The 72,089-nt window shown below is 44.9% G+C and overlaps 1 protein-coding gene across 1 annotated transcript; it reads right to left on the bottom strand.

The window, feature by feature from the left end:
* Nucleotides 1-25,137: 25,137 nt before the first annotated feature.
* LOC146015972 (uncharacterized) lies at nt 25,138-59,518 on the bottom strand. Its single transcript, XM_083151696.1, has 4 exons — nt 58,085-59,518; nt 56,972-57,232; nt 25,762-25,948; nt 25,138-25,214 (listed from the first exon to the last, which is right to left on the bottom strand). The coding sequence occupies exons 1-4, from the start codon at nt 58,499-58,501 to the stop codon at nt 25,138-25,140; spliced, it is 942 nt and encodes a 313-aa protein (XP_083007822.1). The 5' UTR covers nt 58,502-59,518.
* Nucleotides 59,519-72,089: the final 12,571 nt, after the last annotated feature.

Raw genomic sequence — 72,089 nt, forward strand, 5'->3', positions numbered from 1 at the left:
CACAATGGCTTTCTTTTTCTTGTGTTTTTCCTAACTCTTTTGACACAAAGTTCTGTTGCTTTTAGAATTGCACTTTTAAATTTTTCCCACTTATGCTGCACTCCTTCCAAGTTCTTCCACTCTGCCAAAGAATCCCTTACAGAGTTTCCCATCTCTACAAAATCAGCCTTCCTAAAATCTAACACCTTTGTTTTTGTGTGTGATGAGTCAGTCTCTGTCTTTATTTTGAACCATACTGCTTAATGGTCACTGGATCCCAGATTTTCACCCACATTCATGTCAGATATTCTGTCACCATTTGTAAGTATTAAGTCTAATATTGCGTCCTTACGAGTGGGCTCCCTCACCAATTGCTGGAGGGATGCTCCTTGCAAGGAATTAAGCATGTCCCTACTTCTGGTGGAACTTGCAACAGGCAGCTCCCAGTTTACATCAGGTAGATTAAAGTCTCCCATGATTATCACCTCTCCTTTTAATGCCATTTTATTGATGTCCTGCAATAGGCTCTTGTCTAGTTCCTCTTCCTGACCTGGTGGTCTGTAGATCACCCCTATACGAAGAATCGCCTTCTCCCCTGTTTCTATGGTCACCCAAAGGGCCTCCGTTTTTTCTTCAATACTTTGTATTAAGGTAGTCTTTATATATTTTTTCACATATATTGCAACCCCTCCTCCAATTTTTCACATTCTGTCCTTCCTAAATAAAGTATATCCTGGTATAGCTATGTCCCAGTCATGATTTTCATTGCACCATGTCTCTGTAATAGCCACAATATCCAGTTCATCCCTTGTCATTATTGCAATTAGTTCTGGGATTTTATTTCCTAAGCTCCTAGCATTTGCACACATAGCTCTTAAAGTTGTGTTTGTGCTTCTCCTGCTTCTAGCTATGTTCATCTTTCTGCCTATATCTATTCGGTTTTGATCGTTATTATCTTCTGTTGCAGTGGATAGGCTTTCTATTCCATTTGCCTGCAGAGACAATACCTCTAGGTTGGGGGAGCAGATTTCTTCATTCTTATTTGGTTCACTGCCCCCCTCTGCTAGTTTAAATAGTTGCTTATGAAGCTTCCAAACTTCTCACTTAATATTCTCGTTCCCCTTGAAGATGGGTGCAGGCCATCACTTTTATATAAGGCTCTGTCTTGCCAGGTAGCTTGACTTTGACCTAAATATCCATATACAGTATATATATACAGGGCTATTTTTCAGCAGGCTCCAGCAGGAACTGAGGCCCTTATTCTAGTTCACTCTTTCTGACAAAATATTAGATGGACAAAACCATGTGCACTGCAGGTAAGGCAGGTGTAAAACCCCACCCAAATCTAATTATCTCTGCACAAGTAACACCCTGCCACACCTGCAGTGCACATGGTTTTGTCCATCTAAGAAATATTTTGTCAGAAAGAGTGAACTAGAATAAGGGCCTCAGTTCCTGCTGGAATATATATGGATAGCAGAAAACAAAGTGCGCCCCTAGAATGACTTCCACCACCAACATCCAATGTCAGGAACCGAATTTACAATTTTTCAAATCACTGATCAATACAATATTTCATAAAATACAATGTAAAAATGCATTTTCATCTGTGAGTATTCAATAAATTCAGTCCTACATATGCAAGGAAACGGACCCAACGCATTTCGTCGTAAAACGACTTCTTCAGGGGTAAAATTCCAAATGCATAAAGAATACAGGTATAGATGAAGATAAATGCCTCATAAAATGGATCCTTTGTAGATCCTGGTAAAGGGATGCAAGCCTGCATCAATTTCCATAGAAGTCCTTATAAAAAAGTATGGGTAAAAATCACCAAATTCTGAGGGAAATCGGATGTACACCTCAGGAATACGTCTGAAAAATAGCCCTGTGTATATATATATATATATATATATATATATATAGGTACTTGTTTCCTAGCACGGCCACACCGATTAGCATCGGGATGGTCGTGTCGGAAAAATCGCGTCGGTCGCATCGCATGCGATTTGGTCGCATGCGATGCGACCGATGCGACCGATGCGATCCGATTTTTACATTGGATCCAATGTAAAATGGTCCCTGGGACCCGATTTTACATAGGATTCAATGTAAAATAGCCCCCAGACCCCAATTTCAGCACCCCTGATGGTTGAAATGGCCCCCATTGGTAACGCCACCCCACGATTGACGCTAACCCGAAGCGTGGCGAGCGCAGCGAGCCCGTGAGGGGCGGCGGTGCGCGTCCTCCGACCTTTTCATACCCCTACTATCCACGTCGGCGTGGAGTTGAGAATAGAATAGTGTGGCGAGCGCAGCGAGCCACCGAGCCCGAAGCGTGGCGAGCGCAGCGAGCCCCGCGAGGGGACGCGGATACCTGTGAAGCCCGCGAGGGGACGCGGATACCTGTGAAGGTATCCACGTCCCCTCGCGGGGCTCGCTGCGCTCGCCACGCTTCGGGCTCGGTGGCTCGCTGCGCTCGCCACACTATTCTATTCTCAACTCCACGCCGACGTGGATAGTAGGGGTATGAAAAGGTCGGAGGACGCGCACCGCCGCCCCTCGCGGGCTCGCTGCGCTCGCCACGCTTTGGGTTGGCGTCAATAGTGGGGTGGCGTTTACAATGTGGGGGCATGACGGGGCCATATACAATGAGAAATGGCCCATATTGGCCCCTTTCCCATTGATTACTATGTGAAGATGGACTTAATCAAGTCCATCTTATCTTGTGCCATTATAATGGCACAAGACCGACACGACCGACGCGATTTCAATGTTAAAAATATTTTAACATTGAAGCCTATGGAGAAATCGGGTCCATCGCGTCGGTCGCGTCGTGTGCCATATTAAGGCACACGACGCGACCGACGCGATGGACCCGATGGACGCGATTTCTCCATAGGCTTCAATGTTAAAATATTTTTAACATTGAAGCCTATGGAGAATCGGGTCCATCGCGTCGGTCGCGTCGTGTGCCTTATTAAAGGCACACGACCGACGCGATGGACCCGATTTTCCATTTGCCGGTAAAATGGACCTGATTTGAAAGAAAATCGGGTCCATCGTGGGCATCGTGTGCCTTAAAGTTAAGGCACACGACCAAGAAGATTGTGGCCGTTCTAGGAAACAAGTACCTATATATATATATATATATATATATAGTGTAGTTACATTTCTGCTGGATTCCAGATCTTTAATTTGGTATTATAAGCAGTTTTTGCAGTGTTTTGTCTCTGTGCCTTATAACTTGCATGTGAACCGTGTCGTAGCAGGTAATGAGGCATTGCGAACCATGAATTGTTCAAAATGTCACAGTGTGATTACGTCATTAACGCCACAACAGAGAGTAATGCTGTAAGCAGCCTGACAAATCCTGAAGAAGGATGTTTAAGTATAGCATCGCATTAAAGGTCTCTGCTATTCACACATATGAATATAAATATATTATTATTGTTTTCAGTTCTATGAGGAGTTTCTTGCTTGAAATAAGTTTTCTCTATACAGCAAGCCAAGCATGAGTCACTTCCCCTCAAAAAATATACTTTTATGCTGTTAGACCAGGTACTGTCTCGACAACATTAAGGACAAAAAAAACCTACCGACGTATTCACCATTTTTCAATCTGTCAAATGTTCTGAGTTATAAATAAGAGTTCGGAAGGTTTATAAAAATCTTATTTTTACTTAAATGACATTAGAAAAACAGAATAGAGGTACTGAGGATAAACGCAGGTGGAAAGTGACTGCATGCGCCATTGTATAAGGTTATCCTGTCATGGCGGCAGTCATGCCCTGCAACATCCTACTGTTAGACACTCTGATTAACTTCATATCAGGTATTTATATAGCGCACACATATTCCGCTGCGCTTTACAGGGAGTATTTGGCCATTCACATCAGTCCCTGCCCCAGTGGAGCTTACAATCTATATTCCCTATCACATGTACACACATTTATGCAAATTTTGTTGGGAGCAAATTAACCACCCAGTATATTTTTGATTTGTAGGAGGAAACCAGAATATTAGAAGGAAACCCACGCAAGCACGGGGAGAATATACAAACTCCGCACAGGGAACGGGATTGGCGGGATAACCGGGATTTGTCCCCTAAAACACCTGGATTTCAATCCCGGGATTGGTTTCCAATTTTGGGATTAGACTGCGCATGCGTCTGAACGAGTGCTCAGACGCTGCTCGGCTTCTCCCGTCCTGTCAGTGCGGCACTGCGCAGTGTAATGAGGTCAGAGGTCACACTGCACAGGCTGCATAGCAGCACAGCCCCGTCCTGGGGGCGCTGCCCGCCCTCGTGTACCCACCCTGACTGCATTGCCATGCTTCACTGCGCATGCGCCCACCGGCTCCTGGCTTCAAAACGCCCGCCTGGCTCTCGGCTTCACCGCCCACCCTCCCGGCCACACCGCACATGTAAGTAAATATGCGGGGCAGCCGGGGTGGGTTTTTTGTATTAGGGAAGCCACTCCTGGGAATCCTGGGATTGGGCATTTTTCAATCCCGAATTCCGGGATTGAAAAAATGTCCCGGAATTGGCATTCCTAGTTAGGACCATGGTGGTAATTGAACCCATGACCTCAGTTCTGTGAGGATGTTCTGTTGGGTCTAGCTACTAGATTGATCTATGTATATGGTTAGCCTAAGTACTACCTTATCCTGAGGTATACCTCACATTACTATACTACTAATTTATCTGCTGGGAGTACATTGTAAGCATCTACAGTAATACTACATCTTTCTAACATTTCTCCTGACATTTATTTTTAGTCTGCCTGCACTTGTACTAAGTGCAGACGTGCTGGGTAGACACCTTAGTGACCTACTGGCAAACCGACTGTCACGCAGACCGAGCGACCATTTTGGTAAGCTATATACACTTACCAATCAGCCACTCGATATGCCTGGCTAGACATCCACAATTGGGTGGGCATTTCTCCACCCAATTGTGATGTCATTGTCGGTGGTTTCTATTGCTGCATAATGGGGCTGACAGCATTGGCATCTGCCATGGTGCATGGCCGTACTGATATTTCTGTGATTGACAGACCTATCGGCTATATACAGCCACTGGTTTTATGTATGATATATTTTATAGGGTGTACCCAGCCTTTCTATGGGCCTTATTCTGGTTCACTCTCAGAGGCAAATTCCTTCTCAAATGGACAAAACCATGTGCACTGCAGGGGGGGCAGATGTAACATGTGCAGAGAGAATTAGATTTGGGTGAGTTATTTTGTTTCTTTGCGGGGAAAATACTGGCTGCTTTTTTTCTACACTGCCATATAGATCTCACTTTAAAGAAAAACCCCACCAAAATCTAATTTTATCTGCACACGTTACATCTGCCCCACTGCAGTGCACATGGTTTTGTCCATTTGAGAAGGAATTTGCCTCTAAGAGTGAATCAGAATAAGGCCCTATATGCCAGAAAAGACTTTACCAAACTTAAGTGAAACTCCCGCAGGTACCTAAATGTTCCATGTATCATACCCTCCAACATCTGGAGGGAAGAAATCGGTGCACATTCGGAAAGGGGGCGTGGCCAAATGGGCGTGTTCAGTGGAAAAAGGAGGTGTGGACAAATCCCCTTTCCGAAGGTGTATTGGCGTCATTTAAGATCATATACCCGGGGCCACAGGTATCATGTTAGTAGCACTCACCCTGCTTTCTGTGCCCCCCGGGGCCTCCTCGTCCTCAGCTGCCCGCCCATAAGCTCAAATACTGTATCGGTGGCGCCCCTGTGCTCTGTGGGCCCGGGGTGCACTGGCTTTGCCCTCCCCTGGGAACGGAGAGGAGGTGCAGGGGTTCCAGGGAGAAATCCCTAAGCAAGGTGAGGACTGGCGTCCCGCTGAGTCCCCCTGCAGTGCAACCTGGGAAATATAGTCTAGGCCACTCATACTACACAAAGAGCAGTTGGCAGATGACGACTACAATTCCCAGAGTTCCAGAAGCCACCTCAGAAATCGGTACATTCAGTACAGTTAGATTTAGCCGGTACAGACCATTAAAAAACGGTACTGTACCGGCTAAATCGGTACAGTTGGAGGGTATGATGTATCATTATCTCATTTTTATTAATATCTGTAGTTGACTTCTCATGTCTAATCTGTGCATTATATGCATTGTGGGGAAAAAAGGATTTCTGGGATTTCTGTTAATCTTGGGTTATTCAGCTATGAAAGTGGTGTGTGCAGGCTATCACTTCCAATTACCAGATGTGAAAATATCTCATCTACCAAGCTAAACACAGTGACGGCCTCTCTGTAAATAATATTTCATTCAGCGAGGGAGCAAAAAAATTGGAACTCAGGCTGTCTGCGTCGGAACAATACAGATCCGCCAGTGTTCCAACAAATGTCATTAGTATTCCAAGCAGCACCTGGCAGGGTTCTGATGTGTTCCTGCTAGTGTTTTGTATATGCTGATATTCAGGCAGTCAGTGGGCATTATAAATGAGGGTAAAACAAGTTGCGTAGTGTTTTTATTACACTAACAATATAATGTTAGTATTATTTACAATGTTATTTAAGAAGTTTAAAATAATGGAGCTTAAAAGCAATTTAGCCAATGGCCACATTAGATTATTGCTCACTTGCCAACAGTCAAATATGGCAGAACGATGGATACAAAAAAAGTTAAATCATTGTCATTTCTGTATTTGATAACATGTACACTTACTGGTATCCGGTCCAATGTTTAAAATTAACCGCGTCGACATTCATAACGTCGACTTTAGAATGTTGACATGGTTCAATATGTTGACGCCGATTAGCATAATGTCAAAATCCCCAGAAAATGTAAATGTTGACAATATCGTGTGCATGCACTATATCGTTCGTCATGCAGGGACGGATTTGCTTCTAGGCCGTGAGGCATGGGCCTATGGGCGGCACCTGTTGGGGGCAGCAAGGCATCTCTCAATGGTGGAGATAAGCTGAAACGGATCACCTTTTTGGGATCGGCGGTTCACTCGTTCTTGAATGGGATCCGTTCAAAAGATCCGGTTCGTTCGCGAACGACCCATCTCTAGAGCACAGTGTAGCCGCCAGGCACAGCTTCCCATCCATGATGCACGGAAGGAGGGTAGTGGCGCCGGCTCACGAACGGCCAGTGACCTGCAGAAGGGGTGCTGCCGTCTCCATCTCTCTCTCTCTCTCTGCGTGGAGAAGAGGCAAAATAAGTGGTTCCAAGGGGCGGACAGCCACTTAACTGCAGGGAAAGCATACCCGCCAAAGGCGTTCACACAGCAGGTCTGCACATACGTATATTCACCCACACGCATGTGCTGACAATGGTCCCCAAACTGAATTCGCTGCATAGAGTTCAATCCTGAATCACCCCTGCATTGCCTGTGCCCCACCTCCACGTAATAATGGCTGACCTGCTCCATTGATGTCATTTCACCTCAGCTGCTCAAGGGTAATTCTATAATATTTTAGTTAGCCCAATTGTGCTTTTAATACTTTCTAACTGATTTCATTCAGGGATTTGATGTATTTATACATCATGTTTAGTCATGACCAGGTTGGAACATTAAAGGTGGCCATACACACGCAGATTTATCTTCAGATCTGGCTGGTTGGAACAAAAACATGGTTATGTATGAGAGCAAATGACAGTTGACCATTTGCTTGGAAATGCTGGAAAACTGACAAACTGTCATTCAGATATTACCAGGTGTTTGTTTCAACCAGCTAAATCTGAAGATAAATCTTACTAGTGTATGTGCACCTTAAGGATCAGTTTGTTCCTGATAAGGGGCTTTTTGTTCGGCAGATCACATACTCTGGTGCTTGTAATGTCTGCTTGCTGGGTATATCCTTTGCCTGAGGTGCAATAGGTTTCTCAGTTGTTGTAGTAATTGGGTAAATGAAAGAAAACAGGTGTTAACTGAACTTCCCATTCATACGCCTCTAACCTACAGTATGGATCTCATTGATGTCAGACACAGAAGCTTTTATAGTCCTTTCATTTGACAAGTCAAAGCTATAAAAAACGATATTTACATTGGTTTCCCAGGGAAATCTTGGGAGTGAATATAGTTTAACATATAAGGGGCCAGATTCTCTAAGCTTCAAAAGTGACAAAATGGAGAGTGATAAACAGCCAGCCAATCAGCTCCTACCTGCCATGTCACAGACTGTGTTTGAAAAATGTCTGACAGGAGCTGATTGGCTGGCTGTTTATGGCTCTCCATTTTATCACTTTTGAAGCTCAGGGCGCCGCCCTTCGCCTGACAGCCGCCTAACGTATGCGGCTAGCATCGTGTTGCGGTGACGGAGACCCCCGCGATACCTTTGATGTGGTCTGCGGGGGTCTCCATCACATCCCGGTGGCTGCCAGTGTCCCCCTGCGTCTCCTCCTCCCCCCTGCAGCTGGATGTCCTCCCGGCTGTGACACCTGCTGGGGGAGGAGGAGATCGGGAGGGGGGGGCGCGCAGACGTCGGACGGCGATAGAAGCCCATAGGGTGGCGATACCCTGCCAAGCGAAAATGGGTCGGACGGGTAATGGTAAATAGGAAAATGCGGTAAAACCCCCGTTTTACCGCATTTACCCTTTAGTACATCCAGCCCTTAGAGAATCTGGCCCAAGTTATGGAACAACTATTAACAGCCTCATTAGTAAATTAATATATAGTTATTTCCAACACTGCTGAACTAATTGGAAACCATCACGTTCCATAAACTAAAACTATTTAGCGGTATGAATTTGGCCTCAAGAAACTTGAACAATGGGGTTATTCAGAATTGATCACTGTTGCGTATCCTTCCCCAGGTACCCCAAATGGATTTTCTTCTGGAAAAGGGAACCCATCTTCGGGTCAAGATACTGTAGGTGAGTATAGTATGTATGAGCTATGGACCTTAATCTGGTCCACACGCAATGCAGTGAATTTCACAGCATTGCGTGTGGAGAAATGCCGCCCGCCGCTCGCACAGGCGACTGCCCCCCTCCTCGCTCACCGAGTTCCCCGCACGGCTGCGAATGGATGTTTTGCATATCCATCATTCGAAGCCTTGAGTGTGGTGGTCAAATCATTCGCCCATCAAATGATTTGGAAGGTGCACTCTGGAAGATACTCTCTGGTGTCTTAGCTTTGCATTCTCCCTGTACGGGAATAGGGCGGGCAGCTGACATCCGATAAGGTCAGCTGCCCGCCCCCAGCACCCGCGTCACTGACTAATTTCCATGGTAACACCTAGCATATTCATGGGACCACCCATGAAATGCTGGGCGTTCCCATGGGTGCAGCCTGTCACCGCTGCCCCCCCTCCCCGCCCGCACTGCTAGGTGTGAATGGGAAGGCAAATTTGCAGTTCGCCATGCCCGCTCGCATCCAGTTTTTTAAATAATGAGTCCCGCTTCTCCAGCATAATGTGGAGAAGCGGGCAAACCTTATAGACAGATGTATTAACCCCCCCAAGCCGATAAGGAGAGCCGTTATGCCCGGTGTGAGCGGCTCTCCTTATCGGCTCCCTTGGCGCCCCGCGCATGCGCACTCACGGCTCCCCCCCCCCCCCGGTGGGCTTTCTGGGCATGCGTGAGCTCTCGCTCACAGTGGGGGATAGGACAATACTAGCCCTGAGCTGGCGAAGCTGTTAATACATCGCCCCGGCCGCTAATCACTGGGGGGGATTGCAGGGGACAGCCCCGCTGAGTGTAACTCAGCGGGGCTGTTACTACCGCACGTTAGATGCGCTAGAAATACATTGGGGTAATGCACTTAACGCTGGTTAGTACAAGGTTAACTTTACTGGTGTATGTGTGTATTTATTTGGCGATTGGTTCTGCTGTGGAACTAATGACAAACTCTGTAGAGCAGAGCTACAGCCGCTGTGTGCTGTTTCAGACCTGCACAGTAACATTACATCAGCTGAGTATACACAGTGTCGTCATCTCAGTCACAAGCAGAGTGTTCTGCATTGTAATCACAAGAAAACCATCCAATGACTTCATTACATGTGACCGGCAAAGGTGCAACTGGATCATTTCCCCTAATAATCGCTACTGTGCATATCTGCAATTCTGCCAATTATCGAAGGAGCACGCATGCGTATGGATCATTGCGTGCATGCACCAGTCCAAAATAGCCACAGAAGTAGCAAAAATATCTAAATGCAAATCCTTCTCAATTTGACAGGCAGGAAGCCGGCGTCTGGTGGTGGGAGTGTCAGAAAAAACGAAGGCGTGTCCAGGTGTTTTAAGGAAGGGTCTGTGCCATCAGTGCAGGCCCCGATCAGCCTGCATCTGTCGCAGAGTTGTGGAAGGGTCAGGGTTACTCACATTTGCAGATAATAGCGGTGAGCGATCCATTGGCAATGCTCTCGCAGATTTGCACAGGGCGGGTTTTCTTTCTGTATGTGCGGCGGCTATCTGCTCTGACTCATCTTCTACTCTGGTCTGAATTAGGCCCAATAATTAATTTGGGGGAAGAGCCTGATTGGGAATAGGGAAGAGAGATTATTCATTTGTAGAGCCGGCCCTAGCAAGAATTTCGCTGGTGCCCCCTACTAAACTTGCCTGCCGTGCTGACACACCAAAAATGTGTGCATCCCTGGGTCCCACCACATAATAATCTTTTGAGCTACCCCCCCCCCAGTAGGTGATGGGGCAACAGAGAGGGTTGTGAGGGGGCAGGAGAAGGGTGAGGTGATGGGCAAGAGAGGTGATTGGGGCAAGAAGTGGAAGGGGATAAGGTAACAGGGTTGTGTGAGGGGACGGGGTGAGAAGAGAGAGTGGGGAGAGGAGGCAGGTCTGCTCACCAGCGTTGGCGGGTCACCTGCTCCCCAGTGGCATGCTCTCCTGCTCCCTGGCCACCAATCCCCTACTGCTCTCCAGCCACCTGCTGCTCCCCGGCTGATGACTGCCTCCTACTCCCCGTCGGGCAGCTCCTGCTCCCTGGCTGGCAAGCGTCTGCTGATTCCCGAGCTGCTCCTGCTCCCCAGGTCTCTAGGGTTCTGCTGCTCCGTGTGCTGCTCTTGCGCTGCGGTAATGCCGTCGGGCATCTACTGCTCCCTGGGAGCCTTCTGCTGGGTCCAGGAGTGAACACAAAGAATAGAAAGATATGTCACTGTGTGGTGCACCAAGAAGAATTAGTATTTAAAATGTAACCTTTATTATGATTGGTTTAAAACATAGCGAAATAAAAGACACAAAACATAAGAATACACAAAGACATGGGGTTTTTTTAAAAAAAGGGTATGGAATTACCCTTACGACGTGGGACCCCTGACTCCTATTATGATTGTTCCTATATAGGGTTTTATGATCTGTCAAGCATTAAACAATTACAACAGGTAATCTGTGGCGGTAGTGAGTGAGTTTATTCGAGTTATATACCAGTATTTATACCTCTTTAATATTGCGGGTGCTGGTATAACTCGTTGGTAATTATTAGTATAAACCCACTAATAGTGCGTTAGGGTAACTTATGGTATGTACAACAGGTTGGTGAAGCAATAAATTGTACCAACATAAACTAGGATTGCATCAGAGATCACTGCGATGAATCAACAGTATTTTCCTTGCATATCTACTGAGTATAGAACCTGTGTTTCCTAAGTGGCCGCTTACTGCCAATTGTCCCAGAGCACGGTTAGCCTTGCTGGCGTACCGTCTCACGGCACTGGACACTGGTGTAGCGGTATCGCACTGACGGCAGGCGAGGTGCACAGGCACAACCAACGGGCTGTGAGCTACACCGGCGTGCCGAATAACCGCTCACCTCCGAGTGTCCTGGAGCACGGTGCGCCTGAGAATGACGCGCCGTCTCGCAGTAAGGACACGGGTGTAGCGGTCTCGCCCAAATGATATAACGGGGTGCACAACACAGCCAACGGGCTGCGAGCTACACACGCCGCTATTAAATTTTAAGCTAGACAGATCAAAATGCATTATCAATGGGGGTAGGGGAGTAGGGGTAGCCCACGAAGTGTACGGTCGGCGTACGCTTCGCTAATGAGCTTCGTCAGGACCAACCTGGGTGGTGCCTGGAAGCTCCTTAAGTATCTGTAACATCATGATTATGGTAATCACTGTAACCATTCATTGGTCGCCTCAGCTGTCACTCAGGCTATCATTCTCATTGTAATTGATCTCTAACACCTGAAGTGTGTTTGCGTATTCTAGTGAGTCAGAAAGCAGACAGAGGTTTGTGAAAGTTTTTATAATTAGGCATAATTAAGCCCGAAAATCAATGGCATATGCTCCATATTCTTTGAGCATGATTATATGGAGTCACATGAATTAGTTCAATTAATTACTCGGAGTTTATACTGGTAGATCATAAAAAGAGTCCAGGGAGGAAGAATTTTTATATAAAAGAAATACAAATAAAAAGATATAATAATAACACCAAATAAAGAATTGTACTGTGATGATATATTATTTAAAAGGTTTATATGTCACTTATCTTTAAAGTGATTTCACACCGATTAAGTATACAGATATATTATGTTTATTCATTGTTTGTCATTCTCTGATTTTATCATTTTTCATTTTAGATGCGTCTTAATGAAATAATAATATGTGTGGGATAAGGGATATGGAAGTGAAAAACGTGCAAAATTCAAACAAAATTGAAAATAATGTGTAATAAGTTGAGTGAAGAGGAAAACAAGGGAAAGTAAATATCTTTACTTGACTGGTTTTATTTAGGGATAGTATACATCCTATCATTATAGTTACATGGGGCGTGCATGTGCATACATGTGTTGTGCATAAGTGTTGCGAATGCAATAAGGTATAGACTGAAAGTGTCTCAGTGAGTAATTTTAGTGAGATTGTGATCCGGGATGTTGCCCATCCTTCAGTGTACATTGCCACCATTTGTCCCCCAGCTTGCGGATGCGTGTGATATATTTAGACACACGCAACCTACAAATGGGGGTCGTAAGTGGCGTGCAACTTCGAGAGGGCATATTCTCGGATCAATTTGGTACATATAAGAGTGAATAGGGATGCAGAAATTGGTAAGCGAATAATTAGGTGGGTCATGAAGACTAGGTAATGAAAAAAGGGGGGAAAAAATTAGGTTGGGGGTATGATTTCGTGAGTACACTAATATCTGTATGTACGAATAGACTTAGTATACATTAAATATGATTTTATATGGGATATGGTCTCCTGTAGTTTGAAGTGTGATTTATATTCCAAAAGAACGGACAAGAATCTATAATCGGTTCCTTCATATGTTTCTACTTGCGGTATGTTATCACCAGAAAAGTACGATAATTATCACATTTGAGAAAGTATATACCTGGATGTCTGTAACAATTGGCCAAACAATGGTTACCCAAATGGGTTTATTGAAATTCTCATTTTATCAGTGGGATCTTCCGTGGATAATTAATGGTTTTATGTGTCACCAATTAGTTCATGATCTACTCTTGTCATGCTATAATGGCATGTCTGGATAGATTGATTGGTAGATATTAACACGTGTTAGGTATTTATTAAAATAATATAATGGATAACCATCTGAATGGTGTCAAATTAATCAGATGGATGGCGAATTATCTTCATCTAACATGATGGTTTTGGAGAAGAATAGTGAGGTAGGGTAATTTTTCACAGGAAAATGGTGTAATTATTTTCTTCATTTAGTCCCAACGGGACCATAGAGCCCATCAGAAAGATCAGCCGGGTTTCCTGTTGGAGGAGTTCCCTGTCCCAATCCCCTCTTCTGATATTCATAGTGATTTTGGTCATTCCGAATGCCTTTAGGCCATTGGGGACACCGTGATGAAACTTTAGGAAATGCCTTGCTACTGGGGTTAAGGTCTTGAAGTTAGCTTTATCCCTTGTGGCATTTCGGATGCTCAAAAGATGTTCAGAGAGTCTCTTTTTAAATGGTCTGCGGGTTTTACCGATATAATGTTTTCCGCAGGGACATTCAAGATTGTATATAATCCTTGCGGTGTCGCAGGTGATGTATTCGTTAATTCGCCACGTTTTACCATATTTGTCAGTATACGTGTCACGAGGTGTTATGTACGTGCATACTTTGCATGTACCACATTTGAAGGTGCCCTTTCTTTTGATTCTCACTAAGGGTCCTTTATCCATGTGGCTATGAACCAGTATGTCTTTTAAGTTTTTGCTGCGTCTCCAGCTGATATCAATTCTGTCACTGAGGATTTTCTCCATGTCTTCATCGGTTTTTAGAATGTTTATGTGTCTGTTAAGTATCTGCTGTACTTCACGCCATTCTTTACAGAATGTACCGACAAAGCGTATTTTTTCTTCTTTAACGGGAACTTTCTTCTTGGGGACCAATAATTGCTCTCTTTTGTACTCTTTCACATCCTTCCTGGCTCTCTGGGTGGATTTCTTGCTATACCCTCTGTTGTGTAGTCTGACATCCAGTTCATCAGCTCTCTTGTTATACGTGTCATCACTGGAACAGTTTCGTTTTGTTCTAAGATATTCTCCTTTGGGTAGGCCCTTTATCACAGGTGGAAAGTGTGCACTTTGGTGGTGCAGTAAGGAATTGGTGGAGGTCTTTTTGCGGAATATGTCCGTACTGATGGTACCATCTGGTTCAACAAAGATTTTGAGATCAAGGTATTCCACTTCCCTTTGGCTGGCATTGTATGTGAGTTTGAGATTGAGATTGTTCTTGTTGAGTACTGTCATGAACCTCTCAAATAGACTTAATTCTCCTTCCCAGATGAGGAGGAGATCGTCTATATACCTGAGCCATAATAACACATGTCGGGTATAGATCTCATTGATGTCAGTGAATACCACCTCCCGTTCCCACCACCCCAGGTACAGGTTAGCATACGTGGGGGCACAAGTGCTCCCCATCGCAGTCCCCTGTACCTGGAGGTAGAACCGTTCATTGCATACAAAATAATTTTTGGATAAAACAAATTGTAGCAATTTCAGAATAAATTCGTGGAGGGGTGTCTCTTTTTCCATACTCAGGAAGTATTTGGAGGCCTGTATACAGTACTGATGGATGATACTGGTATACAGGCTCTCCACATCACAAGTGATGAGCCAGGCGTTGGGATTTAGAGTAATGCCCTGGATTTTGTTAAGCACATCCATGGTGTCACGTACATGTGACGGTAATGTGCTAACAAACCTCCTCAAATGGTGGTCCACAAATTGACTGGCTTTTTCAGTCAGGCCTCCCATGCCAGACACAATGGGTCTCCCAGGTGGGTTGACCTCATCCTTGTGTACTTTAGGGAGCAGATATAGAGTAGGAATTTTAACATGTTTGACCAGTAAGAAATCGTATTGCCTCTTTGAGATTATTCCATTTTCCTTAGCTCTTTCCAACATCCGTTGGTACAGGTTTAAGAAGTCATCCGTCGGATTAAATAATAGTTTTTTATAACAAGTCTGGTCCCCCAACTGCCGATCCAATTCTTTTTGATATTTGTCAAGGGACCATAGCACCACGTTACCCCCTTTGTCGGAGGATTTTATGACAGTGTCCTCCCATTCTCCTATTTCTTTTAGGGCTTCTCGTTCTGCTTGGCTCAGGTTGTCCTCAAATTTATAGAGGTGTTTTTTGAGTTCAAGGTCATCTAGATCCCTAGTGACCATTTCAAGAAATACTTTCGCTTGAGGACAGACAGAGAAGTCAGGTAGGAAGATGGATTTCTTCTTGAGTGCTGGTATACTCTGATCTGTGTCTGTTGGGGTGACAGCCACCGTTTGTGTGGGACTCTCATCAGTCAGACTTTCCAAAATCTCCAAGATCCCCATGTCACAATTATCGAATATTTCATCTATGCATAGATGAAATATTCGATAATTGTGACATGGGGATCTTGGAGATTTTGGAAAGTCTGACTGATGAGAGTCCCACACAAACGGCGGCTGTCACCCCAACAGACACAGATCAGAGTATACCAGCACTCAAGAAGAAATCCATCTTCCTACCTGACTTCTCTGTCTGTCCTCAAGCGAAAGTATTTCTTGAAATGGTCACTAGGGATCTAGATGACCTTGAACTCAAAAAACACCTCTATAAATTTGAGGACAACCTGAGCCAAGCAGAACGAGAAGCCCTAAAAGAAATAGGAGAATGGGAGGACACTGTCATAAAATCCTCCGACAAAGGGGGTAACGTGGTGCTATGGTCCCTTGACAAATATCAAAAAGAATTGGATCGGCAGTTGGGGGACCAGACTTGTTATAAAAAACTATTATTTAATCCGACGGATGACTTCTTAAACCTGTACCAACGGATGTTGGAAAGAGCTAAGGAAAATGGAATAATCTCAAAGAGGCAATACGATTTCTTACTGGTCAAACATGTTAAAATTCCTACTCTATATCTGCTCCCTAAAGTACACAAGGATGAGGTCAACCCACCTGGGAGACCCATTGTGTCTGGCATGGGAGGCCTGACTGAAAAAGCCAGTCAATTTGTGGACCACCATTTGAGGAGGTTTGTTAGCACATTACCGTCACATGTACGTGACACCATGGATGTGCTTAACAAAATCCAGGGCATTACTCTAAATCCCAACGCCTGGCTCATCACTTGTGATGTGGAGAGCCTGTATACCAGTATCATCCATCAGTACGGTATACAGGCCTCCAAATACTTCCTGAGTATGGAAAAAGAGACACCCCTCCACGAATTTATTCTGAAATTGCTACAATTTGTTTTATCCAAAAATTATTTTGTATGCAATGAACGGTTCTACCTCCAGGTACAGGGGACTGCGATGGGGAGCACTTGTGCCCCCACGTATGCTAACCTGTACCTGGGGTGGTGGGAACGGGAGGTGGTATTCACTGACATCAATGAGATCTATACCCGACATGTGTTATTATGGCTCAGGTATATAGACGATCTCCTCCTCATCTGGGAAGGAGAATTAAGTCTATTTGAGAGGTTCATGACAGTACTCAACAAGAACAATCTCAATCTCAAACTCACATACAATGCCAGCCAAAGGGAAGTGGAATACCTTGATCTCAAAATCTTTGTTGAACCAGATGGTACCATCAGTACGGACATATTCCGCAAAAAGACCTCCACCAATTCCTTACTGCACCACCAAAGTGCACACTTTCCACCTGTGATAAAGGGCCTACCCAAAGGAGAATATCTTAGAACAAAACGAAACTGTTCCAGTGATGACACGTATAACAAGAGAGCTGATGAACTGGATGTCAGACTACACAACAGAGGGTATAGCAAGAAATCCACCCAGAGAGCCAGGAAGGATGTGAAAGAGTACAAAAGAGAGCAATTATTGGTCCCCAAGAAGAAAGTTCCCGTTAAAGAAGAAAAAATACGCTTTGTCGGTACATTCTGTAAAGAATGGCGTGAAGTACAGCAGATACTTAACAGACACATAAACATTCTAAAAACCGATGAAGACATGGAGAAAATCCTCAGTGACAGAATTGATATCAGCTGGAGACGCAGCAAAAACTTAAAAGACATACTGGTTCATAGCCACATGGATAAAGGACCCTTAGTGAGAATCAAAAGAAAGGGCACCTTCAAATGTGGTACATGCAAAGTATGCACGTACATAACACCTCGTGACACGTATACTGACAAATATGGTAAAACGTGGCGAATTAACGAATACATCACCTGCGACACCGCAGGGATTATATACAATCTTGAATGTCCCTGCGGAAAACATTATATCGGTAAAACCCGCAGACCATTTAAAAAGAGACTCTCTGAACATCTTTTGAGCATCCGAAATGCCACAAGGGATAAAGCTAACTTCAAGACCTTAACCCCAGTAGCAAGGCATTTCCTAAAGTTTCATCACGGTGTCCCCAATGGCCTAAAGGCATTCGGAATGACCAAAATCACTATGAATATCAGAAGAGGGGATTGGGACAGGGAACTCCTCCAACAGGAAACCCGGCTGATCTTTCTGATGGGCTCTATGGTCCCGTTGGGACTAAATGAAGAAAATAATTACACCATTTTCCTGTGAAAAATTACCCTACCTCACTATTCTTCTCCAAAACCATCATGTTAGATGAAGATAATTCGCCATCCATCTGATTAATTTGACACCATTCAGATGGTTATCCATTATATTATTTTAATAAATACCTAACACGTGTTAATATCTACCAATCAATCTATCCAGACATGCCATTATAGCATGACAAGAGTAGATCATGAACTAATTGGTGACACATAAAACCATTAATTATCCACGGAAGATCCCACTGATAAAATGAGAATTTCAATAAACCCATTTGGGTAACCATTGTTTGGCCAATTGTTACAGACATCCAGGTATATACTTTCTCAAATGTGATAATTATCGTACTTTTCTGGTGATAACATACCGCAAGTAGAAACATATGAAGGAACCGATTATAGATTCTTGTCCGTTTTTTTGGAATATAAATCACACTTCAAACTACAGGAGACCATATCCCATATAAAATCATATTTAATGTATACTAAGTCTATTCGTACATACAGATATTAGTGTACTCACGAAATCATACCCCCAACCTCATTTTTCCCCCCTTTTTTCATTACCTAGTCTTCATGACCCACCTAATTATTCGCTTACCAATTTCTGCATCCCTATTCACTCTTATATGTACCAAATTGATCCGAGAATATGCCCTCTCGAGGTTGCACGCCACTTACGACCCCCATTTGTAGGTTGCGTGTGTCTAAATATATCACACGCATCCGCAATCTGGGGGACAAATGGTGGCAATGTACACTGAAGGATGGGCAACATCCCGGATCACAATCTCACTAAAATTACTCACTGAGACACTTTCAGTCTATACCTTATTGCATTCGCAACACTTATGCACAACACATGTATGCACATGCACGCCCCATGTAACTATAATGATAGGATGTATACTATCCCTAAATAAAACCAGTCAAGTAAAGATATTTACTTTCCCTTGTTTTCCTCTTCACTCAACTTATTACACATTATTTTCAATTTTGTTTGAATTTTGCACGTTTTTCACTTCCATATCCCTTATCCCACACTATTATAATTTCATTAAGACGCATCTAAAATGAAAAATGATAAAATCAGAGAATGACAAACAATGAATAAACATAATATATCTGTATACTTAATCGGTGTGAAATCACTTTAAAGATAAGTGACATATAAACCTTTTAAATAATATATCACCACAGTACAATTCTTTATTTGGTGTTATTATTATATCTTTTTATTTGTATTTCTTTTATATAAAAATTCTTCCTCCCTGGACTCTTTTTATGATCTACCAGTATAAACTCCGAGTAATTAATTGAACTAATTCATGTGACTCCATATAATCATGCTCAAAGAATATGGAGCATATGCCATTGATTTTCGGGCTTAATTATGCCTAATTATAAAAACTTTCACAAACCTCTGTCTGCTTTCTGACTCACTAGAATACGCAAACACACTTCAGGTGTTAGAGATCAATTACAATGAGAATGATAGCCTGAGTGACAGCTGAGGCGACCAATGAATGGTTACAGTGATTACCATATTCATGATGTTACAGGTACTTAAGGAGCTTCCAGGCACCACCCAGGTTGGTCCTGACGAAGCTCATTAGCGAAGCGTACGCCGACCGTACACTTCGTGGGCTACCCCTACTCCCCTACCCCCATTGATATTGCATTTTGATCTGTCTAGCTTAAAATTTAATAGCGGCGTGTGTAGCTCGCAGCCCGTTGGCTGTGTTGTGCACCCCGTTATATCATTTGGGCGAGACCGCTACACCCGTGTCCTTACTGCGAGACGGCGCGTCATTCTCAGGCGCACCGTGCTCCAGGACACTCGGAGGTGAGCGGTTATTCGGCACGCCGGTGTAGCTCACAGCCCGTTGGTTGTGCCTGTGCACCTCGCCTGCCGTCAGTGCGATACCGCTACACCAGTGTCCAGTGCCGTGAGACGGTACGCCAGCAAGGCTAACCGTGCTCTGGGACAATTGGCAGTAAGCGGCCACTTAGGAAACACAGGTTCTATACTCAGTAGATATGCAAGGAAAATACTGTTGATTCATCGTAGTGATCTCTGATGCAATCCTAGTTTATGTTGGTACAATTTATTGCTTCACCAACCTGTTGTACATACCATAAGTTACCCTAACGCACTATTAGTGGGTTTATACTAATAATTACCAACGAGTTATACCAGCACCTGCAATATTAAAGAGGTATAAATACTGGTATATAACTCGAATAAACTCACTCACTACCGCCACAGATTACCTGTTGTAATTGTTTAATGCTTGACAGATCATAAAACCCTATATAGGAACAATCATAATAGGAGTCAGGGGTCCCACGTCGTAAGGGTAATTCCATACCCTTTTTTTAAAAAAAACCCATGTCTTTGTGTATTCTTATGTTTTGTGTCTTTTATTTCGCTATGTTTTAAACCAATCATAATAAAGGTTACATTTTAAAAACTAATTCTTCTTGGTGCACCACACAGTGACATATCTTTCTATTCTTTGTGTTCAGTAAAAACTGATGTCCTGTGGTAGCACACCCTCATCCTGATACGTGAATCACACACACTATATACTCTTGAGGGGTCACCCATTGATTAAACTTGATTTCCTGTGCGATTGCCTTTCCCTTTCCTCCAAACTCCCCCTTTTTTTGGGTCCAGGAGTGTATTTGCTGCACTACCGGTGGCCGCCCCGCTCAGAGCGACATGTTTATTACTGCAGCAAGTGGAGCCTTGGCACTAGCTTTAGGAGATGTTAGTGCAGAGGCTCCATTCACTTCCAGTAATAATCATGTTGCACAGAGCAGGGTGGTTGCTAGAAGTGCGGCAGAGCTGACCGCTCAGGGATCGCGGGAGGAAAGGTGCACAACTGTGTAAGCTGTGTGCGCTGCTGGCTGCCCGCTGATCTCAACTCAGGCAGGCAGCACCAGAGCGTGGCCCACAAACCACCAATGTAAACATGAGCCGTCCCTAGACATTGCAGACGTCCTAGGCAATTGCCTAGTTTGCCTATGCCTAGGGCCGGCTCTGTTCATTTGTGCTCATTACAAGACCATGGTGCAGAGGGGATTACAAGTGAAACAGGCTATTATATTTATATATGTCATTATTATTAGTGAAGATCAGGAGATTGAGGCAGATAACCAGCATAACACAGAAGCGGTAGTGCCACGAATCATAGACATAATAAAAGTAATGTTGGGAGATCTGAGACCTCCAGGTGAATGCCGGAGATCTAAAAGCATGTCAGCAGATGGGTTCTGCTCTGTAAAACACACAGTGGTGATGACTTCTGTTGTAAACCGAAGCCGGGCAGAAGAACTTTTCCACTTATGTGAGTTTATGAGTTCCAGGTGCCTGGAAAATGACAGTATAATAACTCAAGCTGGGCCGAGAGAGTGTGACGCACCGTATGTGCACCCTACAAAGGTTCGCCCCTCACCCCCAGCATATAGCTGGCGGCGTCCCTGCAGTGCTGGAGTGGGCAGGGGTGTCCATGCCGCGGGGGTACCTGCGGCGCTGTCACTGTAAGTGTATAAAGCTGCTGGCGGCAGCGGGGTCCCTGCAGTGAATAGAGAATAGCTAGCGCTATGCGCGCGACGGCGTGGGAAGTGCTTCTGGGTTTGAAAACAGAAAAAAGTGTTTTCAAAATCAAGAGCGCTTCCCGCGCCATCGCACGCATAGCGCTAGCTATTCTCTATTCACTGCAGGGACCCCGCTGCCGCCAGCAGCTTTATACACTTACAGTGACAGCGCCACAGGTACCCCCGCGGCACGGACACCCCTGGACACTCCAGCATTGCAGGGACGTCGACAGCTTCATAATACAGGTACCCCCCCGGACACCGGGGCGCCCCCGCCCCGACTCGCCTGGGGCACTCCGGTGACTTGCACCGGCCCTGGTGCTTTGGTATTCCCCCAATGCACCTGGATGGATTCTTCTTGGAAAGATCTCAGATTCAATATTTTGCTATGCTTAGAACTAGCTTAATACGCACAGAAAGGGCCCGTGATTTCTATCATGGGTGGGAACTCTTAACCGCTTACATTGGAGGCTAATGAACACTTACAGTACACCACCACCGTGATGGTTTAGATGGCGCAACTGAGAGTTTAAGCATCTAAAGATGCTGATAGTGGGCATCTCAGTCCTCACCCATTCAGAACCCCAGATGTAGGGCACCTGAAGGGTAGGGCTTGTAGTATATACTTGCAGATAGGACTACAGTAACAGATGCTATAGCAACTCAGAAGCAGCCTCTGTATAAGTGACGGGTGATGAAAATGTCTTTGATCTGTCATGAGACATATGCATGTGCAATACTGTTGTATAACCTTTCATACAGATCACTCTGCTCTAACATCTGCAAAATGATAATTACTGTGTCCCAAAATCCCGGCATTCAAAATTTCCCAGAGGTGAAATCTGGCAAGACATCCAACACTTTGTAATTGCTGTTTATCTATTGGATTTTACCTGCAACGTATGGATTGTCAGTGGCAAATGCAGGATTTTTAGAGGGGGGTTTCCAAATGTAATCCAAAATCTCCACTCTGCAAGGCATTGGAGTAAGTATGCTTTTTATACACTGGATACTGTATGGAATACAGTAATGATATTTAACAGTACATATGGTCTATAAAATTTCAAACATTTAAATAAGATAAGGTCAGGAAAAGGTTAAACATAATAGAACCAGTACTGCACTTTCTAAGCTCACAATCTCCCACTTCATGGTAAGGTTCCTGTCTCTTCCTCCTCACAGCTGCTCTCTGGTCCATTGCGATGTTTGAGGGCTCAGATCCACACATACAGTAAATATGGTAGAAGAAGCTGGTACACTAGGCATGTGCATTACCTTCACTCTGTCCCTTACACTGCGGGTGCCGGACATTGGAATCCCGACTGCCGGTGCTCTGACAGGGGTATCCCAACTCACAGGGGCTATTCTCCCTTGTGGGGGTCAAGATCCCCATAGAGAGGGAGTAAAACCTGTGGCGAGCCACCGGGCCCACAGCGTGACAAACACAGCGAGCATGCAAGAGGCTTCTTTGCGCTCGCCCCCCCCCCTCTCAGAGTACCGGCAGTCAGTATTCCAACATTGGGATACTGACCATTGGGATCACCCCTGTCGGAGCGCCATACCACACCCTACACTGCAGGATGTGGTGGCAGCTCTATTGATCATATTATATACCAGTGCTATTGTTGTAAGGCTCTTGCCAAAAGGAGGGGAGTTTTCGGGCAACCAAAACCCCCCTGCATTTGCCTATGATTGTTGAGGTGTCTGAACAAAGTTATTTTATATCTTTCCCAGATGTTAATTTTGCATATATGAATTAATAGCAGAGCCCTGATTGCTGGCAGCGGGGGCACAGTAAACCTTTTTTTTGTGTGTGTGTATATATATATATATATATATATATATATATATATATATATATAGTACTTGTGTATTATCACGGCGCCCATCGCATCGCATACCAAAAGGCATGCGATGGTATGCGATGCGATATCGCGCGATGTTCTACAATGTCATACAATTTTAAAATTGTATGGCATTGTATATGGCATACAATGCCATACATTGCGATGGGATGCGATTAAAAATTGTATAAGCACCCTAATGGGTGCTTACAATGTTAAATGCACCCCCACGCCACCCCCCACTATAAACGTGAACCCGTAGCGTGGCGAGCGCAGCGAGCCCACGGTACGCGTCCTACAACCTTTTCATACCCCCACTATCCACGTCGGCGTGGAGTTGATTTTCTAAAGTGTGGCGAACGCAGCAAGCCACCGAGCCCGAAGCGTGGCGATCGCAGCGAGCCCCGCGAGGGGCCGCGCATAACTTCACAGGTATACTCGTCCCCTCGCGGGGCTTGCTGCGCTCGCCACTCTTTATAAAATCAACTCCACGCCGACGTGGATAGTGGGGTTATGAAAAGGTCGTAGGACGCGTACCGCCGCCGCTCGCCACGCTTCGGGTTCACGTTTATAGTGGGGGGTGGAGTGGGGGTGCATTTAACATTGTAAGCACCCATTAGGGTGCTTATACAATTTTTCATCGAATAGGGGGCTAAAATCGCATCACATCGCAGTGCATCGGGTGTATGACATGCGATGCGATAAAAACATTGCACGATCAATATCGGGGGCGCCGTGATAATACACAAGTACCATATATATATATATATATTTTTTTTTTTTTATATATATATATAGTGTATGACTATGCTGGGAGACACCACTTGAATTAATTGGGTAACGATGATGATGCAAGGCCCACCCCCTAGTGATGCAAGACCCGCCCCCTGATGACAAAAGGCAACCCTGGCCAAGTCCCTGACAGGTTGCAGCACAGGCAGACGTTGCTGATGCTTATTGGTCAGTAGCCGATCACCAGCATTGTTAGGGTGCGTGCATTACAGGTACAGGGGAGGAAGACAGCGCTGGACCTCACTAGGCAGGTAACTCACTAGCTGCATATTCATAAGCATCACAGTGATGCTATTACCATGCAACTCTAATTCAGCCTCTAGGTGCCTTGTTATCAGGTGGCAAAAAAATGAAATAACTACTAGTGAAAGCAATTACACAAAATGATCAAGATCGGTTGTATGAATTGAAGCTTCTTTTTCTTTGCTTTTCTTTGCAGCACACTGAATGGTTACCATCATGTATGCTTAATCACAAACACCCATTCCCAACTGCTAACTTTAACAGAATAGAACAATTCCTACAGTGACCAATAGGCGTGTTATGCCTGTACACACGATGCTATTCAGTGTCACTTTCAATTTGATTGTCCAAATGGAATAAAAAATTACCCTGAAACACACAGTGTTAGCTGCATTGATGCCCCCCCTCCTCCCTCCTGGTCGATGCCTACATCCTGGTCCCGCCGGTCGTCAATATTGAATCAATGTCAACGGCCACCAGGTCGGTCCTTGTGTGTACACCCGATTAGTCAAACATGAGTAACCGGTAGTATTTCTCCTGGTACACCAAATCGAGATCAATTGTATGAAATTGAACGGCTGTGTTCATTCTGGAATTCTTACGCCCACCAAAACTCTCAGCCCAACTACAGCACACCCTAGAATGACATGACTGTAAAATCACATTTATAAATACAGTATATACTGGTCATTTTGTAGATAAGTGAAGCAAAAGTGGAACTTGCGTTGTCAGAACTGTTCCATAGTTGTCACAGTCTGCCCAGTAGTACAATTAACGTGATTTTCTGTCTCATCTTCACACATCCCTGCATTAAGAGACATGCATGCAAGAGTAATGGAATACAATGATGCTTGTGTACATAAGCCCTCACTGACATATAGATGAAATGAACTGTTAGCAGGAAATAAATGTCGGACAACCGAATTGTAATCGCTACAATCGATCTGATCCTGTTCACTCTGTGTCAAGATTCATCAAGAGCTGATTTACATTCTACTGAAAGCTACTGTATTTTTCCAATTTAATTTTCTTATTTACGAACCATTGATGTCAGTTTGGTATCTAAGCCTCTGTAGTAATGACATCACAAGGAAAACCAGCTGCATTGAGAGATCCGGGGTATAAGAATTTGCTTTAAAAATAAGAAAGAAAATAATAGTTTCAGAAGTCTAATTTTGAGACTGAACACAGAACCCTAAACCTCCATCAAGCAGACACCAAGCAGACAACTCAATGGAGCAACATGATCGGGCACCATCGTGACCAAAGCCCAAAGTACTTGAAGCAGCTTCTGATTCTATACTGCCCATCTTGAGTACTGAGATCTGCAGATGATGGACTATAAACTGTACCTAGAATCTGCTTGAACTCGTCTCGGGGTTGAGCTTTCAGATTTGTGGCTCCTTCTCTTCTCTTCCCAGCACAGTGCGAGAGGCATCCACTTTGGATTCCTTCAAAAAGAGACTCAAGCATTTCACTAATATCCACTGTTTTTTTGTTTTTTTGTGCTGTAAAGGCAAATGTATAGCACTTTGAATCCTATTGGGAGAAAAGTGCTACATTATATAAATAACATTATTATAATTATTATTATCTAGTGGCCGCCAACGTGCAAAACACTTGAATATTCACCGATTTTGAGTCTTACATCAGCAATAAAAAAAAAAAAATATTTCACCAATATTATCCCATACATTGCGGATATGTTTCAGTGATTTGGAGATTTTTTCATCCAACCATTAGAATTCAATTTATTTCAGTCCAACACGTTGGACAACCGTGTTTACAAATTCTGATCAATTTTGGTCAGATTTGGCAATATAACCCCATAAAAGCATGTTGCTGATTTTTGCACAATCATCTGTGTAAAGTAGAATTACCCCAAATGTATTAATGATGTATGGGCCCATAAGTACAAACTATAGGTTCCTTAATGTGTTCACCATGTACTAAGCCTTTTAAGCCAATTAGCTCCTGACTGCCATATTATGCCCCCCATACTTTACTGACTGCGATGTCCCGATTCCTCAACCTGCCGGCACTGCCGATCTGATCACCAGATCTGAGAGATAGATTTGCCATAAGATCAGTCTTGATAATCAGTGATCTGTTGGGGATATCGGGGAAACTAAATATATAAAAAAATGACCGATTCCCCAATTGTGACAGAAGGTACGTGATTTTTAAACATTTTTAATGTTCCCTATCCTCATACCCAGCCAGCATATTTCTTACATGCATCATAACATGTTAGTACTATATATATGTACTAAGTGGTCCCCCCTGCACTATGTGGTTGGCACTGCCGCTGCAGCCACACCCCATCCCTGGGATAAATGAGGCGAAGCAGTTGTGTGACTCAATATAAATAAAGTATGAAACATCTGAAACTGTCCTATACAATGGGAAACATCTCAAGTAATCCCCCTCATGTCACTGCTTCAGCAAGGTGTGTACTACATTTTTTGTTTGGGTGCCTTTAGTACATATGGAGAATGACAACATGATTTTGCCAAGCACCTAAATCCATTTGATATGTCCTTGATGAAACCAGAGGTTCTCAGAATGAACTCTATTGATGCAAGGATTATATAGATTAAGTATAATTCGGAAAGGTTTGCGTTCGACACTTTGCACACATTCCGAGCTACAGATCCCCTGAGCCCAGGTGTGTTGCATTTACTTCTTCAGATTCCCGGGCTTTGTTTCCTATGCACATAAACTTAGGAAATGCAGAATGTTCACATGCGTCAAGCGACCGCAACGGCATGTCTCATGTTCATCTTTTATTATTATTTCTGTTGGATTAATTATTTACCAGTTGAACAAACAGAAAATGTCAGATTCACTTGTGGTTTCGGTGATATTGTATTACTGGGCGATTGCATGCAAGGAATGCAAAAAATGTAAACAATCATAAGATCTTGTTAACTGCCGTTCCAGTTGGTAAATATAGAAAGATATAATACACTTTCACTGTAAGGGAATCCAAAGTCTTACTAATGTCATCCCCTCCAGGAAAACTTCTCCTTATATGTGGGCGTTTGATCTGAATGCTTTCCACCCCCAGGTATTTTACAGTTATGAACTTGTCCGAGTGGAGTTTGAAAATCTCATTCCAGTGTGTAATAAATACACAATAAAATATACATGGTACTGTAGAATTTGAAATATAGAGTATGTCAATATAGTTTCATTAAACTCTAACAAAACAGAGACAATCTATAATGCTTGAAATTTAAATGCAAAAAAAATAATTGTTTAAGTCAGTCAGTCTGTCATGAACGGTAAGGGCGGCCATTTTGTTAGTAAGGACAATCGTCATGTGAATGTAGATATTCATGTTACAAGGAAAATGCTCACCAGGGGAGACCAGGAGACACAAAGATCGGCCACCTGCCCTCTACTGCCCGGTGCCCGGCAGACGATACAACCATCAGACTGCCCGCTATCCACAACTCTATGACGAAACACAATTGCCGGCCCATTAATTTCTATGTAAATTGTGCACTGCTTAGTGTAATAAGGAACTGTAGTTAGGTTGGGGTAAAATGAACCAAACCTCCTAACCCTATTCCCCCCCACCACCATCACTCCGCGGCCTAAACCTATTCCCCACCACCTCCATGATTCCACAGCCTGACCCTATTCCACTAACCATTATCACTCCACAGCCTAACCCTATTCCCCATCACCACCATAATTCCACAGCCTAACCCTATTCCCCCCCACAATGTTTACTCCACAGCCTAACCCTATTCCCTCCACCACCTTCACTTCACAGCCTAACCCTATACCCCCCACCATCACTCCACAGCTAACCCGATTACCCCACTAACATCACTCCACAGGAAAAAGGGTTGTGTGGTGCACAATTAACAGCTGCTGGCAGGGGGTGGTCAGTCCTCAAATAATAGTAAACAGGAAAAGATATGCCAGCACTGGCTGAAGACAATACATTTTAGACGATTCTCTTGTAAAAATAAATGTATGACCCCAAATAATATATAATATAAAAATAAATAGAATATAACAAAGACAATGCAAACACAAAATATAAAAATTAAAAAAAACTAAATTAGTCGCCTTAGCGATGGCAAAAAGTGGTATATAGAATAAAAGTTAGATATACCGTAGTTGAAATGAGTCACTCATTAATAAAATACTGGTAGTTGTATATTACCATTGGTATAGTCTCCATATATTTTTAGGGAGCTTTGAGAAAGGCAATGGCGTTCCCTTTAATTGCTGTGTAAGGATGATTTATCTTCTCATAGTCTCTCTGTATGGCAATGTCCTGATTGTAGCCACTTTGTCTTCTGGTGTGGATCCTTAGGTATCGGGCTAGATATCCCAAAAGTCTGTTAGACCACTTTACCAATAGATTTGAGGACGCTCTAGATGTTCACGTGTCCAATAGAGATTTAAGTATGCAGATCAATGGTAAATAATATAGTTCCAGTAGGCAGGTAAAAATCAAACAGCTCAACGCGTTTCCCCGGACAGTTTGTATCTCCGGCTTCCTCAGGAGCAAGTCAAAAACAATCATTGCCAATATCAAAGTGTAAAGTGTATACATAGACTTGATTTCTTAGAAGATCATTTACTAAATTTTCTAAAAGTGAAAAGTTGGCATGTTGCCCAAATTTCTGTATTGCATCCTAGAAAATAATAGACAGGAGCTGATTGGTTGCTATGGGCAACAGCACCACTTGACACTTTTAAAAGCTTTAGTAAATGTACCAATTTTTGTCCATCGAAGTAGAATTAAAGGCATGAAGTGTAGTGTTTGTGCTCTCGATTCTAAAAATACACAGTAGATTCACTCAGTGGATCAGCAGGTCACATGACTTTCTAAGTAAAGCGATCATAGGTAAGTAATTGGTAGGTAAGGTGACATCATGTCAATAATTTGACGTTTTACTAGGTGATTATGGTTTAATGCCTTTGATCTTGCTGCACCTGAAGGTAAATGCTTATAATAATGTTTGTTTTGTGACTGTAAGTGGGAGAGAGCTGGATTCTCACATGTTAAAAGTTTTCCCAGGGTATTTAGTACATTTGTCTTGCTGTAAAATGTGATGTTATTTTCTTAGATGTTTGGCAGCTGAAGCATACTAGAATTGACATGGCTTTAGACATGACTTAATATAACATCTGAATAACAGGTTATTTTCAAATGCTATCATTTGTGTGTCCAACAATAACTCATAGACTTACTGGTTAGATCCACAAAGAATTGTCCATTCACTTTTATTTATGCGCAGACCATTACATTATCACAATTTAGTACTACTGTTTAATCCTATTTGATTTTCCTAAAAATCTCATTCCTTGACACACTTGGCTCATTATACGGCACACATGGCGGCACCCCCGCTGTAAAACAATTAAAATAAAAACTTTTTTAATAAAAAAGGGCAGCTCCCCAGGAACTATACCCCTGATTTAGCAGCACCCCATAAATTATATGACACACTTGGCTCACCCCAGAAATTATACTGCACACTTAGCTCACCCCTGGACCGATACAGCACCCCTGGACTGATACGACACACTTAACGGCCCTTGTAGTAAAAATAACTTTTTATTCTTATAAAAAAAAAAGGGCTGCTCCTCTGAACTGTTACGGCACACAAGAAATTATAAGGCACACATGGCGACACTACTGCAGTGAAATAAAAAAAAAAACTGTTTTATTATTTTCGGCAGACTTAGCAAAAACTCATGAATTATACAGTACACTTGGCTCACCCCTGGACTGATATGGCACACCTAACAGTCCTTGCAGTAAAAAAAAAAAAAAAAACACTTTCTTTTTTTTTTCTTTTAATTAAAAAAAGGGGCAGCTCCCCAGGACATGATAAGACAAACTTAGCAGCACCCCATGAATTTTACGGCACACTTGGACTGATACAGCCCTTGCAGTTAAAAAAAGTTTTTCTTTTAATAAAAAAAAGGGGTAGAACAGCTGGACTGATAAGGGACACTGGGCAGCCCTGCAGTAAAAATAAAAAACTTTTTTTTTTCAAAAAGCCCATTAGTTGTTCCTTACAGCAGTCCCATATAGTAATACCCCACTTAGTTTGTGCCCCAATAATAGTACCCTTAATAATGCCCCTAGTAGTTGTACCCTCAGTAGTTTGCCCCTCTGTAGATCCACCTTAATAGTTGTATCCGGCCTTTTGTTTCCCCATCAGTAGCATTCATTTGATTTTGTCCTGCAGCTCACATAGCAGTCCCCCTCTGGCTATCTGAAATTCACCGGTGGAATGAAAATGGCGCCAGGTCCAGGTTTCACAAGAATCCAACAGCAGGAAAATAATGTTTGGCCTTGATTTGGAACCGCTCATGAGTTGACTCGGATCAATTAAGTTGGGGGGGGGGGTGGGGTTTGGTTCTCCAGGAACCAGAACTCGCTCATGCCTATTACATATACATATGGGATACATACAGATGACCGGCGGTCAGGATGCCAGTGCTCTGAATACCAATGTTGGCATCTTGAAGAAGAAAATCGCGACTTAACTCCCCTTTCTCCAGGCGCAAACTTGCGCTGCCTGTATATTTACCTTCGGCATCCCGACAGTCGGGATTCCAGCACTGGCATCCTAATTGATGTTGGGATTCTGCTACTAGCCTCACCGGCATCCTTACCAGTGGGATGCTGACCTCATTCCATATGCGCCTTTATATATGTGTTTTGATGCAATGGTGAACTTGTCACATATTGCACAGATTCTGGGGTAGATGTATGAAGCAGTAATAAGGGAGGAGAAGCGAGCCAGAGAAGTCTTCAAAAGCTAAGTTCACAAAGGGCGGGATGTATTAAAATACATCGCCGCCCTTCGCCGCCCCCCCGCCGCGATGCTGCCGCATATGTACTAACATATGCGGCTGGCATCGCGGTGACGGAGGCCCCCCGCGATACCTGTACACTGGTGTGCGGGGGGTCTCCGTCACCTCCCTGCCGCCACGCAGTCCCCTCACGCCGGGGACAGCTATGCATGCTGTCCCCGGCGCTTCCTCCTCCCCCCTGCAGCCGGAAGGATGTCCGGCTGCTTCACTAGGGGGAGGCAGGGCTTACTTTCCGGGGTCCAGGAGGACCCTTCAGGAAGGTAAGCCAGAGGGGGGGTCGGCGAGGCGGCGGGTTTGCGTCGGCGTCGGTGGGCAGCGAAAAGAAGCCCATAGGCTTCTATAGGGTATCACCACCCAAAGGTGGCGGTACCCTTCAGTGCGGTATCATTTTTGATACATTGGAAAATGCGGTAAAACCGGGGTTTTACCGCATTTTCAATTTGATACATCTCGCCCAAAGTATGATATGAGGCCTAACATTGTTACATCCTGTAGTCGTATTAGCCACGTTATACAAAATAAAGAACTTTAGTGAAAGAAAATACGCAGAAGACCTTCTGCATTTGGACAGTGCTACCAAAAATCACAATTGCCATGTAAAAGTCAACAAATCCACGTACAAATATGAAGTAAAACTACTAATTAAATATAAAAATATTCTAGATCTTTCTAGATCTAGACCGACGTAGATGTTCCGCCATGGGTAGTGATTTCTGGAGATTCGTAGGTCCATGGAACGTCTATTGGGGCTATTTTTTTGTGCAATTTGATGGTGGTTTATGTGGTTACATCTGTAGCCATACATACAATAGTGATGGTATCAACGGGAGGGATCAAGATGCACTTAAACAATCATAAATTACAGAAGATTATCATCGTCAACATCATAGTCATCATCATCAACAGCGTGTTTAATGCACAAGATGCATGCCTCCTGCATGTGCGTATGCCTTTGTTTTGTGGTTTTCATGAGCTGCATTGGCATGGCCACAGTGGGGGAGATTAGTGTGAGTTCCAATGCAAAAAAAAATAACACTCAGCTAAAAGTATTTGATGTCTAATTGTTTCAGAAGAAAGCTTCCCCATGTCTATAACCATACACTGGCAAGTGTTTGCGGAGCGATGAAGGGAAATACTCAACGTGTATGCTGAGAACAGGGCTCACCAAACCCTCTTTGCACACTACATCATTGTAATGCAACTGTGGTTGCCATGGTAATCTGATGCTATTTAGTATACAGTACTGTATATTATTATTAATAGCTGTTTGAAAAAAATCAACAACTCTGACATCTTAAAGGTAAACAGATTGATTACAAAAAATATAATTTTTCACTAGATTAAATTTTATTTGTTGTTATCTTTATAATGCAATATGCAGCACAGTTATGCTGGGTACACACCAGGACGACAAGGGTCCGATCCCATCAATCTAGATCCAATTCCGACCGATTGGATGTAGATTGTGTGGTGATTGGGCTCTTTTCTGTCCTGGTGTGGTCCGATACCGATCCGATGAGCGGTCCCGCGGGTCGGTCGGTCGTTATTCAGATCCTACCTGCAGCAGGTAGGATCTGGAAACAACCATACTCCCGGGTCGCCATCGGATCGGACCCGCTCACGGTGCACATCGTGAGCGGGCCGTGCCCCCGGCGTCATCGTGAGTGGATTGGAAGAAACGCTGACGACCCGCTTGCGATGTGCATCGTGAGCGGGTCGTCCTGGTGTGTACCCCGCATTACCCCCTGTGCTTTTAGAAGGCAGCATTAAGAGCTAACACTGTACTTTCTATTTAAACAAAATCTCTAATGGTTTTATTGTAAGGTACAGTATGAACGGTCACATGGACAGTTCTGGGTAACCCTTTATTAGGATTATGATCCATCAAGCTAGAGTCTATGTTTACCTAGTCACTGTAAGGAATTCCACCTTATATGATTTCAAGGTCCATGATGGTTTGCTGATGCACGTTACTGATAATGGAGGTGTACTACGCATATAAAAGACACATGCTATAAATAAAACATTGCTTGTTGCTACCAAAACAATGTTTGGAAAGTGAGCAAATCATAAATACAATGTTAACTTTTATAGAGCTGAGAATGTTATCTTGAGGTGGGGAAAAATACATAGCTACAAATATGTTGGTCACCAGGAGTTCTAGTCTCCAGCTAAAAATATCCTAGAGCTTGACTACGCTTGTCTGGAGTTATTTGCCTGTTTATTTTAATAAAATTAAGATTGGTTTGGGTTGGTTTAGTGCTTTAGAGATGCCAGCCAATTAGGGACTTGGGTGGGTTCTATTGTCTTATAAATAGGTTGGAGGAGGAGCTTTTTTTACTCTTCCCAGTTTTTGATCCCTTCCACCCACCGAGCATGGGTCGTTTTATTAATTAATTTGATATTTTTGTTGGAACATGTTTGCTGTGTTGTTATGCCTAAGGTTGGACATAGAGCACCCTACTTCCGGTAGAGGTAGCGGTGGCACACATAACCGGTAGTTTGGGTGCACATGTAGCCAGCGTTGTTGTTATGTACCTTTAAGAAGCCAGCAATACCTTAATCAACAAAATGCAAAACATTTATTGAGACAAGGCATATAGAAAAAATCAAAGCAGAATAAGTAAAAGAGGAGAAGGATTATTCAGATGCTATCATGGTAAGCAGGGCATATCCTCTCCAAGAACCAGTCACCATGCCAACAGCTGTTTCGGTGCAACTGCAAGCACCTTAGTCATACAGTGCCTTGCGAAAGTATTCACCCCCTTGGCTTTTTACCTATTTGATACATTCCAACCTAAATATACTGTATAAATATGGTGAGATGTTATTGCTGCCAGGAAAAATCACATGGATCAGGAGAAGAGCCTGCTTGTCTGCATCTCTCCTCAGAATGCAAAACCATAAACTTGTATGCGTGCCCTCCCTTCCTCCCACCACGTTCTGTTCTGCAGCCTGCGCGTAATACAACTACTGAGCCGCAGGCTGCAGCTACTGGACAGCTGAACCTTCGCTCAGAAGCCAGCCCAACCCTACTGTGCGGTGCTGGCTGTTACAGCTCTCACTACTGGAGGTAAGGTGCGTACGCTGCAGATCGGATCTGTAATAGAGATCCAATCTGTGCGGGTGGCGGGGAGCCCCCTCAGAGAGTGGGGCCTGGGGATACATACCCCCAGTAACCCCTCCTTAATTTGGCACTGCCCATAGAGGGAGAATACAACCTGTGGCGGGCATAGCGAGCCACCAAGCCAGCAGTGTTGTAGAGCTCAGGGAGCCCGCAAGGGACTTCTTTGCGCTCTCCCACCTGTCAGAGTACCAGCGGACAAGTTTCTGATGTCGGTATACTGACCATCAGAATCCCAACTGTCGGGCCAGCATACCACACCTGTAAATGGTAATGCTCATGTGGATTACTTAACAAGAAGCACATGACCCAGCTACTGCATAGGTAGGATTTCATTTTATTTTATAAAAAATGAATAGTCGGTCTAAAGCCGCGGTTCTTAAAACTGTGGGTCCTGACCTTCTCAGCATGGGGTCGCGACTCCATTTTGCTGACCATCAGGCTCATGACTTTTCTACTCTCAGTCAGTGATTTAAGGAGTGAATTGTCTGTTATGTTAGACTCCTCCCATCATTTTGTGCCTCCACAATGCTGCCATGTATGGGCTGTCTGCTGACTACACATGTGATGTGATGGGTTATGGTATATTAGACTCCTCCCATCATTTTGTGCCTCCACAATGCTGCCATGTATGTGCTGTCTGCTGACTACACGTGTGATATGTGATGACCTTCTGCAGTCACCTTCTGGGGCCCTGTAATTATTTTTATTGTTTGATGGGGTCCCAGAGCAAATTAGTTTGAGGACCCCTGGTCTAATGTAATAAAATAATATTTCTGAACAGTCAGCCCCTGCAGATGTTGGGAGCATGCTTGCTCATATTTTGGCTTTCACTTCCAGTAATGTAAAATAAAGTTTCAATTTATTGGCTGCAATGCCCTTATGCTAACATGATTGCGTGTTGCAGGCTCACCCTGCCAGGGTGTGCAGCACCTACAGAGCCTTTCTCATCTCTGAGCCCTGTATCTTATGTCCTTTCACTGAATACACTGAGAAAATAAGACAAACCTATAAATAGAATGCATTTTATTGTTGTCAAAAAAGGTACAAAGAGTTATATGGTTCATGTATTATACTTGTGCTAGACAATAATTAATATTTACAGCTCATCGAATTTCTAATTATAGAAGTAATACAGAAACAGTAACTCGAGCAATTCAAGTATTTATAGTTCTTATTGTGCACCAGTGACCATATATAGGCCCTTATTCAGATCTGTGCGGCCGGAGCCGCATACGGTGCTCCGGCCGCACAAACCAATCCCCGCCCACAATACGGATCGCCACGGCCGTCCGTACACGGACGGCTGGCGATCCGCATGAAAATGGTGGGGCGTACGCCTCCACCATGGTGGGAGCTGCCCCCTGCATTCGATGGTCTGCGACCATCGAAGGCAGGGCCGCACGCCCCACCAGCTCCCGCAAGCTGAGACCACACGGACAATCGTCCGTGTGAAAGCTTGTATGGGGGCGGAGAACTGACATCCGGCGATGTCAGCTTTCCGCCCCCATCACTGGCGTCATAGCCTCATTACCATGCATACGCCCCGCGTTTGCATGGGAACGCCCATGAAACGCGGGGCGTATGCATAGGGAAATGAGGGTATGAAGCCCCTCACGCCCCTATACGCCCCCTTTGCGGCGTAGAAACTTTATGTGCGGCGATTTCGCCTGCACATGCGCAGATTGACCTCTGCGCATGTGCAGAGTGAAAACATCGGCGGTACGGCCGCACGCGGGCCGTACCGCTCAGTTCAGAATAAGGGCCATAGACTTGTATGACATCACGGGCAGATCAGATTTCATACTACAGTATAATATTACACAACCAATGTTTTTAAACTTCGATAGTTAGGTTCAATTCATCTACATGTCCCAGGTAATTGTTTCTCCCAATATATTCTAACTTTATTGAGTCGTTCGTCACAATGAAAGAGCATGGTTACGGTCAGGATTTTAAAAGCAGCATACAATTCCAATGGTATGTGAAAAATCATCTTTTGGGCACAGTACAAAAGTATTCTGTTGTGCGCACTTGACTTTTTGTATCGTACAACAAAGGCAACTAGGCAACTGAAATATCTCTGTGGAAGAAAATATGTTGTGATGTCAGAGATAAGGTCGGGGTTCAGTTGTTCAGACACTTTAAATAGCTATGTGTAGAATACAAGTAAATGCTATTGGTATAAAGGGGTCGACAGTGTCTCTAGGTTGACATCAAAGAGTTGACATGCACAACGTCAAAATAGACAAAAAGCCTACACAAACAAAAATGTTGACGTGAAAATGGTCAGAACATGAAAATACCAAAATTTATTTTTTAATGTTTCGTTGACAATTTGTAGATTTTCTTGGACTACAAAATAGTGTATCGTGTCCTCTGCTTCAGGCAAGGTGCCTTGTTCCAGTACCGGTGCGCTAGGTATACTTTTATGTTCCCAATTGGAATCCACATGGATGGTATTAAACAGCCCCCAAAAAATGTAAAAAATTTTTTTTACTAATTTGCGGCGAAATGTTACGGGATATTTCTTCTGCTGTGCATTTTAAATGCGTATTATTATTCCTGTGTGTTTTTTAACTCTTTTGGGGGGAAGTTGGCATGGTTATGCCACTAGATTTGTTCACTCCACCTCCATACCTGAGCACCACATATATCTCATATCTCAACGTCTGTATTAACTACAGTATATAAAACCAAAACTAAGCAATGGACCTGTCACCTTATACCCCCGGGGTGGTGGGTATAGCCCTGGGCTTCAGCTCTGGTTTTAGTTGCCTGGAGGGGGGGGGGGGGGTAGCTTTTTTGGGGGAGTCCCCACTCCTCTAGGATATCTTAGCCTGGGTTGACTAGTTAGGGGGGGTTAATGTTACAGTCACGGGATTAATATAAGCATGTCCCCTGGCTGTGGCATTGGGTGCCGGACGGGGTCCCGACAGTCGGGATCCCGACAGGCATTTACCCGACGACGTCGGGATGCCGACTGTCAAAACACCGGCAGACGGTTTCCCGGCCGCCGTCGGCTATTTTCCCTTGTTGGGGTCCACGACCACCATAGAGGGAGAATAGAATACGTAATAGGTGGCTCGCATAGCGAGGCATGCCCACAGCGTGGCGAGCGCAGCAAGCCCGCAAGAGGCTTAGGTGCGCTCACCAGGCTGTCCCGACGTCGGGCTAATGACTGTCGGGATCCCGACTGTCGGACCCCTGTACCACACCCGTGGAATTATTTCCCTGGCTAGTGGAACCTGGTGGTTGTTTCACAATTATGGAAGAACCCTACATTTGTTTTGCCTAATTTTTTTTTTTTTTTTGAACAATGACCAGTCCAAGAGCCCGGCGCTGGTTCTTAAAATACAGGTTGACCTGATATATTTTCCCCCTAGTAATTTTTGAAAAAGGAACGCATCAAAGAGCCCATGGCTGACTATGTTTGTGGGGTGGCAAACACGGAGCTTAGTAAATGTAATCCCTTGTGTGTGCCTTGACTGATGGGACCATATAAGCAAGGCTTTTAGCAGCATCTAAAGCCCGTAACATCTTCAAGTATATTATGGGTCTGACTTTTTTATATATAGATCTCTTAACTCACAATAAACTTCCACTTCAACACAATTACTCAGAATCTATGAATAATATAAAATGAGCAATATAGTGTATCTCCTACTTTACTATGTATTATTAATATGCATCTATTTTGGCCACTGGCAGAACACCTCTTAAGTGCAGAAATACAGATGCATGATACCATTCTATACAGAGGTGATGAATATTTGGCACCTCGATGACAGTTGTACACAGTTGTGAACATAACCTATGTAGACAATTAAATCTATTTATGTATCCGCGCAAAATACTCAGCAGCAGGGGCTGGCTGGCAACTTTTAGCCTGGGGGGCAAGTCCAGAGCACTGGCCCATAAGAACAGTGCATCGTTAAATTGAGGTTTTTCGTTTAAAAAATATGTATTAATAAAAAATAAAAAAATTAGGCCTGGAGTTAATTATACCAAAGACACTTTATTAGTATAACTTTGACAGGCTGCTCCCCCATGCATAATAATACCAGGACACCGCAGGCTGCTCCCCCTGCATAATAATACCAGGACACCGCAGGCTGCTCCCCCTGTATAATAATACCAGGACACAACAGGCTGCTCCCCTTGGATAATTATACCAGGACACCGCAGGCTGCTCCCCTTGGATAATTATACCAGGACGCCACAGGCTGCTCCCCCTGTATAATACCAGGACACCGCAGGCTGCTCCCCTGTATAATTATACTAGGACACCACAGGCTGATACCCCTGTATAATTATACCAGGACACCACAGGCTGCTCCCACTGTATAATTATACCAGGACACCACAGGCTGTATGTGTCCTGGTTATAATTATTCCGGTGGGGCAGTCTGTGGTGTCCTGGTAATAATTATACAGGGGGAGCAGCCTGTGGTGTCCTGGTAATAATTATACAGGGGGAGCAGCCTGTGGTGCCCTGGTATAATTATACAGGGGGAGCAGCCTGTGGTGTCCTGGTATAAATACAGGGGGAGCAGCCTGTGGTGTCCTGATATTATTATAATTATACCAGGACACCACAGGTTGCTCCCCCTGTATAATTATACCAGGACACCGCAGGCTGCTCCCCCTGCATAATAATACCAGGACACCGCAGGCTGCTCCCCCTGTATAATAATACCAGGACACCACAGGATGCTCCCCTTGGATAATTATACCAGGACACCGCAGGCTGCTCTTGGATAATTATACCAGGACGCCACAGGCTGCTCCCCCTGCATAATACCAGGACACCGCAGGCTGCTCCCCTGTATAATTATACTAGGACACCACAGGCTGATCCCCCTGTATAATTATACCAGGACACCACAGGCTTCTCCCACTGTATAATTATACCAGGACACCACAGGCTGCATGTGTCCTGGTAATAATTATACAGGGGGAGCAGCCTGTGGTGTCCTGGTAATAATTATACAGGGGGAGCAGCCTGTGGTGTCCTGGTATAAATACAGGGGGAGCAGCCTGTGGTGTCCTGATATAATTATAATTATACCAGGACACCACAGGCTGCTCCCCCTGTATAATTATACCAGGACACCACAGGCTGCTCCCCCTGCATAATAATACAGGACACCGCAGGCTGCTCCCCCTGTATATTAATACCAGGACACCACAGGCTGCTCCCCTTGGATAATTATACCAGGACACCGCAGGCTGCTCTTGGATAATTATACCAGGACGCCACAGGCTGCTCCCCCTGCATAATACCAGGACACCGCAGGCTGCTCCCCTGTATAATTATACTAGGACACCACAGGCTGATCCCCCTGTATAATTATACCAGGACACCACAGGCTGCTCCCACTGTATAATTATACCAGGACACCACAGGCTGCATGTGTCCTGGTAATAATTATACAGGGGGAGCAGCCTGTGGTGTCCTGGTAATAATTATACAGGGGGAGCAGCCTGTGGTGTCCTGGTATAAATACAGGGGGAGCAGCCTGTGGTGTCCTGATATAATTATAATTATACCAGGACACCACAGGCTGCTCCCCCTGTATAATTATACCAGGACACCACAGGCTGCTCCCCCTGTGGTGTCCTGGTATAATTGTCAGGACACCACAGGCTGCTCCCCCTGTATAATTATTTCTTGGACACCACAGGCTGCTCTCCCGCCCCCCCCCCTCCCCCATAAAACTTCCAATAAATGTCACCTCACTAGCCTGTCACAGGCACTCTCAGTGCCTTTCAAGTTTTGCCGGCCGGTCCGTGCTGCAATGCTGCGGCTCCTGCCTGTCTGACTCTGTCCTGCATTCCCGCGCTGCGTCTCGCAGCTCTCGCTCCGTCCTCCGAGTATATTATTGTCTGTCCTCCTCCATCCTCCTCCTCTTCCACCCCTAGACGCACGGGTGGGTGGTGTCAGCGCCGGGCCCTGCCCTGCACATAGGAGATGATGTCCTCATGCAGGACGCCGGCGGCCATGTTCCTGTAGCCGCGGCGCCGCATACAGGAGTACAGGACGGGAGGAGGAGGTAATATATGAGGCGGCCCGCACTATTACTTGTTAGAGCGGCCCGGGGGTCATATGGCCCCCTGCCCCCCGGCCCAGCCCGGCCCTGCTCAGCAGCTCTTTTTATATATATAATTTTCTGTATAACATATAGGAAGATGAAAAGCACTTAAAATCAAAATGTGTTACCATTAATATATATAAAATGTATACAGGCCTTTTGGGGAATTTGTATGTGGAAGTGCGGCATCCTTATCTGTACTACTGTGCTGCTTGCAAGGCCCGCTTGTATAAACCTTGTTGCCGCTAACACTCGCAGCTCGGTAATGCTCATTTGCTTCTGGCTTGCGAATTTAGGCGTTCAGTATTTAGGCTTGAGGGTATTTTTCCGGCAGTTCATATGGCAGATCTTCTGCAAGGCTTCCACGTCCACTTAGGGGGCAGCGGTAAATGCTAAAGTTACATTACCCTATTCGTACACATTATAAAGTAATGAAGTATCATATACACAAAAGAGAATATTGCCTTGTGGATTAATTACTGAGAAAGTTTCACTTTACAAATAAAATTATATTAAATACAATTACCCTCATATCTTTTTTTTTTGCTATTTTCGAAATGGAGGCATTTTTTTCTTCATGTGCACAAGATGGAAGGTTTCCCGCCAAAAATTGTCTTAAGCTGGAAATACATGAGGCAATTTACATGCGATCTTGGCTCTTTTTATGTGATTGCGCTGATCGCATGAAAAGCATCCACATTTGCATGTGAATGACAGCAGGCCTGATTCTGTACACATGTATAAGTAGTTTCATCTAGTGATCAAATAAATAAAACAGTGGAAATGCGGGGTTGCCATGCTTTTCATTCGCTTACCCTATTATTTTGATTTGTAAGGTTCACTATTGTAATTCCGGCCCAGTCTAGACAGGTTCATGTAGGATAAAGATGTCAATGGTAACTCATGCTGATCCAGCAGGTCATAAGCTGAGCAGAGAGCTGGCATTAATCACTAGATTCCTGCAGAATAAATGTGTCTTTGTAATAAGTCCTGCACACTGCAGACACCGAGACTTAAATATCCATATATTATATAATTAGCAAATCATGGCATGTAGCAGTTGTTAGAGGTGCATACAAATATTGTTTCCCAGATAATAAATTATTGTCGTTTTTTTTTTTTTTCAATTTAGAAGATTTTGATTTGCACTAATAATAACATAACACAATTGTGTGAAGAGACAATATAAAGAACAATTACAATTTAAAGAATTACACTTTTGCTTACATAGGGGTTGATTCTGTGTGGGTGGATCCCTGGGAATGGAGATTTTGTATACAGCCAGGGCCGCCGAGAGGTATGCCGGGCCCCGGTAAAATGTTGGGTGTGTGGCTTAATCAGGGGAAGTGTGGCCACCTGCCGAGATTAGGCCATTAGGTATAAAGCATGAGCTCTCATGAAAACACAGATTCAGTAAAACCTGTGTGTTCGGCCATCACAGGAAAACAGGACCGCTCTTGGGGATTTTGCTTCACCTTCCTAAGTCAGACAAAACAATATCCCTGATAAACCACAGCACAGCAGGCTTTTGGGGGCTAATTAGATAGCCCCTGGTGAGCCTTTCAATGATTGGTTAATAGGATATCGGGTTAAGTAACAACCAATGAGCTCCATTTTTCAAACATAGCCTATAACATGGCAGTAAGAAGCTGAATGGCTGAAAATGACTCTCCATCCAATTTCTCTCTCTCCGTGGCTTAGTACATAGACCAGTTAAGATATTTATTATAAGACACAAAATTGTTACTGCTCCTTATGGGTAGAATGCAAAAAACTTACCAGCCAACAATAATCATCATAATCGGATCAGTATTATACCAAGAGATCAATTTAAAAACATATGGGAATAAATTGCACTAGAACAGTATAGTACAGTAGGAAGAATAAGGACAAATAAATGTTATTAAATTACAGCGAAGTACAATGAAGAAAATAATATAAAGGCTTCTTTGAGACAAAGGCAATCCGAAGAGATTTGCTGTTGCAAACAGACACAAGAATATGCAGAATTTGACCTTTCTTTCATTACACAATTTGGCAGTGATGTTACTGTGATCAGATCAATCCTGAACAAAGGCCTGTGATGAAAATGGATTCAAGGGAAATTATTCCTGCTAAAAGAATGTATTAAAAGGCAAAGAATCTCTGAATAATACTAAGAAGTACTGTAGCTACAAACCGCAGGACAGACTGCTAAAAATAATTTGGCTCAAGCAATCAGCAGACTATTCGTTTTCTAGTTTGTGCATCAAATGCAAATTGAGAGCAACATATTCAGCCAAAACTGTCAAATAAATGAGCAAAAAATAAATGTATTATTAAGAGCCTAATTCAGCTTAATTTGTAATTCAGCAAATCCTAGCAAAGTTACAACTTAAGCTGAATTAGGGCCAAATGTATCAAGCTTCAAAAAATGATAAAGTGGACAGTGCTAAACAACCAACCAATCAGCTCCTACCTATTATTTTTCAAATCTAGCCTGCAACATGGCTGTTAGAAGCTGATTGGCTGGCTGTTTATCACTCTCCATTTTATCATTTTGTGAAGCTTAACACATATGGCCCTTAGGCCCTTAATTAAGAATTTTATACTTTTACAAACAAGTGTAAAATCCACAAAAGGCGCTGTCTAAATTTAATTTCAGAGGTCAATGTCAGGTGTTCCCCTTGGAACACTGACCTTGATAGCGGTCTCTATATTCACATAAAGGTTTCTTTATAATTCACAAGGACCTCCTCCACTGAAGATTTCCCCCTGTAAGATTTTACTGAACTTGGTTGACATAAATATGGTTAACATTGTTAAAATTATGACACAGATAATAAGTTGAAACGGCAATGGTCGATGTACAAAAGGACAGTTTTCCCACTTTTTTTTAAAAGTTTTTTTAATACTTGACCACCCACTTGGAACTCGACTTGGAACGCTAAAGTGTGATGGGTGAATCTGCAGAGGAGAGAATCACCTGGCGTAGAGCTTGGCATGTGAAGCAAGGTATGCACGGAGATGCATTACACTAATTGGGGGTTCATTTGCTAAGGGGGATTCAATTATTACTAGAGACAGGATTATATGCAACAAAAAAAGCTTGAAATATGCATGCAAATATGCATGAAACATACTTAAAATATGCATGAAAAGTGTTAAAATATGCTACATTAAATAATAAAAAAAGTTTTTAACTTTTAAACTTTTTTTTTAAACTTATTTATTTAAAAATCAGCATACAATTAGTTGCAAATAAACCTCAAAAATAGGCCCACAGCATCTGCAGATGTCAGTATGCTGGCTGCTACAGCATACTGCAGCGTCCAAAGCTCTTCTTACATCAACTACACGGACCCTTATCTCCAGCGCCGATGGATCAAATGTCAGCATAGCGTGTGAGGGCGGCGCAGTGGAAGGCTTCCTCCCTGCGCCACATACTCCCTGTGACATGGCATTTCCTCCGTGCCGCATGATGTCACAACCCTTCCGCCCACCTCCTCTGCTGCAGAAGTCTGTCTCTTGGTGTAAAGTCCCATACCTCCCAACTTCTGTCCGTATGAAATAGGGACACTCGCGCGGCAGCGCACGAAAAGGGGGCGGGGCGTATGCAAATGAGGGCGCGGCTTATGCTAATTAGCCGCGACCTCATTTTCATACGAGAATAGACGCTGTGCGCATGCGCACAGTGTCTATTCTACTAGATTGGGGGTCTCCCAACTGTCACCCCCCCGCAGCGGGACAATGCCTGCCGCGGGTGGGACAGCGGGACAGGACCCGAAAATCGGGACTGTCCCTCTAAAATCGTGACAGTTGGGAGGTATGAAGTCCCAGGCCAGGGGCAGGCAAAGGTTCAGGAGCTTCGTAATGGCATCCGCCCTGACTGACTTTTATCAACATGGATTGGCAGCCTAGAGCAGTGTCAGACATATCGTATATCCAAGGTTCCCCACTCTGCGCACATATTGGCCTGGCTTGCACACTCTACCACTACCTGGCCAGCAGCAGCAGGGCAAAGCAGTGCTATGACTCGTGGGTGGGAAGAGGGCTGGGCCTAAAATATGCACCATCACTAGATTTTAGGTAAAATATGCAATAACCAGTGAGAATGGGCAAAATATGCAAATGCATATGCAAATATGCAGATGCATATAATCCTGTTTCTAATTATTACTAATAGCCGTCAATATAGGGGATTTTGTTTCATCTGGCTGAGGACAGATGAAACAAAATCCATGATGAGTGTCGTTATTTTGTGCCCGCGATTGTGGAAAAAGCATGGAAATGAGAATTTGTCTCGGACCCTGTGTTTTTATTTGACAATATCAGGTAAATTGTACCGCAAAAAAGAACTTTAGTTAAGGCTGGTTATGGGAGATTACCATTATACGGTATCCGGACTATTTGTCTACAACAAGAAGATAGACAGCCATTAGGTCGACACCATTAGTTCGACAACTCAATAGGTCGACATGCTTTTAGGTCGACCCACCATTAGGTCGACATACCATTAGGTCAACATGTCATTAGGTCTACATGCCATTAGGTCGACACTGACATTAGGTCGACAATGTCTAGGTCGACAGTCAAAAGGTCGACATGGTTTTTTCCACTGTTTTTTGAGCCGACATGTGCCGACAGGCGGTATTTCATGCCCTACCATCCACTAGGGCATGGAGTTCGATTATAATAGTGTGCCGAGCGCAGCGAGGCACCGAGCCCGAAGCATTGCGAGCGAAGCGAGCGATGCGAGGATCTGCAGTTTACTTCAAACTGTGTCCATGTCGACTGTGTCGACATTTGGGAAAAACACTGTGAAAAAAACCATGTCGACCTTTTGATTGTCGACCTAGACACTGTCGACCTAATGGCAGTGTCGACCTAATGGCATGTCGACTTAATGACATGTCGACCTAATGGTATGTCGACCTAATGGTATGTCGACCTAAAAGCATGTCGACCTATTGAGTTGTCAAACTAATGGTATCGACCTAATGGCTGTCTATCTTCTTGTTGTAGACAAATGGTCCCGCATCCCCATTATACATAAATTACCAGGGATTATTGGATACCTTTTTTATTAGAAAAAGCCAATTCTCATTTCATATAAATACCCGTTATGACGATCAGGGTACAGATTGTCCAGAGTGCAGTCAACCATTGTTATGAATTAGTTTATACACTCAGCAGCTTGGTAGCAATTAAAAGAACTCCAGCGAGCATGCAAATTGCAATTAGTAATGCCGCAAGAATGTGAATGCTGATTAGATGGTATAAAGTCACTTACTTGTTAATTCCTGTGCATGCAAAGCAACAGCCAGGCAGATAAAATGCTCACTTAGCTATGCAAGATTATGTATAATGAAGTCATGACAAAGTAAAATAACTCTATTACCTTCTTTTGCTTAAAGTTATAATTAAAGATTATGTACAGTGATATAGATGTGATATTTGTAAATGTACTCAATTATTACAATGTACAAAAGAGGTCTTGCTTCTTTTTTTTTTAATACTGTACTTAATTTTTAGCATCCTTCAAATCCATTTAAATGAATTATTATTATTTATTTATTTTCGGTACTTATGTAGTATCTGGGTGCCCGATTTTGTGATTGTATGCCTTACCTTAAGGCAGTGATTTTCAACCTTTTTCAGGTCGCGGCACACCAGACAAGACTTCAAAATTGCCAAGGCACACCAACATTTTTTAATCAGATATTCCAGATATTTTGCATACCATAATGCCAGTTACATGTTATATCACACACATTAATGGCCATTACAAGTTATGCCACACATCGTGATGCCAATTACAAGCTATGCCATATACCGCAATGGCCATTACACATTATGCCAGGACTCAACAAATTTCTTGCAAACGAGGGATAATATGGACAGTGCGCGCCGAAGGTCAAATTTTTAACATAATGCCAACACACCGCACACCCGTATACCACATGCCATAATGGCCATTACATGTTATGCCACACACCGTAATGCCCATTGCACATTTTAGTGAACTTTGTAATTCCGATTACACATAAGCCCACACATGATGCCCATGACATACTATGTAACACTCCGCAATGCCCATGACATACTATATAACACTCCGCAATGCCCATGACATACTATATAACACACCGCAATGCCCATGACATACTATATAACACACCATACACATTTGACACATAAGTGCCACTTACCTATATGCTCAATGCCAGGGGCTTCATGCTCGATGCCAAGGTGGACTGAATTTGCTCGTTGCCAAGGGGGACAGAACTGTGCAGTGGCCCACTCCTGGCTCCCGTCCGCTATTTGCAATTCAATGCACCGCCAGTAGTGTGCAGCAGGGAGGGAGGGTGGGAGCAGTAGGGTGGGAGGGTATCTGCAGTGGGGTGGGAGGGTGGCTGGGAGGGTATCTGCAGTGGGGTGGGAGGGTGGCTGGGAGGGTATCTGCAGTGGGGTGGGAGGGTGGCTGGGAGGGTATCTGCAGTGGGGTGGGAGGGTGGCTGGGAGGGTATCTGCAGTGGGGTGGGAGGGTGGCTGGGAGGGTATCTGCAGTGGGGTGGAAGGGTGGCTGGGAGGGTATCTGCAGTGGAGTGACTGGGTGAGTGCAGGAGGGTGGGAGAGTGGGTGGGAGTACACCATACTAAGTTAGCCAGCCGATGGTTAGCCGGCCCGCTCACCTCACTCCCCCCCACCTCCTCCTCCCAGTGTGCGTCTGTGTGCAAACCCCCCTCCTGCCTGTGCTTACACGCCGACGACCCCTCCCCCCTGTCAGTGTGCGTCCAGTGTGCCGCTCACGGCTCCCCCGCTATGTACGGGAGAGAGACGTGCTGTGCTGATATGTAATATTCATATCTCCCGCTGCTGGACCACTAGCCAATGGGCGCTCGCGGTCCAGCAGCCACCAGTTGATTGGCTGCTGGACCGCAAGCGCCCATCGGCTAGTGGTCCAGCGGGATATATGATTATTGCATAGCAGCACAGCATGTCTCTCGAGTCCCGGACAGTGCACAGCGGGGGAGCCGTAAGCGGGCGGGCAGTGCGCACATGGACGCACACTGACAGGGGGGGCGGATGATGCCGAGCCGCCTGCCCGTCCCCCCTGTCAAAGTGAAACTCCGCTGGTGTGTCGCCGTGACCTGAGGCATGGCGGCACACCTGTCAGCTGGCCGCGGCACACCGGTTGAAAATCACTGCCTTAAGGCATACAATCAGATGCGATTCGACGCGATTTTTCGGCAAAATTGCATCGAATCGCATCGAAATTGCATGCGAGATCGCATGCAATCCGATGCGATTCGATGCGATTTTTCATAGCATTCAAGGATCCAAGTGGGCATAGAGTTTATTTTATATAGCGTGGCGAGCGCAGCGAGCCACCGAGCCCGAAGCGCGGCGAGCGCAGCGAGCCCCGCGAGGGGACGCGTAAAACATTTTAAGTAATATGCGGCCCCTCGCGCGGCTCGCTGCGCTCGCCACGCTATATAAAATCAACTCTATGCCCACTTGGATAGTGGGGAAATGAACAGGACCTTGTTAACATTGAATCCTATGAAAAATCGCATCGAATCGCATTGGATTGCATGCGATCTCGCATGCAATTTAGATTCGATGCGATTTTCTGACCCGATCTTAAAATCGGGCGCCCAGATACTACATAAGTACCAAAGTTTCTTATACAGTGGAGCAGGTTCCATTGCACTTAACCATTAGAAATAGGGATAGAACAAACTGGGCAGTTAGTGGACAGTCAAATGGTAGGAGGGCACTCCTGGTCAGTGTAATTAGCAAATTAAAAACCAGTGCTTGTGGCAGCAATCATAAAATAGGTGGACAATCACATCCTGTCCCTCACTGCATAATTAAACCTAAAGATTACATATAAACACAATTTGTTAAAAAAAAAAAATCTTAATTTATCAATAAGAATCTTTTGACCCAGGGGGGCTGTGAATAAAATTCTGATACTATAGTGCACCTTGATTTAACCCCTTCAGTGGTGTTTTATTTTTTAGGGAGCGCCCTCCACTGGGCAAGTCGTCCCCCCCCCCCCCAATACCACTCCGTTTCCCGGGGCTGGGCAGCACCACTGAGCACTCCATCAGCCGCTGCCCCCGGCAACTCGGTTTTGTGCGGCGTAACGTTAGCAAGGTCACGCCGCACACAGCTGGGGTAAGGAGGCAGCAGGAGCTGTTCAGTGGCTGAAGCTGAGGGCAGCGCTGATCTCAGCGCTCAGCTGCGCTGCCTGGCAGGAGGGAACACAGGCAGTGGCACTCCCGAGAATATTTTGGGTTTGCTAGTCTGCGCCCTGGAGCATAACCCGGAAAATTCTCGGAAGTACCAATGAAGAAGTTAAAAAAGTTTAGGAACCACTGACAGAGAGTATGAACAAAAATGAATATTAAAAGGCAGGAATATGGTTCAATACCACATTGCAAATGCCAATCATTGATCAATTGAAGTTATACTATGCGTTTATATGCTATTTTCCTGTGGCGTTTTCTACAGGGGGTAGAAGTACTGTATATTTGGCGTAAGTGTCCAAAGGGTAGCAGTATATGAGTATAATAAGAATGTTTTAAAACTGTATTTTTACATTTGAATGAACTCACATTGCTACAACTCTAAAAGTCAGTGGCGGTTCTAGGGGTAAGCAAGCAGGGTGATTACCTAGGGCGCTGTCAACTGGTGGTGATCTGTTTTTGTGTAAACTGTGGCACCTTCTGGAAGGAGAGAGGGGATCCGCTCTGGTTTTAGCAGGCCATCTGAAAACCTTGGAGTCAGCTTTTATATAGTTTATATGACTGCATTTTTTACAGTATGTTGTTCTTTTGTATTATTTGTTCTTTATACTGAATATTGTGTAAAATAATAAATGCTACATAGAATTTTTTGATGTAATTGCCGTTCATTGTACTCTCTGGATGTTTCACCAGGTAATAATCACATCGTTTGTTTGAGTAATTGAGATCTATTCACTTAGGAGCAGCGTGAGTTGTTTGGGTGATCGTCAGAGTCTATTTTTAGACGAAATGAGCCCAAATTATTAATTTTGCTTCATATTTTGCGCTGCAGTTACACAGCGGACAATTCATAAACCAATTCACGCGGCTTCCCTATGGATTCATTTTCAGTCTTTTTTATTGTTTTAACTTTTCTCGTTGCAACTTGTTTAATTATATTTTGTTATTGCTTACATTATTTATCTTATTTATTAACAGTTTCTTATATAGCACAGCAAATTCTGTTGCGCTTTATTATTTATCTTACTTCTACTCCATCCGTTATACGTTACCCTCGTCTTATCCGTATAATTACACTGGTAACACCACCTGACACTAATTAACCTCTTAGCATATTGTAATGTTTTCAGAAATAAAAGTCAGTCTAAACTGATTTCCTCCGGTGTCTCAGCCGCCTGCCTCTGGCAGCCATCAGGCCCACGTTCCCAGAGGGCGCCCTTAAAATTCTAGGCGTTCCCCTGATCTGGCCCTCTGTCCGACTCCTCCGGCCCCCTCTGGAGGCAACGACTCAGCGAGTGTGAAACTCGCCCAAACCATTAGTTCCTGGGGTCTGCACATGCACAAATATGCACGTACGCATGTGCAGACCCCTCAATATCGGAACGGGGCCAAATTCGCACCATTCCGATCACCTCAGTTACTATTTCACATCACACATATTTTAGAATCTCTTATTGTTACATTTCTTTTTTAATCATATTTTATTAATTTCACTGTCATTTGTTTTTATGCCCCCCCCCCCCCATCCCCCACAGCTTTACCTGTATTCACTGAGGTGGTCCCGTCACCCCCCCCCCCTGCCGATAATAAAGCAGCGCCCCCCCCAGCCGCCCATGTCCCCCCATCCCCCGCAGATTTACCTGTATTCGCTGTGGTGGTCCTGGCTCCCCTCCTGGCTTCATTCTGATGCTATGGAGACGGACCATCATAAAATGTCCGCCCCCATATAGCAGACAGAAGCGTGGGTGTGTACTGCTACGTCTGAGTGGAATCTTTTACAATGACTTATATCCGAATGTAGATGAGCCCCAAAGCAGTTAGTAAGTGCTGGGAAATGGTGCTGATGATTCAATGTAAATGTATCAATCTCTCATTCCTTTTTCCCCAAAAAATGTAACAGCGTAATGTGGGCTAGGTGAAATGAGGGAGATTGCTAGATTAATGAGGGAGAGAGGGAGATTTCTGCTATTTCAGGGAGTCTCCTGCAGAATGCAGGAGGGGAGGTAACTATGATGTAACAGTGTAATGTGGGCTAGGTGAAATGAGGGAGAGAGGGAGATTGCTGCTATTTCAGGGAATGCAGGAGGGTAGGCAACTATGGTTTTAGGGGTATTTATAAGGTCCCTTTGCTGCTAACATGTCTGGTTCTGAGTCTGAGGGCGAGATGTATCAAATGGAAAATGCGGTAAAACCCCGGTTTTACCGCATTTTCCAATGTATCAAAAATGATACCGCACTGAAGGGTATCGCCACCTTTGGGTGGCGATACCCTATAGAAGCCTATGGGCTTCTTTTCGCCACCCGCCGATGCCGACGCAAATCCGCCGATTCGCCGACCCCCCCTCTGGCTTACCTTCCTGAAGGGTCCTCCTGGACCCCGGAAGGTAAGCCCTGCCTCCCCCTAGTGAAGCAGCCGGACATCCTTCCGGCTGCAGGGGGGAGGAGGAAGCGCCGGCGACAGCATGTATAGCTGTCCCCGGCGTGAAAGGAGAGCGTGGAGGCAGGGAGGTGATGGAGACCCCCCGCACACCAGTGTACAGGTATCGCGGGGGGCCTCCGTCACCGCACCGCGATGCCAGCCGCATATGTTAGTACATATGCGGCAGCATCGCGGCGGGGGGGGGGGGGGGCGGCGAAGGGCGGCGATGTATTTTAATACATCCCGCCCTGACTCTGCTATTTCAGCCCACATATCGACCACACCCATGCTGAAACCCCAATGTAAGCCCAGTTTTGCCCACTTTCAAACCGTGCCCATAGATACGCCCACATTACGGAGTGCCGCCGTTGCACATGTGCAATGTGTAGGCTACGCATGCGCACTCAGCAGGAATACGCAATCCGAACGAATGTGTAGCTGTCCAAATCAGAATAAGGGCCTAAGTGATATTCGTCCCCTACACGTGGTGGCCCCTTTAGTCTGGGGTAAGGATGGACATCAGAGGGTAATACTTGTCAACCACCAATGTACCTTATTCAATAGATCATATGGTTGAAGAGAAACTTCAAGAGAAACTGTGCATGCACACTAACCAGTGGCGTAACTATCGTTCCGCAGCCCCCGCGATTGCGGGGAGGCGCTGAGGGTATGTGGGCGCCGGGGGGGGGCTGCGGGATGATAGTTGCCTTCTGCCGCCGGACCGGTGGTTTTATTTGCACCACCGGGTCCCAGCTCTCCCGAGTCCCGGCAGCCGCAGCGCTGTTCTAATACAAAAAGGTGACACTTGGAAAATGGCTGCCCCCATACCGCAGACAGTTTTTCGTCTGCAGTATGGGGGCAGCCATTTTCCAAGTGTCACTTTTTCATTAGCAGCAGTAACGGGAGAGCCACCCGGGACCCGGCGCAGACGGATGCGGCCAGCCGGCCAGAGGTAACACACACACACACATACACACAAACACGTCACACATACATACAAACACACGCACACACACACACACAGAAACACAACCCCCCCTCCCCACCGCCTTACCACGGCTCCCCTCCGCTCCGTTTTTTTTTTTACCACATACAAACACACACACACACAGAAACACAACCCCCCCTCCCCACCGCCGTACCACGGCTCCCCTCCGCTCCGTTTTTTTTTACCACATACAAACACACGCACACACACACACACGCACAAACACAACCCCCCCTCCCCACCGCCGTACCACGGCTCCCCTCCGCTCCGTTTTTTTTTTTACCGGGGGGCGCCTCCTGCATTGTCGGCAGGGGGGCGCCGAAAATCTAGTTACGCCGCTGACACTAACTAACTAACCATCGATGGTTAAACCATCAAATGAATAAGTAGCTAATGCAATGCTACAATGACACTACTTGATCTTGTAACGGCCGTCCCTAATTTCGAGTAGGAGGAAGGTGATGGCAGAGTCCTCTGCTCATTACAATGGTATTGTGACGCTGGGCTGTGACACCATAACTAGACTCTACCAACTATGCAGAATTTTTACACGTTATGCATGATAATGATATTAACAATATTATATTACTTATCATTTAATGCAGCATAGTTGCCTACCATCCTGCATTCTGCAGGAGACTCCTTGAAATGGCGGCAATCTCCCTCTCTCCCTCATTAGTCTAGCAATCTCCCTCATTTCACCTAGCTCACATTACACTGTTACATTTTTTGGGAAAAAAGGAATGAGAGACAGATACATTTACATTGAATCATCAGCACCATTTTCCAGCACTTTACCAAGTATACAGTAGTAGCTCTTACTAACTGCTTTGGGCTCATCTACATTTGGATCCAAGTCATTTTACAAGATTCCTCTCAGATGTCGCAGTACACACCCACGCTTCTAGGTGCCATGTTCACAATCTCTCCATATATGGAACTAGACACGCCCTTTGGGTGGAGCATGACACGCCCCCTCAATGGGGCACTTTGCAAAATTCTACTACCAACTATAATCTCCCTGAAACTAGTTTTCAAAAGTAGGCAAGTATGTAATGCAGCGGTTCTCAAACTCGGTCCTCACTCCACACAAAACACATTTTCCAGGTCACCTGACGGGTGCACTCAATACTGACTGACACATTTTAAAATAATTATTTCACTTGATTCTGTGAGGAGACCTGCAAAACATGCACTGTGTGGGGTCCTAGGGACCAGCTTTGAGAACCTGGGATCTAATGCATACACACTATGGGCCTAATGCAGCATGGATTGCTAATTAGAGGATTTGAAAAATATGAAACGACTGTGTATGCGTACCGTACACATTGCGCATGCATGAGGGAATTAGCGAATAAAAAGGTGTATGGATGACAAAAATGCAATGGAGCCGCAGTTTGACTGACAGGAAGCCGGCATTCCTGGGTGGAAATCTGCTGTTTTCAGGGTGTGTTGCAAAAAAACGCAGGTGCGCCCGGACATTTTTAAAGAGGGTCTGTGACGTCAGCGCTGACTTCTTCCAGCCTGTCTCAGTCCCAGATTAGTGGAAACCTCAGACCTACTCCCATCTGCTCACATGTCAAATTCTCTTCGACGTTTTGGAAATTGCGAATGGATTTTGCGGTTAGTAGAAAAAAATCTGTCTTCCCATGCACTGGGATACTCTTACATTGGCCGACTTTGCAAATTGCGCAACTTTTGCAGAAATTTAAAAAAAAATGTAACCAATGTTGGCTCCCATTACATAGGGGGAGGGGACCTAAACTGCACACCCTGGACATATGAGGTGCTACCTGCTGAGACCTGTAGTGCAGCAAGCAGGAGGAGAAGTTTGCAGGTGCACACTAAATATACATGCTAGACCTTTTAATATCATTGCTTTATTGCATTTCTGAGGTTATTAGCATAATGATGGCCATTATTATCGGCTTGTCCACCACGTCCAGGTTACCTCAATAGGACAAGTCCCTAACACTACTCTGAGACAGGTCCAGGGCACAGGGCCCCCCAGGCCAGCCCAGCAGAACCACCCCATGGCATCACATTAGTGTGAAATTAAAGTGATAGTAAAAGGGATAGGGGAAATTATATGTGATAAGACTTACCTAGGTAAGAGGTAATAATAAATGTGGAGGGTGCTACATATATACTAAACAAACTAAAGGGGTGATGGAAAGTGTATGATATGATGCCATGGAGCAGCCCAGCAACTGCAGCCCAAAGAGCCCTGAGCCCCAAACATAGTCCCACAGACTAATGTGGGGTACACACCAGGACGACCACCATCGTATACGACCGATAGACGACCATGGAACGAATTACCTTGGACTTCCCGGGAGCTCCCAGGCAGTCCCCAGCAAACGATTAGCAAAAATTGTGGTTTTTTGGCGGAACGATCCAGATCCGATCCCGATGCGCCCGCGATGGTCGTTAAGACGGTCGGATCGCTGGTTTTTGTTTTTTTGCAAGAACACATGCGACCGTCGTCAGATTGGCCTTTGAAATTTGAATGAAGGGGCTGGACTAGCAGAGGGGGAGGACTAGCAGAGGGGGATAGGAATAGCAGCAGCCATTTTAAACCAGTGTATTTCTGCTTTGTTACTAGTGAGGCTTGGTTTATACCTGCTGAACGCTGGACATAGCTATTTACACATTACTTTGTTTTGCCTGCCATTACAAAGTGTCTTTTAACCCTGCACTATGGAGAATGCAGTGATGGGTAGTCACCAGCAACAGTACCTGCTCTATTATGCAGTGTTGAAGCTCAGACGTCAGAGAGCCCAGCGCAGGAGAGAAAGATCATGCTGGACAAAGCAGTGGCTACTTCAGCGTCAGACTCGTTCGCACATGCCACTGCTCAGGGACATCAGGGAGAATAACCCAGACGATTTTCGTAACTTCTTGAGGATGGATGATGCCACATTCCAGGAATTGCTGCGTCTGGTGACTCCCCACATCGAGAAGCAGGATACCAAGTATCGCATGGCTATCCCTGCTGAGGAACGGCTGGTGGTGACCCTGAGGTTTCTGGCGACAGGACGGTCTCTTGCTGACCTAAAGTTTGGATCCCTCATCTCCCCGCAAGCTTTGGGCCTCATCATCCCGGAGACCTGCAAAGCCATTGTGAAGGTGCTGCAGTACCAGTATTGCAAGGTAAGGATGAAATATACACCGTACACTTTATTGTGCAAACAAAATATTTTTATTTATAATTTAGGCCTAGTACAGAAACAGGTTTTTTAGGCCTTTCATAGGTAAAACATGTAAAATAGTAAATAGATTTATTGTGTCAACACAAATATATTATAATACCATATATAAAAGATATTGTACAAAAACACTGTATATAAAGATTTAAGTATGTATGACCCAGTTTAAACTTTCCCAATAAGTACGGGCTACTGTGTGGCAGAGGATGTCTGCCGCAGATATGTAAAGGCTGCGGCCCACATGGCGCATGGCGCAGATGCAATGGCCCCCGCCCCATTGATGTGCGCCATACACCATGTGAGCAGTGGCCATCACATACCTGCAGCTGAGACCATGTCTGCCGCACAGTACCCCATACTATTGGCAAAGACAAAAGGGCAATAAATGGAGTTTGCTATCCAGATTGAGGAGAATCCTGTTCTCCCTCTGGTAATGCAGGTACAGGTAGCAGCATATACAAAAACAAAAAACACACTCTGGTAACTTCTGTAACAGGCACTTACAACAGTAGGGATAAGGTACTGTGTGGCAGAGGATGTCTGCTGCAGATATGTAAAGGCTGCGGCCCACAAGGCGCATGGCGCAGATGCAATGGCCCCCGCCCCATTGATGTGCGCCATACACCATGTGAGCAGTGGCCATCACATACCTGCAGCTGAGACCATGTCTGCCGCACAGTACCCCATACTATTGGCAAAGACAAAAGGGCAATAAATGGAGTTTGCTATCCAGATTGAGGAGAATCCTGTTCTCCCTCTGGTAATGCAGGTACAGGTAGCAGCATATAAAAAAACAAAAAACACACTCTGGTAACTTCTGGAACAGGCACTTACAACAGTAGGGATAAGGTACTGTGTGGCAGAGGATGTCTGCTGCAGATATGTAAAGGCTGCGGCCCACATGGCGCATGACGCAGATGCAATGGCCCCCGTCCCATTGATGTGCGCCATACACCATGTGAGCAGTGGCCATCACATACCTGCAGCTGAGACCATGTCTGCCGCACAGTACCCCATACTATTGGCAAAGACAAAAGGGCAATAAATGGAGTTTGCTATCCAGATTGAGGAGAATTCTGTTCTCCCTCTGGTAATGCAGGTACAGGTAGCAGCATATAAAAAAACAAAAAAACACACTGTGGCCCTTGTGTGGCAGAGGATGTCTGCTGCAGATATGTAAAGGCTGCGGCCCACATGGCGCATGGCGCAGATGCAATGGTCCCGGCCCCATTGATGTGCGCCATACGCCATGTGAGCAGTGGCCATCACATACCTGCAGCTGAGACCATGTCGATGATAAATGATAAAATAGCCTATTTTTCAAGACAGATCCTCAAAAACAGCAGACTCTGGATCTTCTATCAGTAAAGAACTGTAGAATTGACGGTACTGGGGGGGTTGAGAAGGCTGTGTAGGTGTTGACTGGGTATGTGTTAGAATTGTGCTCGACTGGCCTGCTACGGTGGCAGGCGGAGTAGGCACTGGTGATTCTAATGACAGTGGTGTGTCTGGTGCACTACCAATGCCAACTATTTTAGTGCCACTGTTGAGATACCCTAAACTGCCACTATACACCAACTCCATGCATAACTTTTCAAAAGTAAGTTGCTGGTCCGGAGCCATGTTGCGAACACACTCTGCCACATAAGTGAAGTAGTTGTCATGTTTGTCCGGGTTTCTTTGCAGGACTTGATGTGCCCGCATCATAAATTCTTCATGTGCTGATGATTCTCCTTTTTTTCCTTTGCCACGCATTTTTTTGGCACGGGGGAGTGGTGGAGTGGGTTCCAGGGTGGGTGGCGGAGTGCGTGCCGGAGTAGGAACTTCGTTCGATGTGCATGCATTCTCAGATAGGACAGATAGCTCTGGGGTTGCAGGTGGGTAGTCACCAAGCTGTAAAAAAATTGAACATGTTTACTAATCAATTCTATTTACTTCTAATTTCAGTTCCCTACCAGCGTGAATGAATGGAAAGTCATCGCAGAGGAGTTTGAACAGCGATGGAACTTCCCAAATTGCGGTGGAGCCATTGATGGCAAACATGTCCGCATAGCCCAGCCTATCAATAGTGGTTCTTACTATTTTAATTACAAGGGCTATTTTAGCATTGTACTAATGGCTGTTGTTAATGCCAACTATGATTTTATCTTCCTGGATGTAGGAAGGAATGGCCGTGCATCGGATGGTGGCACTTTCAAGGACACAAAGTTCTACGAAAGGCTCATAGCGAACACCCTTCACTTGCCGTCTGTCCAGGAAACTAAACAGGGGCTTAACTTTGTTTTTGTGGCTGACGAGGCTTTTGGCCTGCACGAGCATGTCATGAAGCCATATGCGCAAAGGGGGTTGAACCATGACAAAAGGATCTTTAACTACAGGCTATCCAGGGCACGGCGTGTTGTGGAAAATGCTTTTGGCATCCTGGCTAGCCGGTTTCGCATTTTCCACACTGCCATTAACCTGAGGGTGGACAAAATTGACTGGGTTGTCACGGCGTGCTGTGTCCTGCACAATTTGCTCCGCAGAAAAGCCACACAGCAAAGGGCTACAGGCACAGCACTCCAAGAAGCCCAAGAACTGCCAGAGGAGGTAGTGCAGATATCCTCCTTGCAAACCCCAACACAACACTACACAGGGAGTGCACGAGCCAAACAGGTGAGGGAAGAGTACATGGCCTACTTTAATGGGGAGGGCGCTGTGGATTGGCAGGAGGAATCAATTAGATAGCCAAAAAAATAGACTCACCGATGCAGACTGCGAATTCTCCTCCTCCTCCTGCGCCGTGACTTCTTGGTTTTCATGTTCTACCATAAGGACTACTCCTGTCCTCATCGACTCCTGGCTGAGGGTGAATGTCAACCGGTCATAGTACCAGAGCGATGTTTGATACATCTCGTCGACTCCAGCACCAGACTTCTTTGCAGCCTCCATCTTCTTGTGTTCCTTTAAGAACACCGTGCGCATATTCTGGATGCGTTTCCTCACCCATTCAACATTGGCCTCTGGGTGAAATGGAAGACTGTAGCGTGCCAACTCCTCCAAGGCTTGGTTTCTTTTCATTTTGTTCGAATACTCCTTGGATTTTGTTCGCCACAGGCATTCGTGTGAACGATATTTTTCAATAAACCCTTCAAGAAACTCTTGTTCCTTTGCGTTGGACATTGGGACTGTAAAAAGATAAAACCATTTTAGTTGTTATAGTTATACCCATGTTTTGTTTCATATTTAAATTTTTATAGTTATAGTTACCAGTTTACCTAGTTCTTATGTTTTAAGTATTTAAAATGTTAATAAACTTTTATGAAAACCACTATACATTTTATTGTGCAGATTGCTATTCACACACACAGGTGAATGGGGCCTAGCAGAGAGGAGTGCATGGAATACTGCAATGGTGGACAATGGTTTATGTATATATATCTATATATACACAAACACACACACACACACAGGTGAATGGGGCCTAGCAGAGAGGAGTGCATGGAATACTGCAATGGTGGACAATGGTTTATGTATATATATCTATATATACACAAACACACACACACAGGTGAATGGGGCCTAGCAGAGAGGAGTGCATGGAATACTGCAATGGTGGACAATGGTTTATGTATATATATCTATATATACACAAACACACACACACAGGTGAATGGGGCCTAGCAGAGAGGAGTGCATGGAATACTGCAATGGTGGACATTGGTTATATGTATACACACACACGGGGCCCACCCAAAAAAAACAGTGACATGGTCGGGTGCACGGTTGCCAAACCAGTGCTCTATACACACTATATACATTGGTGGCAACAGTGGGCATGCATAGGAGAGCATTGGGAGTGCAAACATACCAGGTTGTTGTTCTGGGAGCTGAGACAAGAAGGAGAGTCCAACTGCTGCGCCAGCGCTGTTTGCTATGTGGAAAAACATGGCGCCGGGGGAGTGTTTAGGAAATGCCACTCAAATAGGCAGGATCAAACGACGGACGCACCGACGGACGCACGACGGAGGCGGCAAAAAACACTCACGATCTGCATACGATTGACGGTCGGTCGGCCTGGGATTGACGGATCCTACCTGCAGCACGTAGGACCAAAGATGCGACCAAACGAGCTGCGTGAACGCGCATTGGATCGGAATCGGATCAAATAAATGGCAAAAACACACGATAGTACATACAATCTGCATACAACCGGTCGGAATTGGATCTAAATTGACAGAATCGTGCCCTAGTCGTCCTGGTGTGTACCCAGCACGTATAGTAGGACTTACCCTCATAGTGCCAAGCTGAGGTGTGCAGTCTTGAATGTTGGGCTCCAACCTAATTAAAAACAATCTGGGACAGGTGGTCGGGGTGCTAGTTGCGCATGCATGAGGGAATTATCGAATTAAAAGGTGTAAGGATGACAAAAATGCAATGGAGCCGCAGTTTGACTGACAGGAAGCCGGCATTCCTGGGTGGAAATCTGCTGTTTTCAGGGTGTGTTGCAAAAAAATGCAGGTGCGCCCGGACATTTTTAAAGAGGGTCTGTGACGTCAGCGCTGACTTCTTCCAGCCTGTCTCAGTCTCAGTTTAGTGGAAACCTCAGACCTACTCCCATCTGCTCACATGTCAAATTCTCTTCGACGGTTTGGAAATTGCGAATGGATTTTGTGGTTAGTATAAAAAAATCTGTCTTCCCATGCACTTGGATACTCTTACATTGGCCGACTTTGCAAGTTGCGCAACTTTTGCAGACATTTTTAAAAAAATGTTACCAATGTTGGCTCCCATTACATCCCGGCCTATGAGTTTATGACTTGGCCACTACAGTTTAAAAACTTTTCCTCCACATCCATGTAATTGTTAAGACCATACGATACTTAATGGTATATTTTGTAAACTAATTTTACAGGATATTGTACTTTTTTGGGAATGCCGACAAAATTGAAGGCTCTCCAGGATAAATTGATGGGTACCTCGTCCTCAACAGATATCAGAGATATGTAACCCAGGTCTCCAAATGTTGGTTTGCGATAGATTTACCAATCCCTCTGATGACCGGTCATGTGTTGAAGCACGCCGGAGTCCTGATGCAGAAAAAAACGTGATCACATTAGCACACTTTTACACTTTTACATACCAGGAGGAAGTAATCCTGGTCGGTTTCTTATTACATCTTGGTGGTACATAAATTATTTTCGATTTTGTCTATTTTTCTTTTAAATTTTGCTTAAATACCGGTAAGCAAAATTAAATCGAAATTGAATGCATTCAATTTCGGTTTGATCCCGATAAGCGGCCCTGCGGCATCAAAATCGATTAGATAAAGAGACTGTGGAGGCAAGACTATATAGTACAGATCTGCACTATATAGGGCGGGATGTATCAATACTCGTATTTCTGTAGTGAAGTGTTGTTCTTTTTTTCGTGCCTCTTTCGCTGCCGTTTTGCAGAGATTTTTTTCCGTGAAGCGCGGGAGAGGGTCCGCAAATCGCAGGAGGGGTTGCGAGGGGTGCCGTGAATGGCGGGAGGGGGTCCGCAAATTCTGGGGGGGGGGCGCAGCAAAGCACGGGAGGGGGAGACGTGAATCGCGGGAGGGGGCGCGGTGGTGCCGTGAATCGCGGGAGGGGCTTGTGTCCGCAAATCACGGCAGGGGGGCGCCATGAATCGCTGGAGGGGGGGTCGCGGGCATCCTGCGAATCGCGGGAGGGGGGGTCGCGGGGGTCCCGTGAATGGGAGGAGGGCGGGAGGGGGGTGCCGTGAATCGTGGGAGGGGTGTGTGAATCGCAGGGGGGGGTGTCACGGGTGGTTGCGAATCGCGGGAGGGGTCGCGGGAGATGCTGTGGGGTTCCGTGAATCACGGGAGGGGGTCCGCAAATCGCAGGAGGGGCGCGAATCGCGGGAGGGGGGGGAGCCGGGAGCTAGAATTGCGGGGCAGGCACAAATCGCAGAAGGGGTGGGGTGTCGCGGGGGTCCTGCAAATCGCGGGGGGTCACGGGTCCTGCGAATGGGGGGAGGGGGTGTTGCAGGGGTCCTGCGAATTGCGGGAGGGGGTGTCGCGGGGGTCCTGCTAATTGCGGGAGGGGGCGGGTCACGGGGGTCCCGCGAATGGGGGTAGGGGGGTCCCGGGGGTGCCGCGAATAGCGGGAGGGGCGCGGGGACCCGCGGATCGTGGGAGGGGGGGTCGCGGGGGTCCCGCTAATGGGGGAGGGGGGGTCGCGGGGGGTCCCGCGAATCACGGGGAGGGGGGGGTCGCGGGGGGTGCCGCGAATCGCGGGAGGGGGGTCGTGGGTGTCGGTTTGCTGGCAGAGGGGGGGTTTGCGGGAGTAATGGTGGATGGTGGCTGTGGAGTAATGGTGGATGGTGGGTGTGTACTGTAGCCCTGGCTGGGCGGCGGGAGGTGATGTCAAGGGGGTGGGATCTGGATGTGTAGAACGTTATATACATAGAACACTTTTCCCTGGAGGGGGCGGATTTGTGTATCCTGCTGGGCGGGAACGTTACCTACACAGGGTATGAGTGACAGATCTGGCTAAATATATAAGAGATGTATGACTTGTATGTGACAAATAAAATTTGATTGATTGATTGATAAGCTCCACTGGGACAGGGACTGATGTGAATGTTCAAATATTCTCTGTAAAGCGCTGCGGAATATGTGTGCGCTATATATGAAACTGTTAATAAATAAATAAATAATTGACAGCAATTGAAAAAGTGCCACCTACAGGACAAATGTAGGAACTGTATAAGACAACTCAAGATTTATAATGTTTAATGGACATCTGTGAATCCAGTATTGTTTTAACATGTCATGAAGGGCAAAGGGTTTCCTCTCAGACTCAGGGGTGTGTTGAGTGTTTTTCCAATGGCAATTATCTTTACAGCTCTCTCTCCCTCTGCAGATCTCCTGATAAGCAATCAGAACCTGTGTGTGAAAGGAAGGGAAGCCGGAATTCCTTTCGGAAGGGCGACAAATCAATCTTATCCAGCATCAAGCTAGCTTAAGGCAGATGTTCTTGGCAGCACCCTATTAAAGAACATTTTAAAATGTGAACGGCTGCCAAAAGCACAATTGAAATGATTTTTTGGCCCGGCTTTCTTGTGTTAATGTTTTTGTTAAAAAAAAAAAAAAAGCATTGTCTGGTTTTAACACCTTTGGAAGGGTGTTAGTCATCGGTGGAAACCATAGTGTAGCTCGGTGGTGCTTCCGGAGATGGGCAGATTTCCTTGCTGTCAGACCTACTCCCTTCTTATGTTATCAGTTATAGCACTTCAGAGAATTTATCCCTAATGACTCTGCAAATTAAGTGGGGCGCAGCAGAAGTATAACATTAACGTGATTTGAGGAAAACACCCAGGGTTAAATACACAAAATATCACAAGGATTAGGGCGTGTTCTTAAATTCTTCTCATTTCTTAAGTCTGAAAAACTAAGAGCCCTAGAGGGAAAAAGTCACTTAGTATTTGTACACCAGACCATAAAACCATGCTTAGTTAATTATATTTGTCCAGCCACTAGTGTCCTACAGTATATAAAACCAAGTACAAATGATGTTGGGCGCTGATTGATACCTTTATTCTAAACTGCAGCGGGTTTAAAAAAAAAGGGGGGGGGGGGATTAAAATAGCCCCTTAGAGGTAGAACAATAAAAAGTATATGAAACAGAGCTGCTCAGAATAATAACATTATTTATTAATACGCAATGTTGGTCATCAATAGTATAAAAAAATAAATAAAATGAAAATAAAAATCTCAATATATACAGTAATCACTTTCTATCTTATCAAGCAACTACTGTATATAGCAGATTCTGCAGACCTCTACGTTTAGATGGTTAATATTTAGTGATTGCATGCAGTATTCCGTAGGCAGTCCTATGTATAACCGGTTAATATATTAGCCATGGGGTGTTTTCATTTCAGTCCCCACATTTATGTGCACATAGTTGAGTGGTATACTTCTGCAATTCCCGCAGAATTAGTCAGGAGTCCGTCTTCCAGTCCCCAGTACGTTTCTCCGGCAGTTGGTGCAGTCCAATATTGAGGCCTTATCCAAGAAAACGCACTGGTCCAGTCAAAATGCAGCCAATCGTCCCTCTACGCATTTCTCCACCTTCTGTGGATATCAGCGGCTTCCTCAAGGCGGAGAAACGCAGAAGCAGGTTATCAGAAAACTGCGCATAACCATAGGACATACAGTATCTTTCCCTAAAAGGTCTGTTTCTGGATAGATGGGTGGTTACCATGTGGACGCACAGAACAGGTACATCTCCTGTGAGTATCGTCCATACTAGGTATATATATATATATTCAGACAGGGTTAATAGGTTTTTCCTGTTATAAACACACTACAGTAGTTAAACAGGGATCCACTCCAGGTTCGGTTGCAGCTCAGTAGGGTTGATTGGTGGCACCTGTGAGCTTCCTTTAGACATGTTTTCTGTGGACAAGTCCAATGCTCCTGACGGTAGTCTAACTGCCCAGGGTCTAGGATATGTGCAGGATTATGATAGGATGATATATGCTGGAGGTCTAGGATTATGATAGGATCCTTGTAAATGTGATTGTTAAAGAGAATTGTGCAGTGGCGTAACTATATATTTTGCGCCCCCCCGCCAATTTTTTTCGGCGCCCCCCCCCCCACAAATTTTTTTCGGCGCGCCCCCACCCCCACCCCTACCCATACCTGTCTGCGCTGACTCCGCTGCGCTGCTGCCCGGCCGCATCTGCGTCACTGTCCCGTCACTCGCTCCCGGCGCCGGCTCCTGCTGATAATGAAAAGTGACTCTTAGAAAATGGCTGCCAAAACTGTCTGCAATACGGGGGCAGCCATTTTCTAAGTGTCACTTTTCATTATCAGCAGGAGCCGGCGCCGGGAGCGAGTGACGGGCAGTGACCGCAGATGCGGCCGGGCAGCAGCGCAGCGGGTAACTATAGCCCCGCAGCCCCCCAGGCGCCCATAGTTACTCTGCGCCTCCCCGCCATGGCGGGGGCTGCGGTGGCTTAGTTACGCCAGTGGAATTGTGTAACCTGTTACTGCTGGAGTTCCTGTGAATGTCCAAACTGCTGCTGAAAAAAATAAAAAGGGCTGTTTTGAACTTTTTACCCATTCTATGTGATCCTTGTCAAAATATTCTTACAATCTATATATACATTGATACACAAGGTTAATTGCTACATATGCAAATTGGTCCAGCTAGATTGCAGAGGTTCTTGGTGGGCTGCATGATTCAGTGACACAGCAATGGAATAATGGGGTGTCTGGGTGTAGAAATAAAACTTATGTAAAATTAAAGCAGGCTGTTTAGAGGAAGTAATTAGTAGGACAGCAATGTTATGTGGATGGTTCTGGAATTTGATAAGCTGTTTGAAGGTGTTATTTCAGGGGATGCTTGGAAACTAGAGGAATGTCTTATTGCTCACAGAGTGGGTGCAGCCTGAAATAACATTCCATATTCATGAATAGGTCAAGACAGAACATGGGATGAAACCTGCACTAGATATTGTCCCAAAAAGCCTGCAATTCCCTATATTATTCTCCCAATCCTGTTCTATTCACTATGAAGTATGTGGGTGTGTTTGGGTGTCCAGGAGGCCACCTGAAGTATTGTTAGTCTCCCACGCCTTCTGGAAGTGTAGGTAAGGATGGGTATTGTACCTGAGCAGTTGTGTCTGCACAAATACCTTAAATGTTTTGCAGCCAATTATCCAATTAAACCAGATTCTTTTAGCTCAATGCCAGCTGCCAAAATTGTGGCCATCATCCGACTGCAATGACGCAGAACAAAAATTATCGACACCTTTTTATACTGAATGAAATCTAACAAATTGTCAATAGCAATTCCAGTGCGTGATAATTATTCAGTGAAGTGTAAAAGTAATGCAAGTTCAATAACCGAGGGCTTCAAGTCACAGGCAGAAGATTGTAAGATTGTTCACAAAAAATCTAAGACATGGTGCAAAAATTATGGATGTGACCGGTGCTGATGCACAATTCAGCGGACCCTAGAGTTTAGGTGGCAGGGTTGGCACATGGCACACTGGCACCCTGTTACAGCATTGCTTTCCTCTATTGCACTACTCAAACCTGGGCCTGCTGCCACCAGTGAAATGCCACCACCAGATATTCCAAGTTAAGCCCAATACACTAGTGTGATGTTGGCCCTTTCACACAATTTGAACGCATCAACCCAATAGATAAGGTAAAAAGTGTAAAATCATATGTTTTTTACTTCCGATCCAATGCGCTGCCCTATGCTCATTAGAACGGATCCGGAGATTGTCGCGGCTGCAATAAGGTTACATCAATTATTTTTTTTAAAGATATCGCCCAGAAAGGCCCTTTTGAGCAATATCCTTTCATTTCTTGTCTAGTGTGTACGGGTTTACGTCTCACATTGAAAATGTCTTAAATGAAAAACTCGGACAGGTACAGATGGAGCGCCTGCCAGTCAGCCTGCAGGATCGCCAGATGTCCTGAGCTGGCGCAGGCTGGTGGACAGGAGCTCCACGTGCGAGCGTGCTTGCCCTTTAGCCAGGCGGCGGGGAGTGGCTTCCCTGCCCGTCTCCGCTTCAGAAAGACAGGCTGGGCAAATGGGGGCTGTAGGGTGTTACGGGGAGCAGTGAGGAGCCGGCGGAGGGTGGCAGTGGGCTCCAACAGAACATGGCGCGCAAGTGTCTCGTGCTTGTGCGAGGTGGTGAATGGTGATTATATAACCTGGAGCAGCTCCATTGGGAGCTGCACCATCTGTATTTATGCTGACTAAAGGCTTTTTATGTAGCAGATATTTTTCAATTTCTAAATATTTGATGTTCTCCGAAGTTAATTATTTTTTAAAAAGTTAAAAACAGTTGATCATTAAAGTTTTTTGTTTTGTTTAATGTTAGTAAGTCTGTACGGTCCATCTTCCTATGTTTACATATGGAGATGGGAAAGGAAACCGTTACAGGATATATGGATGTAAGATTATCTGCCAAGCACTGTGCCGCAGTTCAGCAAAGGCCACGCTCACCAGGAAGCAGGTACTGTGCATGACGTCAAGGAAACTTGGTGGAGTTATATTAACTTGTAGCACTGGAGCACTCAGCAGAATATATCAAAAGCATTGGCCAAGGGGATGTTTCGTTCTGTCAGCTGACCATTTTCCATAGATTACACTTTACATAGCAAATATCTCGCCTGTTTTATATATCGCTGCTGTCAGCAATGTGCACTGGGATGATTAAAATAAAATTCAAGTAAACTAAGCATTTTGAAAAATATTTTTTTATTTGAATTTGAATGAAAATTCTATTTTAAAAAATATATATTTTTTAAATTCCATGCAGTATCTGAATAGTGGATCCCTCCCCTGCAATTCCCCTCCCTAGTATTGTGGGGGCTTTTCATAGCTTTAGTTGGGGAACGGATGCATAAGGCAGTATATGGGTAGTACACGTGCCGAGTAGAAGAGGCGGAAGGCAGCTACATGTGAGTCATACAGTATAACACAGGGTAACTGCAGCAGAGAATTGTTTACCTGATTCTGCAATATACACGTAGGATAAGGATGATATTTTTTGGTTAAATAAGCATCCGTGTTGTTACTCACTAACTATATGCCACTGATGACTACTGTAAATTTAGAAATTAAAAGTGTTTTATATATTTGTATATCTGAAAGCTACTCTATAAGAATCACTTTTTTCACTGTTCCCTTCACACTAGAAATCCCTGTAGCAGTATATTCTATTCACAATAGCATCTCCAGTAAATTCGGAATATAATATTTATCACAGGGTTGCCTACCCTCCCGGAATGGCTGGGAGGGTCCCGAAAATCGGGTCCCCCTCCCGGCCTCTCGGAAAGAGAAGGAACCTCCCGGTTTCTGGGGAACCCCCGCTCCCCCCCCCCTGTTCCCAGCTAGCTCACCCCTGACGCGCCATTTAAATAAACAGATATGCCTATCTCCGATGAGGGGGCGGGGCTAAATTGTCAGAATCAAATCATTTTAGCCACGCCCCCCGGCGGCGATCAGCAAATCGGGTCATTTTACATCATGGGGGCAGGGCTTAATGACATCACGCTCAAGCCCCCTCCCCCGAACGCCTGCTGAAAGTCTACATGGCTTCTCCTGGAGAGGAGATTTAAAAAGTCGGCAATCCTGCTTTATCACATCCATACTCCAACATAGGAGACACACATAGGACCTTATTCAGGTCTGTTCGCACACGGCCGATGTTTGCCCTTTGCGTATGTGCATTTCTGCTTGCATGTGCAGGTGCTGGATGTGTGCACTCACGGCGAACAAACTGTTTGCATTCATCTTTGCTGGCAGGCGAATGGGGCGGCAGGCTGGCTCATTAGCATATGGGAACGCCCAGTATGGTTCTCATGCTAATGAGGCCATGATTGACATGCGGGGCGCGGGTAGCTGACATCACGGATGTGAACTGCCCTCCCACTTCCCCCCAAGCGTACAAGCTCAGAGCAACCTTACATATGCGTGCACCTTACACCTCTTTAAATGGTCGGCGTCCATCAGAAGATGTGGGACGGTCCCAGTGGCATGCGAATGGATGTTTATGTAAAACATCCATTCACAGCCATTGCGAACGCACACGACTAGCGAATGGTGGGCCGGTGTACCACCATTCCAAAGGCGGGATCTGGTTCACTCGCAAGGATGCGAATTTGCATCTGAGCAAATGAACCAGAAAACCCCCATAGTTTTAGGTAATCTCTCATTGGGTTCACCGATTGCAGATTCCAGACAAAAAATGAGCTCAATTGGTGAATCGGGATGTCCATCATATTGGGCTTTGCAGACCAATCATCAGTGCTGCAGATTGTCAGTGGTACTGAATGGTAATGATCAGCCGCTTTGCAGACTATTTCGATGAAAAAACAATCCCTGCATTCCTACTGGGGCTGTCAGTGTCCTGTGGTGGAAGGGGGCAGTTGGACAGTTGGACATGCACACAGAGTCTATTCAATGAAACAGGGGGCTGGGGTATGGCCAGCAGCTCTTACAGTGTTGGCCATGCCCCCATAGAGATGAAAAATTGGGGAGGTGTCTTTCGGCAACAGCGATCCCATGAACCCATGCCCAAATGTCATCCACACTCTCCAACCCCACACTGCTACATACCTACCAACTGTCCTGTTTATTGCGGGAACGTCCCAGGGGGGCAGTAGAGCATGCCCCCATTGCGTAGGAAATGGGGCGTGGCCTCGTGGCAGCGCCACAAGTACAGGCCACACCCTTTTTCTACTAGGCCACAACCCCTCTTTTGGACTTTCAGAAGGAGGTATGCTGCTACCAATAGCCACTTTCCAGCCCCTCAAGTGAAATGTGTAGGTGGCGTCTTAGCACCTCCACCACCTGCATTGAGAACAAGGATGTCTTCCACATAACCATCCTTAATTTTGTGATAGGCAGACTCATTGGCGTCCCCCCCGCCCCCAAGACCCCAGCACCCCAGGCAGCTGCCTAAAGCTGCCAATGGTAGATGTACCCCTGAGCATCCCCATACAGGGTCATCAAGTAACAATCTTGTATTCACACGTCTGCTCTGTGTCTCTGAGCTGGGAGATTGGAAAACTAAGCAGGAACTACATATACTGTAATTAGTGCATCAAGACCTCTCTTTTATATTCATTCAGTGCTGAGATGCCAGTGTCTGCTATGATTGCATTTTAAATTTAGCCTTTGGAAGCATTTAGGGTTCTTAAAACAATATATTTGTTTCCATAGCAACACATGAGTTGAACCTGAAGGAAAGAACCAGATATATTTTGTATGTTTCTTTCACTGCTCGGTGTTCAATCAAGCAAGAAATGATTAGGCTGTCATACAGCAAGTGAGCAGGCTGCTGGGGGAAGGCGACAGAATAGGCAGATTTAATGCTGAAAAATGATCCTACAAATTCATTACCTATCTTTCAAGCTGCCAGGCTAACCTTACCTCTACGCCCCTGTCTTATCATGTCAGGAAAACAGCTTTAAATGTAATGATCCTGAGTGACAATATACCAATGTCATTTCTGTCGCTATGACACATATCATTAAATAATCTGCATTCTGCCACCTGTTTCTGGCTTAACCTCTAACTATTTTCTGCTGCCTCCGTGCTTAGCGACTAAATGGGGCTGAAATCACCGCATGTGTATGATACTGATATCATAGGGTCAGTACAATGATACTGATGTCATAGGGTCAGTACAATGATACTGATATCATAGGGTCAGTACAATGATACTGATGTCACAGGGTCAGTACAATGATACTGATATCACAGGGTCAGTGCAATGTTACTGATGTCACAGGGTCAGTACAATGATACTGATGTCATAGGGTCAGTACAATGATACTGATATCATAGGGTCAGTACAATGATACTGATGTCACAGGGTCAGTACAATGATACTGATATCACAGGGTCAGTGCAATGTTACTGATGTCACAGGGTCAGTACAATGATACTGATGTCACAGGGTCAGTACAATGATACTGATGTCACAGGGTCAGTACAATGATACTGATATCATAGGGTCAGTACAATGATACTGATGTCACAGGGTCAGTACAATGATACTGATATCACAGGGTCAGTGCAATGTTACTGATGTCACAGGGTCAGTACAATGATACTGGTGTCATAGGGTCAGTACAATAATACTGATGTCACAGGGTAAGTACAATGATACTGATGTCATAGGGTCAGTACAATGATACTGATGTCACAGGGTCAGTACAATGATACTGATGTCACTGGGTCAGTACAATGATACTGATGTCACAGGGTCAGTACAATGATACTGATGTCACAGGGTCAGTACAATGATACTGATGTCACAGGGTCAGTACAATGATACTGATGTCACAGGGTCAGTACAATGATACTGATATCACAGGGTCAGTGCAATGTTACTGATGTCACAGGGTCAGTACAATGATACTGATATCACAGGGTCAGTGCAATGTTACTGATGTCACAGGGTCAGTACAATGATACTGATATCACAGGGTCAGTGCAATGTTACTGATGTCACAGGGTCAGTACAATGATACTGATGTCACAGGGTCAGTGAAATGATACTGATGTCATAGGGTCAGTGCAATGATAGTGATTCACAGGCCGGCAATTATCGATAGACTGTGCATGCGTCCATAGTACGCATGCACTAGGCCTTCCTGCAATAAAATCCTGCTACTTTTTCGCTCGCTGGCCACACGCAAGGGAATTGACAGATAGTCGGCATTTGTGGGTGGGTAACCCCCGTTTTCTGGGAGTGTCTGGGGAAACACAGGCTTGTCCAGGTGTTTAAGGGGAAGTTGTGCAACATCAGCTACAGCTCGTCCGTCCGATTCTATTGCAGTCGCCGCCGAGTAAGTCCTGGGCTAAGCAAAGACTGCACAAAGTGGTAAAATCATTTAATGGTAAGCGGCTTGTGAACGGATTTGTAGCTAATCACCAATCCAGCTACTTTTTGAAAGCTGTCCTAAGCAATTCACAGGCTTGCACAGGGCGGGATTTCATTCCGGCTGCGCGTGATTACTTGATCATAGGGATCTGCATTTTAGCAGAGCATTGATCAGGTCTGAAGAACCCCCTCTGTTTGATCAAAATATTTAATGTTCATGAACAATTATTGTTTCATTAGTGTTAAAACTAAGATCAGCTATGACTTCCATACAAGTAATATAAAATAACAATATAATAAATAATACCACTTACAATATAGAACATAGAACTATGCTAATTTATTTGCCAGTGTAAAACCAGATTTGTGTGCGTAAGGGCAGCTGATTATTTCCCGGTTATATATTAGTTTCAAACAATATATGTCCTTCAGTTGTTAGACAAACACAGGGACTTATTGGAAGATTTATTTGGGCAGGCAAATCAGCCAGATATGAGGAAATGGAATGATGTCACTCATACATCCGACTCAGCTAATATAACTTGGTCAACTTGGTCTACACAGAGGAGTTGGATGGCTGGCATCTACCTTGGTTTCATTGGGAACAATCAAATATGTTGGAACTTGATGTCCCTATTCCTAATTTCCACTTGAGTTCTATGGCCCATACTCCATTTCTGGGCAGGAGCGTCCACAGTGCTCAGTGGTGCTCATCCCAATGAGTTACAGTAGAAGAAAATGTTGGACAATGTGTAAGAACGCTGGAACCATTTGACCCATGTCAATCCACCGTGACACCAATTTGAGATTATGCATAATTTTCTGGGACCCAATATTGAGGGGTGGGTTTGGATTACACATGGCTGGGCTACTGCAGGGAAGCTCCCTCAATGTACCCATAAACTCATGCTGAATGAGAGCGCATAGCTACGCCCCCATCACCATGGCCCACTTGACGTTTCGGATGTGCCAATATGTTATTTTCTTTTGAAAATAAAAATAAAAAATAGGAATCATCTCCATAGTCCCCACTATGCTGCAAAGTCCTTTATCTTCATTCAAATTAATGAAAACTTGTAAAAAAATCTACCAGATGGGATATGGGAGCTGCCGGACGTAACAAGATTTTCCCCCTGGCTTATATTTTGAAGAAATTTCAAGAGATTTCCACATTTTGGAGAGAATTTGGAAATATAATCGTGGAAACTCTACAGATAAATAATTATATCAATTCAGTGCTATATTTTGCTTGCAAAACAATGGGGTAAATTTACTAAGATGGTTATTTCAGATCGGATGTTACGATGGGCAACCAATCAAAAGCTACTTTATATTTATTTAGCACCTTCTAGAAGATAAT

Source organism: Crinia signifera, chromosome 1 (genome assembly GCF_055691185.1).
Source record: "Crinia signifera chromosome 1, ASM5569118v1, whole genome shotgun sequence".
Lineage (NCBI taxonomy): Eukaryota > Metazoa > Chordata > Amphibia > Anura > Myobatrachidae > Crinia > Crinia signifera.

What these genes read in the sequence shown, in the direction of transcription:
- LOC146015972 (XM_083151696.1), bottom strand. Translation starts at nt 58,501, where the DNA reads ATGTCCAACGCAAAGGAACAAGAGTTTCTTGAAGGGTTTATTGAAAAA. An exon ending in AGAATTCGCAGTCTGCATCG is followed by an intron (nt 57,233 to 58,084) that starts GTGAGTCTATTT and finishes ATTTTTTTACAG; the next exon opens with CTTGGTGACTACCCACCTGC. An exon ending in TCACTTATGTGGCAGAGTGT is followed by an intron (nt 25,949 to 56,971) that starts GTTCGCAACATG and finishes TTCTCCCAATAG; the next exon opens with GATTCAAAGTGCTATACATT.